General features: G+C 46.4%; 2 protein-coding genes across 4 annotated transcripts; one reads left to right on the top strand and one right to left on the bottom strand.

Annotated features, from left to right (window-relative positions):
• Window positions 1-13,033: 13,033 nt before the first annotated feature.
• Saraf (store-operated calcium entry associated regulatory factor) lies at window positions 13,034-42,993 on the bottom strand. Its single transcript, XM_059244236.1, has 6 exons — window positions 42,757-42,993; window positions 33,998-34,176; window positions 30,264-30,672; window positions 28,016-28,136; window positions 27,222-27,382; window positions 13,034-13,767 (listed from the first exon to the last, which is right to left on the bottom strand). Exons 1-6 carry the CDS (start codon window positions 42,860-42,862, stop codon window positions 13,742-13,744), a joined length of 1,002 nt encoding a protein of 333 aa, XP_059100219.1. The 5' UTR covers window positions 42,863-42,993; the 3' UTR covers window positions 13,034-13,741.
• On the top strand, window positions 42,464-66,501 carry Leprotl1 (leptin receptor overlapping transcript like 1). 3 transcript variants are annotated; one of them, XM_059244238.1, is made up of 5 exons: window positions 42,464-42,511; window positions 47,950-48,028; window positions 60,196-60,271; window positions 63,040-63,226; window positions 64,297-66,501. In XM_059244238.1, exons 3-5 carry the CDS (start codon window positions 60,234-60,236, stop codon window positions 64,411-64,413), a joined length of 342 nt encoding a protein of 113 aa, XP_059100221.1. In that variant the 5' UTR covers window positions 42,464-42,511; window positions 47,950-48,028; window positions 60,196-60,233; the 3' UTR covers window positions 64,414-66,501. The 3 variants fall into 3 exon arrangements, with proteins under 3 accessions (XP_059100221.1, XP_059100222.1, XP_059100220.1); XM_059244239.1 differs by lacking the exon at window positions 42,464-42,511 and having other exon boundaries at window positions 47,845-48,028; XM_059244237.1 differs by lacking the exons at window positions 42,464-42,511; window positions 47,950-48,028 and adding an exon at window positions 50,515-50,616.
• Window positions 66,502-71,906: the final 5,405 nt, after the last annotated feature.

The raw sequence follows: 71,906 nt of genomic DNA, 5'->3' as shown, positions 1-71,906 counted from the left end.
CGTGGATTCTGAAATATGTAGCAGATAATTGTGATACCGAGGGAGCCTGGAGGCCAGCAGGCCCTTTAGTACGCTAATAGGCACCACAGATATCCATGTGTCCCTTCTGCTAGTGATAAGGGAAATGGTTCCTTCTGGTAGAGGGGAATCAGCTTCATAAGTTCCTGAGGAATGCTGGCGTTTACCTAACCACCAGAATTTGAGGAAATGGAATTTCCTTTGGACAGTCCTGATAAACAGAATATAATGTAATGTATAAATAAAATTCAAGTTGTTAAGTATAAGTAATTTTCAATATTATAATGCAAGGATTAAAAACTAAACATAGAGCTAATGACCTAAAATGATGACCAGATGTGAGAGATCTAAAAAGTAGATAAGTAAAGTGATCAAGCCAGGTGTGACAGCATATCCCTACCATCCAGGTCAGCCTGGGTTATTTAAAGAGAGATGTTGTCTCGAAATTTTAAAAACAATTTTAGATTTTAAACTTTGGTAAAAGATAGATTTATTCTCAAATGCCTAGACACAGTAAATTCTACTTTCTAGTAAATGAACAAGAGGAAGATTTGTGTTAGATTTGGGAATGTTCACAGCAAGAGGATGCAGTAGGCTCTCTGATGCCCAAACAGGAGGCAGGAGGAGGCAGGGAGCAGGATATGTGCTGGCTAATAAAAACAATCCTTCAACATTAATACCCTCTGTCTTAGTTAGGGTTTCTTTTGCTGTGAAGAGACACCATGACCACAGCAACTCTTATAAAGGAAGACATTTAATTGGGGCTGGCTTATAGTTCAGAGGTCCATTATCATCATGGGAGGAAGCAAGGCAGCATGCAGGCAGACATGGTGCCTGAGAAGGAACTAAGAGTTCTTACATCTTAACCCACAGGCAACAGGAAATGGACTGAATGTCACATTGAGGGAAGTTTGAGCAAACGAGACCTCAAAGCCCACCCCCACAGTGACACACCTTCTCCAACAAGGCCATACTAGTACCACTCCCTTTGGGGGCCATTTTCTTTCAGACAATCATCAAGAGATGTTAACTCACTTCCTGTGGTCATCTGTTAGCAAGGAACCCACTGACAATGCCCTGGTAGGTCCCTGTCAGTATCTGAGAAGGGGGAGAGGGATGTATGAGCAGCAGCTGGACTTTAACCTTATATTCTTACAAGTTGGACCAGTCTATCATACAAGGAAACTCAAAAATCTGAAAATAAATAACAAGCAAATAAATAAGAAAAGGCAGCTTCCCGAAGATATCATAGAACAGGCAGAGTCACAAAGATTCAGTGCTCCTGGATCCAAGGGAGAACAGGGGCTGCTAGAAACAATGTGCCATGATTATGAACTACGCATTTTATGAACTATGAGTATAAATACTGAGAAACAGCACTGTGAGATTCAACAAGGCATTCTGTAAGTCCACATTATATAAACTAATGACGTGACCACCCCATGGTATGGTTAAGGGGAAGGTTTTTATTGTAGATATGAGAGAGAGGGAACAGCCAGAGGCATCTGGAAGAGTCCAGAGGAGAAAGGGAAAGAAGCAGACTGAATAGGACCAGGAGAGCGGACCTGGCTATCTGTGAGAGAGGGGGGAACAGCAGGGGAGAGAGAAGTGGTTCTCAACCTGTGGGTCACAACCCATTTGGGAGTTGAATGATCCTTTCACAGGGGTCATAGATCAGATATCCTGCATATCAGATATTCATATTAAAATTCCTCACAGTAGCAAGATTACAGTTATGAACCAGCAACAAAAGTAATTTTATGGTTGGGGGTCACTACTGAGTAGCTCCAGGGGAGGAGCCTCCACTTGGCATGCTTTCTGAGGGCAGGGTCTGGAGAGAGAAAAGTGGAGCCAAAGCAAAGTTCCCAGGGCCAGTGTTAATAATCTTTTTTTTTTTTCCTAGCAACTTGCCTTCTCTGCTTCTTCAAGGAACAGATGCCTAAGGTCTCCAGGATGGCAGTCAACTGAATGCTTCTCCACCCACACCTCCCACTGAGCGTGAGACCACTGACTCCCCAGTTCCCCTCCCCATGTGTCCCATGCCAACAGGAAGTAGACAGACTTGAACCAGTGCCCATATATACAAGAAAGTGGGGATGTTTAGCTGGGAACTTCGTTTCAGTCCAGACCCCACCCTAAGAAAGTGTGCCAAGTGGTGACTCCTCCCCTGGAGCTACTCAAGACCTCCCCTACAAGGTATTTAAGGTCTGGTCCATAGACCTGCCACGTGATTTCTCCTTCCCCCAAGATCACCTGGGGATGCTTTATTCATTAAACCTGGACTTTTAATTCAGCTTCATTTGGCTTATTGAATTGGCAGAGAAACCCACAATCAGGGATTTCAAATTACTTCTCAACTACAACATGAGGAACTCTGCTAAAGGTGTTAGAAGCTGACTGCTCCATTTCTGCCTCCACTCTTGATTTTTTTTTTTTCTTCGAGACAGGGTTTCTCTGTGTAGCTTTGCGCCTTTCCTGAAACTCACTCTGTAGACCAGGCTGGCCTCAAACTCACAGAGATCCGCCTGCCTCTGCCTCCCAAGTGCTGGGATTAAAGGCGTGCACCACCACCGCCTGGCACCACTCTTGATTTTAAGATGGGTTAAATAATTTACTTCGTCTGCTAAAAAAATAACAGGGCCTCCATTCTTCTTATTGTTCACCTTCCAGACCTGTTTTTAGAATCTTGATATTTGTACTTGTATTTCTTAGGTAAAACGAGATTTATGTCCCTATTATGCAGACTGTTTTTCAAATCCACAGAGCACAAAGACCTTGTAAAAACTAGATCGACTTCACTTGAGAAACAGGGCTTTCCAAAACGGACTAACCAGAAGGACATTAAAACTTGTAACAATACGTTTGTGCTAAAGGCTAACTGAAAAAAAAATTGTATTTAGCTTTACCAGCTTGCAAAAGTCATGAAGGATCTATATGAGAATTCCCCTGCTGTAGCTCAGGGACACTTTATTCCTACTCCTATGGAGTACAAGTTGGCGCCGTCATCATAAAGCTTTTGCCTTGCCACATTGCTGTCTCCTAGAGTGTTTCACTCTCGACTCCAACCCTACAGCAAAGGGCCACAGCAAAAGGAAGGTTGAGAACCACCAGGATAGAGAATAGAGAAAAGACAGTAAGAGCAGCAGAAACAGAGGGACGGGTGGAGACGTATTGAGAATAGCAGGGTTATAAGGAGAATGAGTAGCTGTGTGGAGGGGAGCCCTTGAGCTACTGCAGGGAGGTCAGAGTAGGGGAGGAGGAGGGAAGGGTTAGATGGACATTGGACTGTGTAACAGGAACCTGGAGGCCAGCATGTGCTTTGATATGCTGGTAGGCACCACCAGGGGCCATATGTCCCTGTTACCAGAGGTAAGGGAGATGACTCCACTCCTTTTGGTAGATGGGAACCATTTTTACAAGTTCCTGAGGAATGCTGGCTTTTATCTAACCACCAGAAATCCTCCTATAGAAGGGTCCAAGAACATAGAAATATAAAATTACAAGCTTAAGAGATTAAAAACTGACAGTCATCAGCTCTAAAGGTTAACTGCTAACAATGGTTCTCTGCTTTACAGCCACCTCCTCTGTCAACAGCCAGGGGTTAACTTTTAACCCCCTTGCCCCTTATAGCCAACAACTGCCTGGACCAAAGTTAACTTTTAATAGTTGTTTTGATGTGACTTCTAGCATGCACTCCATGCCTGGTACTATAAAAGGGGGTCAGTAACTGCCTCCACCACCACAGCCTCAGAATTCCAACATTGGCTGTGGTCTCAGCTAACTGATAAGCTTTTGTACCCCTCAGCATTTTGTTGTTGTTGTTGGTTTTCTGGAATAAAGTTTGTTTCTGGTTTAATAGACTTTAGTGGTCTGTCCCCCATTATTTCCAGACCCCAGACCCAATATTATCATCCAGGTTGAGCTCATTTCTAAATCTTTGGACTGCCTTTTGGAGTTTGAGGAATTGAAGTTTCCTTTGGACCTGACACATATGGTTTTTGAGCAAGGAGCCTCTTGGTGGAAAAGACAAATCCAAACCCAGAGTAAATGTGTACCCCAATGACAACAAAACTCTACCCTTTCCATGACAAAAAGGGCCCAAACATAATGAGCATGCCACTGGATGACTGCCCGATTCCTCCAAAGAAGAGAACCATGGCCACACCAGTGTTCACGTCTACTGTTGGGAGCTGGGCCTCCAGCAGGCAGTGTGGCCTGACCAGCTTTGATACATTGAATGTCTCTGCTGCAGTATCTATGTAGAACATTCATTTCTACTGCTCTACTCACTTTGTTCAAGAGTAAACTGAGCAAGAATGGGACCTGCTGAAAAAAAGAGATGCCACCTTGCCAAAGCCCCTGCTTCATGTCACCCTTTTGTGAGCATTGACAGCATATAGAAAGAAAACAAAAACAACAACACAAAAAAACACAGCTTTGATGTGCTCAAAGAGGTTCATCCACCTTCCTTTCCTGTGAGAGCCAAAGTTATGTTTTAAGTTTTAATTACTGTGCCTAGGAGATCCTAAAACAAAAATGCCTCTCACCTGTAAACCCCTTGCCAACAGATACTTCCTGAGGTGCTGGAGGCTGTTGTTCATAGAAGATAACAAGCCACATGTTTCCACTTTCCTGAACAAGTTTGGTTGACCCAACTGCACCAGATGTACTTGATCACATGTAGACAGGAAATATGCAGGCAGGAAGTACGTCAGGATATATGCTTGCCCCTGATTGGACCAAGGGGAGAAGTACATAGCCTTGTGAGTTTGCCTTTATGAACACCTGACCACGATCGTAGCTTGTAACCATTTTCTGGGAACCCCAGGATGGACCTGGCTCGAGTTCGTCATCCTGGCCAGTAGTTAATTAAAGCTTGCTTCAGATTTGACTCAAAATTGTGGTAGTGGTTTTATTCTCGCCAGGTAGGATTAACACACATCCTACCACTAACCTTGGCCTCCACAGGGCAACCACTGCTGGCTTTTAAAAATGCCAACTACCTTCTTGTAAGCATATCCCTTGGGGAAGTCAGGTCTTGGGTTATTCAGTCTCATAAATCAGTTCTATCATTCTTACTGTTAGATCCAAAAAGGAGCCCCCAACACCCTCCCTCCCAAAAGGCAGTGATGTTGATGTCTCAAGATGACAATCTCCTAGCTCAGTTCAGGCTGGACTCTAGAAGGATTGCTAGCAGATAGATAAAAGCTCATACACAGCATTCCTCAGGAACCTATGGAACAGGTTTCTGTCTGTCAAGAAGAGTCATTTTCTTTATCTCTTCCCGCTTCAGTCAGGCAAATGGGGCACCTAGTTACATATGAAAGCCCCATCCTAACCTCCAGGCTCCTCCAGTCCATATTAATTTATTATGCATACCAAAGCCCCCACCTAGCCGCCTCTCCACCTGCCCTCACCATGCTGGGCCCAGGCTGTTCCAGGTTACAGCTGACTGCCCTCCACTCCACTCCCTCCCCACACACACACTCTCTGCTCTTCTCTCTGCTCCCAAGTGAAAGCCCTGGCAGTCTCCAGTCTGCTCCTCTCTCTGTCCCTGAGGGGTAACCATGGCGGCTTTGGACTCCCCCAGATGCCTCTGGCTATACTCTCTTCCATATTCACAATAAACATTTTCTTTCACACACCCATGGAGTGGTTTCAGTGTGCCCTCGCTTACACCTACCACCCTGGGCTTTGAATCAATTAGTCCATACTCTACCACAGAAATTCTGGCATCTGCATCTCACTTACTATAGAAACCATCACATGCAACTTTAAGAAACTATTCTAATATTATGTACCTCACATTCTGAACAGAACACTGAATCACAAATTACAGGTAAACATATGAAAAACCTCCTCTCTCCACCATATCTCACCCAGCAACTTCCAAATGAACTAGCTGCTCACACATACTTAATAGGTGCTATGATTCCTTTGTTGTGTGATTTATTTCCTCCTAGGACAAGGGCTGTTTTCTTGTTAAAGGCTGTGATCGTGAATCTCCTTGACTGGAGGCAAAGAGATATGGCAGGATGCAGTCTTGAAAAAGAATGCTACCTTACAAGGCATCAACTTCCGGTGAGATTATCACATGGTCTTTAGGCAAAGGCAAGCTGATCCCCTTCAGCCAAGAGGTGGGGCAGGTGGGGAGCCTGCTGTGGCAGCAAGAAAGATAAGAGAAACTGTTGCTATTCCAAGTCCCCTAATTGGGGTGAACATTCTTGTGCTCTAATGCCATCCTAACTTCCTTTCACCTCTAGAGATTAAAGTTGTGACACCGGGACAGGAAAAAGTCTGCAGACAGGATGAGTTAAAGCAGCTGGGGAGGGAGAGGTGTGATGCAACGCCTCATGCGATGTGTTAGGGCACTGACTGTTGCTTCCTGAGGAGACAGGGACACAGAAGGTTGCGAGTGTAGAATCGCAGGCACATGTGTGTACACATGTCAACTCTGCACCTTGGATCTCTCCAAAGAGTTGCCAGGAAACGGACCATGTAGTCATTCCTGAGAGGAGGAACATTTGGTTCTTGTTGGCCACTGATCATTCATTGAAGTAATTCCCTGTGATCTCCCACGGAAACAGCCACAGCACTTCCTGAACTTTTGAGTTGCACCATCTGGGCTCACAGCAGCTACTCAGCAAGCCAAATCCCACCCATGACATGAAGGATCATGTGGTGTTTTATTTATGTTCTCACACTGGAGAAGTGACCTAGTGTTCAAGGGGAAGAAGGGACTGGTGGAAACTGACAGGGCATGACAGTGCAGAGTTTCCTCCATCTTGTATTTATTATTATTATTATTATTATTATTATTATTATTATTATTATTATTTATTATGTATATAGTGTTCTGCCTGCATGTATCCCTATAGGCCAGAAGAGGGCACCAGAGCTCATTACAAATAGTTGTGAGCCACCATGTGGTTGCTGGGAATTGAACTCAGGACCTCTGGAAGAACAGCCAGTGCTCTTAACCGCTGAGCCATCTCTCCAGCCCCCATCTTGTATTCTTTTTGAGGCCATTTCAGGTTTAAGTAGAATTTGATCTCCTTGATGGAGAATCCCCATGGAAAATTGCCCAACTCTATTCTAGAAATCCAAGGTCAGGATGCCCCAACTAACTTATGTTAGCTTCTGTTAAACTGCGTGCTTGTTCAAACCTCTCCCTGCACCTAACTGCTTATCTTAGCTTCTGTTAGACTGCTTGCTTGCACAAAACCTCCCCCTGTAATTGCAGAGTGAAATACCAGGATGTAGTTTTGTTGTTGTTTTGGTTTGGTTTTGCTTTTAAAAGCCCCTTGGTCTAAATGCTCAAAGGCTACACTTGGGTCCCCACATACCTGAGTGTAGTTCCAGCCAGCTGGAATAAAGACTTTCAATTGGCTCTAAACTGTGTCTGGGTGATCATCTCTGGTGGTCTCCCTATAACAAGTCAATCTGAGAAGATGCAAGATATGAGACTTACATGGTGGTTTGGAAGATCTAGCAAAGTTTCTACTAAGGAACACTGTCACTGTGAACTGGACACCAGCTGCTGTCCTCTAACCAGTTTGAGTTTTTCATGCTACTAAACAAACAGGTAAAGAAAGTTTGTGGCATTGGCCAGGGTAATTCATCCTAATTATCCTGAGGAGATACAGCTGCTTCTACCTAGTCATAACAAAAACTATTACATCTCTTTGAATAGTCCTTCAGGTCTCTGTTTAACCAACCTATTATTTGCTCTCTTCTAGTACAGAGGCCCTGGTGGTTTCTCTGCACCTGCCTATACCTTTTTAGTAAATAGTTTCTTAATTAAATCCTCAAAACTATTCTGCTTTTAGCTGGGTATGGAGGTACATGCCTTTAATCCCAGGATTTGGAGGCAAAGAAAAGCAGATCTCTCAGTTCAAGGACAGCCTGGTCTACAGAGAAAAATCCACAACAGCCAAGGCTACACAGAGAAGCACTGTCTTGAAAAAAAAAAATTACTCTGCTTTGACTGTACCATCTATTTCTTGCTGCAACCCTATTTGATATTTCAGGAAGCAGAGACACAGCCTTGCACGAAACAGAAAAAGAAATCTCTTCCCATTAAAAAAAAAAAATTGAATGAGAAGCACCAAAATGAAATGAGGAAAAGTAGGAAGGAGATAGAACTATCTGGAAAGGTGACAGATGACAATTACTAAAGATGACCTTCTAACTGTGTCACCCTGGCTGGCACTATAGCCTGGGATTGTTACAGAGCCTTCTCTAACTGTGGGCCCATGAAAACCAGCAGCTTTGCGGTCCGTCTGTATACCAGGGTAGCGCTCTGGACAGGGTAAGTTGCCTTCAAAGTCCTACCAAGCATGGTGCCTTTTCTTCTAAGAGTGGGTGGCCTGCAAGAGTTGTGTCCCTGTCTCCCCAGGAAGTAGTCAGCGCTATAACATATCGCATAGCCTTGCACCACATCTCTCCCCTCCCAGCTGTTTTAACTCATCCTGTCCGCAGACTTGCTCCTGACCTAGTGTTACAACTTAATCTCTGTAAGTGAAGGGAGGTTGGGATGACGTTAGAGAACAGGATTGCTCACAATGTATCCTCCGGTGCAGGGATAGTTCCACATACTCCTTACCACTGGATCGCTAGGAATTCCACTAGGTAGAAGGCCCCCGAATTTTTGTCAGATTTATTTCTCACCCTCGAGCATACAAAGGGCCTACCAATACACCTGGAGTATATGCTAGGTGTTGTTCACCTGGTGCAATCAGCTTGATAGCATCAGTATCGTGAACTGGTTTGAAGTCTAGAGAGGAAAGGTGTTGACAATGTGTCACAGGGCTGGAGAACGAATACCCTCCAGAGGTAAGAAAGTGAAGGTGTACTGCTGACCTTGCCAACTGCAAGCTGCCTCTGGGAGTCTGTACTAAGAGGTATAGAGGTGACAGCTGCATGTCAGGTACTTGATGTGTTCATGGACTGACATAATGAAACCCACGTCTGCAACTGGAGTAACCACCTGAATAAACTTATGACTAATACTCTCACAGATCTGCTTTCTGCACAGGCCAAATGGTGAACTGAGTGAGGATGTGGGCTGAGTCTCAGCCCTGCATCCTGCAAGCTTTTCATAATGTCACTCATCTCTGCAATCCCTGCAGAAATGGGGTGTTGCTTTCAACTTAAGAATCCATGGTCTTACATTTGGGGAGGCTGTAAGTCTGAGATAAAGACATAAGCAGGGCCATGATCCTTTTGATGGTGCTGGGGAAGGATCTGCTCCAGGCCTTTCTCTAAGCTCCTGGTAGCTTGCTGATCTGTGTCATACCTTGGTTTGTGACATTAATTCTAATCTTTGCATGATTTTCTCTGCATGTGCATTTGTGTCTATTTCCCCCATTTTATGACATGAATTGTAATTAATAGTTAATTGCTGTAGGAGCCCACAAAGGCTATCTAGTGAGAAATTACTCAGGGTCAGAGAATCTGAGCTTACTTTACCCAGCAAGGCTGCAAAATGGGATGATTTGACCACGAGTGTGGCTACCAAGTATTTGGAAGGGTCTACACTTGGCTGTACAGTGTGCTTTGATCTTGCAAGGGGGAGGTCTTTTGCCTCTCCCCTTGGCATATTGTAAAAAGCCATTTTCAATAAAGGACAAGGCTGTTGGGTATTGATCCAGGCCCTCCCAAAGCTATCCTGTGTCTCTCTCTTTCTTCTCATCGGCTGGGTCTCTTTCTGATATTTTCTTATCCCTTTCTCCTCCTCCTAAGAACCCTTCAAAAGGTGAGAGTGGACTCCCACACATTGCCAACTTGAGTGGAGTGCAAACCATCTGGATTAGTAAAACATACCTTGGTGGTGTCTGGGTTAAGTCCTTGATGGATTCAAAATATGATGGCATTATTGGGAGATGGTTAAAGATAAAGGGTGGGTACCTAGTTAAAGGTCACTGAAGATGTATCCTTGAGGGCTTTCTCTTGCCCTGGCTTTCCCCGTTTTTTCTGCCTCTTAGACACCATGATGTGAATTTCTCTGCTCTGCCACGCCCTCCCTGCCCTCTGATACCATGAGAAACTTCTTCAGGTATGTCAGGTACTGTCACAGAAACAGGAAAGCTAGCAAAGTAGTCGCTCGTAGCTCTTCTACACCAGTATAACTTCATGCTGACTTAATGAGTTTTATTTACCATGACTCTAAAGACCATGCTTTGAGTTACACATTTCCTGTGTTCATCGCCTTCATCACTCCCCCCTATTGCCAGCACCCATCATTTCTAACGTGCACATTGCCATCTTCCTTATAATTGCAGTCCCTACATGCTCTCCGCCCCCAGACTGCAGCATCCATCATAACAGGCCTGTTGAGATACTGAAGGCAGTCCTTGCAGAGACCGCTCTAGTGACTTCTACTGGGCTTCTCCCATCCTAAGAGCCCCCATTCCACAGGTCAGGGAGCCTATGTGGTGATCCCTCCAGTTTCTCCATATGTCTAACCAGGAATTACAGATGAGGAAAACACAGGAGAGATGTCCTGTGATGGACAATCACTGAGAAGGCTCTGAGCTGAAACTGCATTGGTTATCTAACTTCAACAGGCCCTGCTCTGTGGTGATATTTTAATTGTGCTGAAATGTGATTTTATTTGTATGTTAATAAATAAAGTTTGCCTGGAGATCAGAGGTCACATAGTAAGGTCACGTAGCCATAAACAGAAGTCAGGCGGTGGTGGGCACATGACCTTAACCCAATCACATGGCAGGCAGAGTCTCTGTGTGGTCATGGACACAGCCAAGCATGATGACATGAGCCTTTAATCATAGTACCAACCATAGAGACCTGGAGGTCTGTATAGACAGGCAGTCATGTGGATGGGCTTAGAGCCAATGAGAAGGCAGAACAGGAAGGCAATAAAAACACAAGTTAGATGGGAAGAAGCTCTCTGGGGAAGCGACCGCGAGGTGGTAAGATAAGGTAGTCGTGGCTCTTCGCTAGTTCTCTGATCTCTTTGGCTATTACCTCTGTATTTGGCTCTGTGCTTCTTATTTAATTAGACTGTTTAGAAATTCGTCTACACTGCTCTGTGGCAAGCACATCACAATGATGGTCAGGGATTCCTGTCAGGTCAGAGGGGGCATCCAGCAATCCTCTCAACATCAGGCTGCTTCTTTCCTCTGTGCACACTCCCCTTAGTCAACAGCCATCGGTCCTTCTGGAAGACTGGGAGAAAGTTCAATAGGATAAACGCTTAGCAGGACAGCAGGCTCCTTACTCAAGCAACTGCTCCCACACGGTGGTGCACCAAACATGAGATTAAACGAAACTCAAGAGAAAGTAATCAAGAGGTAAGCACAAGATGTATGAGGCTGCTACTTGAGTATTTTTACAGCAGACTTTTTACATGGCTATAGTCTAAAATACTGATCAAAAAAAGCACAGGAAACACATTTCAGTACCACACTATTCATAAGGCACGTGTGGTATTATTATACCACTGGTAACATACATCTACTAATAGCATCATCACACAAAGAAAAGTAGTAAGAATGCTAGGACACTGTAGCCGCTATAGACAGCACAAGGCCACAGGAAGCTTCTACCTCCACTGGAACCTTACAGGAGCAGTCATATACACTGGGAAATGTGTTCTCTGGCCTCTCCCGAGGCAGGTGGTCTTATATGATAAATCCATCCTAAAATTCTGTTTTCCTGAGTACAGTGGCTCCTGTGTGTAGTACACCCTCCCATGTATCACACCTCACCCTTTGGTGCCTCCTGGAACATGGGTCTAGTTACAGGTCTAGATGTAAAGCAGAGTGGGAAGGAACTGCTTCTGAGGAGACTCAGCTGTGTCTTGCAGGGAACATCTCTGGAGACTATTGAATGCCCTTCAGGCAGAGGAGGGTTTTCTTCTCAGAGGTGGGGCTGTTTCCATGGGCAAGGAAGATGCATCAGAACTCAGGGTTTCAATTTCCCCAGCTTTACAAGATCTGTGTCTCTCTTTCTACTTCTCGGAACTGCATCCAGTCCAATCTGTGGTCTTCAACAGTAAATAAAATGTAATCTTTGGTGGGCTGGGAGACTTGGAGATTTAATTAAAAGAAACAATTTGTTCTTATTTTTAAAGCAGAGCCCCTCATACCACTCTGAATTTTTTTTTAGATCTATTTTTGTGTGTATGTGTGTGATAGAGAGACACAGATAGACAGACAGACAGACAGCACCACCTTCAGAGGTCAGATCTCCAGGAGTTGGAAGGAGCAGCTGAGTTGCCCAACACAGGTACTGGGAACCAAACTTGGGTCCTTCAGAAGAACAAGTACTCTTAGCCACTGAACTCTCTCCAGCTCCCTATGTTTTTGTTTCACTTTGTTAGAGACAGGGTTTCTCACGGTGTAACCGTGGCTGGCTTCAAACTCTGCCTGCCTCTGCTTCCTGAGTACTGAGTTCAAGGTGTGCACCACAACTCTCAGCCTATGTTCTGTCTTGTTTTGATGATTTGAGATTTTTTTAAATCATGTATATTGGTGTGTCTGTGTATGAGTATGTGCACCATGTAAGTGCAGGCGCCCCTGGAGACCAGAGACAACCACTCTCCCTGGAACTAGAGTACAGGCAGTAGTGAGCTGCCTGACCTGGGTGCTAGGAACCAAACTCAGGTCATCCAGAAGAGCAGTACAAGCTCTTAGCCGTTGTGCCTTCATTCCAGCCCCGAAAGTGATTTGGAAAACATTTACCAGGCAGCTGGTGCCTGGTGTGAGACAAGGAAACCACACAAGAAAGAGCAGGGCTGCTATAGCAGAGAGAGACTGAAATGTTCTCTTTAGTCCCTAGTTCTGGACAAACTGTAAATACTTTTTGCTTCGCCAGTTCCTGTCTCCATTTTCTGGCAAAGCAGCCATGGACCAGAGATTCCATGGCAGGAATCAGATTCCTATTCAAGGAAACACAGCTTCTGCACAAAGTCCGTCCCTCTGGGTGAAGGGAGAAAAAAAAAGGGGGAGGGAGGCACACCTACTTGTGTACAAAGAATGAGTATACATCCTGGTTTTTAATTTATTGTCATTTAATGTAAAGCTGAAACAGACTGTTACAACAACACCCGACAGCTGAAGACCATACAGAGAACGACATGCTCTTCCTACTGAAAAACTGCTTTTGAAGCATCTGAATGTTACCACCTGAAAACTGAAAATCTAGTGATTTCAAGCTCTCTGTGAGCACAGTTGAAAGGTCAAGAGCATTTAACAGACACTCACCACCACAGGAGGGGTCCAGGCTCTGCCAGTCAAGTGACTGGAACCCACAAATCAGTGTGATTAGTGGTCCAGTGCTGGGCTTAAGTATCTGAAGAACAGCAAACACCAAATGTTTTAATACCAAATAGAGGATTGCTGTTTCTCTGAGGGGCGGACTCATCAACTGAAGGCGCCTTGGCTCAAGCTGGCTGTGCTCAGTTTCTGGGAGGGGATCCTACATTCTTAATGGCCCCTCTGGTATCACAGGCTTTAGAAACAAGCAGGACAATTTCAGCATCCCACAGTAGCCGTCACTTTGAACGGCACATTACACTAACACACACAACGTAAGCATTTTGTCACATATCAACTCTTAGCCACAAACAACAGGACAGGAAAAGCTATACAAGGACAAAACACCACACAACTGTTGGATATTCCCATTATCCAGGTGTTAAAGAGATGGTAACGACAATCAAAAATGCTGCATCCAATGTTTGCCTCCAACTTCAACTTTACCGTCTTCTGGTGCCGCCATATCCTGGATGAGAAAAATAAAGTCGACATTAGCTTTTCACAAGGTAGGAAAACTGCTTATAAAACTGCACAAGTTGTACATGTTTCTTGTTAGGAAACAAGAAAGCGAGCTATGAGGGAAGGCTACAATGCACCACGAGGTGGAACAGGATGCTGTGGAACAAGGCAGCTCTTCCCAGTCACCAAGTCTCAGAACCTCACACATACTTGCTATCGGGAAACCAAATAAAACCTCCATTGTAAGCTAACATGCAGGCAATATGCCAACATGCAAATAATAACTACGAATACGCAACGTCTAAGCTAAAAATGCAGAGGGCAATGGACCATAAGCCATGTCCTGCTGACCTCTCCCAACTCAAACTCGGGTAAACGGAAGAAATGGAGGAGGCATGAGTTTTTAATGTTTTTAATGTGTTGCTTGGATACCACTCACCCATCACTCCACATAGACCACAACAAACAGGTTCTCAATAGTCTGGAACGTAGCTGAGCTTATCTGTCAGTTCAAGGAGTGTCTGTACCTCTGTTGCTGAAATACAGCTGCCCCTCCATGTCTGTGGTTTCCACATCCATGGACTCAACCAACTACAGTTTGAATATTTGTAAAAAGATGCACCTGTAGTCCACATCTACCATTTTCCTTGTTGTCCCCTAAATATCACAGTGTAACAACCACATACACAATGTGTGCCCTGTCTGAGGACCACAGGTGGTTCAGAGGCATGTTGAACTACTGATATGCAAATACTGTGTTATAGGGAACTCGAGCATCCATGGGGTTCGTTATGCCTGGGGTTCTGGAAGCAACACCACCACCATCTCCACACAGAGGGATGGTTGCATCTGAGAGTAGAATTGCTGGGCCCTAGGGATGTCTGGGTTCAAGGTTAGTAGGTAAAGTGATTATGTCATTTATATCCAAACCAGCACTAAGAATTCTACTCTTACATTTCTACACGATTTATATATGTTTCTGTCAACTTCATCAATTATTCATTGCTCTGTCTTCCTTCTGGAGAAAGTCAACCAGTCCAGGGAAATCTGCAAATGCCTCATTTCCCACCACCTCTAACAGTGGGTGTTTGGTTGTTTTTCACATTGTATCTTTCCTTTCTATAAAATGTCCTCTTCACTCTTTAGGTAAATAGTATAATCATACTGTTGACATTTTTTTTTAAAGGAAGGGAAGCGTCCAAACTTTTCTTCTATTTATCTGTATTTTATATACATTGGTGTTTTACCTGCAGGTATGTCTGTATGAGGGCATCGGATCCCCTGGAGCTGGAGTTACAGTTGTGAGCTGCCATATGGGTGCTAGGAATTGAACCCAGGTCCTCTGGAAGGGCAGTCAGTGCTCTTAACCACTGAGTCATCTCTCCAGCCCACTGCTGACATTTTTTTACGTCTAACTCAGTATATTTTGTAATTCTCTTGAATTTGAAAGGCCAGAACTCTACAAACTTTGAAGGCTCTGGCTGAGAGCTTCAAGGATTCTGGAGTTATAGACACTGACATCCAGAAAGGCTTAATTTTCAAGCCACTTTTATGAAATATTTAAAGTGGGAAGAATTAATTTGAATTTGGTTTCAGTCTCAGTTGACTGTGTTGTTAACATGTTTGATGGACACACTGGATAAAGTCCTGACTGCTCACACTCAGGGGTCTCAGGTGGACACACCAGATAAAGTCCTGACTGCTCACACTCAGGGGTCTCAGGTGGACACACCGGATAAAGTCCTGACTGCTCACACTCAGGGGTCTCAGGTGGACACACCGGATAAAGTCCTGACTGCTCACACTCAGGGGTCTTAGGTGGACACACCGGATAAAGTCCTGACTGCTCACACTCAGGAGTCTCAGGTGGACACACCAGATAAAGTCCTGACTGCTCACACTCAGGGGTCTCAGGTGGGTACACCGGATAAAGTCCTGACTGCTCACACTCAGGGGTCTCAGGTGGACACACCGGATAAAGTCCTGACTGCTCACACTGGAGTCTCAGGTGGACACACCGGATAAAGTCCTGACTGCTCACACTCAGGAGTCTCAGGTGGACACACCAGATAAAGTCCTGACTGCTCACACTCAGGGGTCTCAGGTGGACACACCAGATAAAGTCCTGACTGCTCACACTCAGGGGTCTCAGGTGGACACACCAGATAAAGTCCTGACTGCTCACACTCAGGGGTCTCAGGTGGACACACCGGATAAAGTCCTGACTGCTCACACTCAGGGGTCTTAGGTGGACACACCGGATAAAGTCCTGACTGCTCACACAGGGGTCTCAGGTGGACACACCAGATAAAGTCCTGACTGCTCACACTCAGGAGTCTCAGGTGGACACACCGGATAAAGTCCTGACTGCTCACACTCAGGGGTCTCAGGTGGACACACCAGATAAAGTCCTGACTGCTCACACTCAGGAGTCTTAGGTGGACACACCAGATAAAGTCCTGACTGCTCACACTCAGGAGTCTCAGGTGGACACACCAGATAAAGTCCTGACTGCTCACACTCAGGAGTCTCAGGTGGACACACTGGATAAAGTCCTGACTGCTCACACTCAGGGGTCTTAGGTGGACACACCGGATAAAGTCCTGACTGCTCACACTGGAGTCTCAGGTGGACACACCAGATAAAGTCCTGACTGCTCACACTCAGGAGTCTCAGGTGGACACACCGGATAAAGTCCTGACTGCTCACACTCAGGGGTCTCAGGTGGACACACCGGATAAAGTCCTGACTGCTCACACTCAGGGGTCTCAGGTGGGTACACCGGATAAAGTCCTGACTGCTCACACTCAGGGGTCTCAGGTGGACACACCGGATAAAGTCCTGACTGCTCACACTCAGGGGTCTCAGGTGGACACACCGGATAAAGTCCTGACTGCTCACACTGGAGTCTCAGGTGGACACACCGGATAAAGTCCTGACTGCTCACACTCAGGGGTCTCAGGTGGACACACCGGATAAAGTCCTGACTGCTCACACTCAGGGGTCTTAGGTGGACACACCAGATAAAGTCCTGACTGCTCACACTCAGGAGTCTCAGGTGGACACACCGGATAAAGTCCTGACTGCTCACACTCAGGAGTCTCAGGTGGACACACCGGATAAAGTCCTGACTGCTCACACTCAGGGGTCTCAGGTGGACACACCGGATAAAGTCCTGACTGCTCACACTCAGGGGTCTTAGGTGGACACACCGGATAAAGTCCTGACTGCTCACACTCAGGGGTCTCAGGTGGACACACCGGATAAAGTCCTGACTGCTCACACTCAGGAGTCTCAGGTGGACACACCGGATAAAGTCCTGACTGCTCACACTCAGGAGTCTCAGGTGGACACACCGGATAAAGTCCTGACTGCTCACACTCAGGGGTCTCAGGTGGACACACCGGATAAAGTCCTGACTGCTCACACTCAGGAGTCTCAGGTGGACACACCGGATAAAGTCCTGACTGCTCACACTCAGGGGTCTTAGGTGGACACACCGGATAAAGTCCTGACTGCTCACACTCAGGGGTCTCAGGTGGACACACCGGATAAAGTCCTGACTGCTCACACTGGAGTCTCAGGTGGACACACCGGATAAAGTCCTGACTGCTCACACTCAGGAGTCTCAGGTGGACACACCGGATAAAGTCCTGACTGCTCACACTCAGGGGTCTCAGGTGGACACACCAGATAAAGTCCTGACTGCTCACACTCAGGGGTCTCAGGTGGACACACCGGATAAAGTCCTGACTGCTCACACTGGAGTCTCAGGTGGACACACCAGATAAAGTCCTGACTGCTCACACTCAGGAGTCTCAGGTGGACACACCGGATAAAGTCCTGACTGCTCACACTGGAGTCTCAGGTGGACACACCGGATAAAGTCCTGACTGCTCACACTCAGGGGTCTCAGGTGGACACACCGGATAAAGTCCTGACTGCTCACACTCAGGGGTCTCAGGTGGACACACCGGATAAAGTCCTGACTGCTCACACTCAGGGGTCTCAGGTGGACACACCAGATAAAGTCCTGACTGCTCACACTCAGGAGTCTCAGGTGGACACACTGGATAAAGTCCTGACTGCTCACACTCAGGAGTCTCAGGTGGACACACCGGATAAAGTCCTGACTGCTCACACTCAGAGGTCTCAGGTGGACACACCAGATAAAGTCCTGACTGCTCACACTCAGAGGTCTCAGGTGGACACACCAGATAAAGTCCTGACTGCTCACACTCAGGAGTCTCAGGTGGACACACCGGATAAAGTCCTGACTGCTCACACTCAGGGGTCTCAGGTGGACACACCGGATAAAGTCCTGACTGCTCACACTCAGGGGTCTCAGGTGGACACACCGGATAAAGTCCTGACTGCCCACACTCAGGGGTCTCAGGTGGACACACCGGATAAAGTCCTGACTGCTCACACTCAGGAGTCTCAGGTGGACACACCAGATAAAGTCCTGACTGCTCACACTCAGGAGTCTCAGGTGGACACACCGGATAAAGTCCTGACTGCTCACACTCAGGGGTCTCAGGTGGACACACCAGATAAAGTCCTGACTGCTCACACTCAGGGGTCTCAGGTGGACACACCGGATAAAGTCCTGACTGCTCACACTGGAGTCTCAGGTGGACACACCAGATAAAGTCCTGACTGCTCACACTCAGGGGTCTCAGGTGGACACACCGGATAAAGTCCTGACTGCTCACACTCAGGGGTCTCAGGTGGACACACCGGATAAAGTCCTGACTGCTCACACTCAGGGGTCTCAGGTGGACACACCGGATAAAGTCCTGACTGCTCACACTCAGGAGTCTCAGGTGGACACACCAGATAAAGTCCTGACTGCTCACACAGGGGTCTCAGGTGGACACACCGGATAAAGTCCTGACTGCTCACACTCAGGGGTCTTAGGTGGACACACCGGATAAAGTCCTGACTGCTCACACTCAGGAGTCTCAGGTGGACACACCGGATAAAGTCCTGACTGCTCACACTCAGGAGTCTCAGGTGGACACACCGGATAAAGTCCTGACTGCTCACACTCAGGGGTCTCAGGTGGACACACCGGATAAAGTCCTGACTGCTCACACTCAGGGGTCTCAGGTGGACACACCGGATAAAGTCCTGACTGCTCACACTCAGAGGTCTCAGGTGGACACACCAGATAAAGTCCTGACTGCTCACACTCAGAGGTCTCAGGTGGACACACCAGATAAAGTCCTGACTGCTCACACTCAGGAGTCTCAGGTGGACACACCGGATAAAGTCCTGACTGCTCACACTCAGGGGTCTCAGGTGGACACACCGGATAAAGTCCTGACTGCTCACACTCAGGGGTCTTAGGTGGACACACCGGATAAAGTCCTGACTGCTCACACTCAGGAGTCTCAGGTGGACACACCGGATAAAGTCCTGACTGCTCACACTCAGGGGTCTTAGGTGGACACACCAGATAAAGTCCTGACTGCTCACACTCAGGAGTCTCAGGTGGACACACCGGATAAAGTCCTGACTGCTCACACTCAGGGGTCTCAGGTGGACACACCGGATAAAGTCCTGACTGCTCACACTCAGGAGTCTCAGGTGGACACACCAGATAAAGTCCTGACTGCTCACACTCAGGGGTCTTAGGTGGACACACCAGATAAAGTCCTGACTGCTCACACTCAGGGGTCTCAGGTGGACACACCGGATAAAGTCCTGACTGCTCACACTGGAGTCTCAGGTGGACACACCGGATAAAGTCCTGACTGCTCACACTCAGGGGTCTCAGGTGGACACACCGGATAAAGTCCTGACTGCTCACACTCAGGGGTCTCAGGTGGACACACCGGATAAAGTCCTGACTGCTCACACTCAGGGGTCTCAGGTGGACACACCGGATAAAGTCCTGACTGCTCACACTCAGGGGTCTTAGGTGGACACACCGGATAAAGTCCTGACTGCTCACACTCAGGGGTCTCAGGTGGACACACCGGATAAAGTCCTGACTGCTCACACTCAGGGGTCTCAGGTGGACACACCAGATAAAGTCCTGACTGCTCACACTCAGGAGTCTCAGGTGGACACACCGGATAAAGTCCTGACTGCTCACACTCAGAGGTCTCAGGTGGACACACCAGATAAAGTCCTGACTGCTCACACTCAGAGGTCTCAGGTGGACACACCAGATAAAGTCCTGACTGCTCACACTCAGAGGTCTCAGGTGGACACACCAGATAAAGTCCTGACTGCTCACACTCAGGAGTCTCAGGTGGACACACCGGATAAAGTCCTGACTGCTCACACTCAGGGGTCTCAGGTGGACACACCGGATAAAGTCCTGACTGCTCACACTCAGGGGTCTCAGGTGGACACACCGGATAAAGTCCTGACTGCCCACACTCAGGGGTCTCAGGTGGACACACCGGATAAAGTCCTGACTGCTCACACTCAGGAGTCTCAGGTGGACACACCAGATAAAGTCCTGACTGCTCACACTCAGGAGTCTCAGGTGGACACACCGGATAAAGTCCTGACTGCTCACACTCAGGGGTCTCAGGTGGACACACCAGATAAAGTCCTGACTGCTCACACTGGAGTCTCAGGTGGACACACCAGATAAAGTCCTGACTGCTCACACTCAGGGGTCTCAGGTGGACACACCGGATAAAGTCCTGACTGCTCACACTGGAGTCTCAGGTGGACACACCAGATAAAGTCCTGACTGCTCACACTCAGGGGTCTCAGGTGGACACACCGGATAAAGTCCTGACTGCTCACACTCAGGGGTCTCAGGTGGACACACCGGATAAAGTCCTGACTGCTCACACTCAGGGGTCTCAGGTGGACACACCGGATAAAGTCCTGACTGCTCACACTCAGGAGTCTCAGGTGGACACACCAGATAAAGTCCTGACTGCTCACACTCAGGGGTCTTAGGTGGACACACCGGATAAAGTCCTGACTGCTCACACTCAGGAGTCTCAGGTGGACACACCGGATAAAGTCCTGACTGCTCACACTCAGGGGTCTTAGGTGGACACACCAGATAAAGTCCTGACTGCTCACACTCAGGAGTCTCAGGTGGACACACCGGATAAAGTCCTGACTGCTCACACTCAGGAGTCTCAGGTGGACACACCGGATAAAGTCCTGACTGCTCACACTCAGGGGTCTTAGGTGGACACACCGGATAAAGTCCTGACTGCTCACACTCAGGAGTCTCAGGTGGACACACCAGATAAAGTCCTGACTGCTCACACAGGGGTCTCAGGTGGACACACCGGATAAAGTCCTGACTGCTCACACTCAGGGGTCTTAGGTGGACACACCGGATAAAGTCCTGACTGCTCACACTCAGGAGTCTCAGGTGGACACACCGGATAAAGTCCTGACTGCTCACACTCAGGAGTCTCAGGTGGACACACCGGATAAAGTCCTGACTGCTCACACTCAGGGGTCTCAGGTGGACACACCGGATAAAGTCCTGACTGCTCACACTCAGGGGTCTTAGGTGGACACACCGGATAAAGTCCTGACTGCTCACACTCAGGGGTCTCAGGTGGACACACCGGATAAAGTCCTGACTGCTCACACTCAGGGGTCTTAGGTGGACACACCGGATAAAGTCCTGACTGCTCACACTCAGGAGTCTCAGGTGGACACACCGGATAAAGTCCTGACTGCTCACACTGGAGTCTCAGGTGGACACACCGGATAAAGTCCTGACTGCTCACACTGGAGTCTCAGGTGGACACACCGGATAAAGTCCTGACTGCTCACACTCAGGGGTCTCAGGTGGACACACCAGATAAAGTCCTGACTGCTCACACTCAGGGGTCTCAGGTGGACACACCAGATAAAGTCCTGACTGCTCACACTCAGGGGTCTCAGGTGGACACACCAGATAAAGTCCTGACTGCTCACACTCAGGGGTCTCAGGTGGACACACCAGATAAAGTCCTGACTGCTCACACTCAGGGGTCTCAGGTGGACACACCGGATAAAGTCCTGACTGCTCACACTCAGGGGTCTTAGGTGGACACACCGGATAAAGTCCTGACTGCTCACACAGGGGTCTCAGGTGGACACACCAGATAAAGTCCTGACTGCTCACACTCAGGAGTCTCAGGTGGACACACCGGATAAAGTCCTGACTGCTCACACTCAGGGGTCTCAGGTGGACACACCGGATAAAGTCCTGACTGCTCACACTGGAGTCTCAGGTGGACACACCGGATAAAGTCCTGACTGCTCACACTCAGGGGTCTCAGGTGGACACACCGGATAAAGTCCTGACTGCTCACACTCAGGGGTCTCAGGTGGACACACCAGATAAAGTCCTGACTGCTCACACTCAGGAGTCTCAGGTGGACACACCGGATAAAGTCCTGACTGCTCACACTCAGGAGTCTCAGGTGGACACACCAGATAAAGTCCTGACTGCTCACACTCAGGAGTCTCAGGTGGACACACCGGATAAAGTCCTGACTGCTCACACTCAGGAGTCTCAGGTGGACACACCGGATAAAGTCCTGACTGCTCACACTCAGGGGTCTCAGGTGGACACACCGGATAAAGTCCTGACTGCTCACACTCAGGGGTCTTAGGTGGACACACCGGATAAAGTCCTGACTGCTCACACTCAGGGGTCTCAGGTGGACACACCGGATAAAGTCCTGACTGCTCACACTCAGGAGTCTCAGGTGGACACACCGGATAAAGTCCTGACTGCTCACACTCAGGAGTCTCAGGTGGACACACCGGATAAAGTCCTGACTGCTCACACTCAGGGGTCTCAGGTGGACACACCGGATAAAGTCCTGACTGCTCACACTCAGGAGTCTCAGGTGGACACACCGGATAAAGTCCTGACTGCTCACACTCAGGGGTCTTAGGTGGACACACCGGATAAAGTCCTGACTGCTCACACTCAGGGGTCTCAGGTGGACACACCGGATAAAGTCCTGACTGCTCACACTGGAGTCTCAGGTGGACACACCGGATAAAGTCCTGACTGCTCACACTCAGGAGTCTCAGGTGGACACACCGGATAAAGTCCTGACTGCTCACACTCAGGGGTCTCAGGTGGACACACCAGATAAAGTCCTGACTGCTCACACTCAGGGGTCTCAGGTGGACACACCGGATAAAGTCCTGACTGCTCACACTGGAGTCTCAGGTGGACACACCAGATAAAGTCCTGACTGCTCACACTCAGGAGTCTCAGGTGGACACACCGGATAAAGTCCTGACTGCTCACACTGGAGTCTCAGGTGGACACACCGGATAAAGTCCTGACTGCTCACACTCAGGGGTCTCAGGTGGACACACCGGATAAAGTCCTGACTGCTCACACTCAGGGGTCTCAGGTGGACACACCAGATAAAGTCCTGACTGCTCACACTCAGGAGTCTCAGGTGGACACACTGGATAAAGTCCTGACTGCTCACACTCAGGAGTCTCAGGTGGACACACCGGATAAAGTCCTGACTGCTCACACTCAGAGGTCTCAGGTGGACACACCAGATAAAGTCCTGACTGCTCACACTCAGGGGTCTCAGGTGGACACACCGGATAAAGTCCTGACTGCTCACACTCAGGGGTCTCAGGTGGACACACCGGATAAAGTCCTGACTGCTCACACTCAGGAGTCTCAGGTGGACACACCAGATAAAGTCCTGACTGCTCACACTCAGGGGTCTCAGGTGGACACACCGGATAAAGTCCTGACTGCTCACACTCAGGGGTCTCAGGTGGACACACCAGATAAAGTCCTGACTGCTCACACTCAGGGGTCTCAGGTGGACACACCGGATAAAGTCCTGACTGCTCACACTCAGGGGTCTTAGGTGGACACACCAGATAAAGTCCTGACTGCTCACACTCAGGAGTCTCAGGTGGACACACCAGATAAAGTCCTGACTGCTCACACTCAGGGGTCTTAGGTGGACACACCGGATAAAGTCCTGACTGCTCACACTCAGGAGTCTCAGGTGGACACACCGGATAAAGTCCTGACTGCTCACACTCAGGGGTCTTAGGTGGACACACCAGATAAAGTCCTGACTGCTCACACTCAGGAGTCTCAGGTGGACACACCGGATAAAGTCCTGACTGCTCACACAGGGGTCTCAGGTGGACACACCGGATAAAGTCCTGACTGCTCACACTCAGGGGTCTTAGGTGGACACACCGGATAAAGTCCTGACTGCTCACACTCAGGGGTCTTAGGTGGACACACCAGATAAAGTCCTGACTGCTCACACTCAGGAGTCTCAGGTGGACACACCAGATAAAGTCCTGACTGCTCACACAGGGGTCTCAGGTGGACACACCGGATAAAGTCCTGACTGCTCACACTCAGGGGTCTTAGGTGGACACACCGGATAAAGTCCTGACTGCTCACACTCAGGAGTCTCAGGTGGACACACCGGATAAAGTCCTGACTGCTCACACTCAGGAGTCTCAGGTGGACACACCGGATAAAGTCCTGACTGCTCACACTCAGGGGTCTCAGGTGGACACACCGGATAAAGTCCTGACTGCTCACACTCAGGGGTCTTAGGTGGACACACCGGATAAAGTCCTGACTGCTCACACTCAGGAGTCTCAGGTGGACACACCGGATAAAGTCCTGACTGCTCACACTCAGGGGTCTTAGGTGGACACACCAGATAAAGTCCTGACTGCTCACACTCAGGAGTCTCAGGTGGACACACCGGATAAAGTCCTGACTGCTCACACTCAGGAGTCTCAGGTGGACACACCAGATAAAGTCCTGACTGCTCACACTCAGGGGTCTTAGGTGGACACACCAGATAAAGTCCTGACTGCTCACACTCAGGGGTCTCAGGTGGACACACCGGATAAAGTCCTGACTGCTCACACTGGAGTCTCAGGTGGACACACCGGATAAAGTCCTGACTGCTCACACTCAGGGGTCTCAGGTGGACACACCGGATAAAGTCCTGACTGCTCACACTCAGGGGTCTCAGGTGGACACACCAGATAAAGTCCTGACTGCTCACACTCAGGGGTCTCAGGTGGACACACCGGATAAAGTCCTGACTGCTCACACTCAGGGGTCTTAGGTGGACACACCAGATAAAGTCCTGACTGCTCACACTCAGGAGTCTCAGGTGGACACACCAGATAAAGTCCTGACTGCTCACACTCAGGGGTCTTAGGTGGACACACCAGATAAAGTCCTGACTGCTCACACTCAGGGGTCTCAGGTGGACACACCGGATAAAGTCCTGACTGCTCACACTCAGAGGTCTCAGGTGGACACACCGGATAAAGTCCTGACTGCTCACACTCAGGGGTCTCAGGTGGACACACCGGATAAAGTCCTGACTGCTCACACTCAGGGGTCTCAGGTGGACACACCGGATAAAGTCCTGACTGCTCACACTCAGGGGTCTCAGGTGGACACACCAGATAAAGTCCTGACTGCTCACACTCAGGAGTCTCAGGTGGACACACCGGATAAAGTCCTGACTGCTCACACTCAGAGGTCTCAGGTGGACACACCAGATAAAGTCCTGACTGCTCACACTCAGAGGTCTCAGGTGGACACACCAGATAAAGTCCTGACTGCTCACACTCAGAGGTCTCAGGTGGACACACCAGATAAAGTCCTGACTGCTCACACTCAGGAGTCTCAGGTGGACACACCGGATAAAGTCCTGACTGCTCACACTCAGGGGTCTCAGGTGGACACACCGGATAAAGTCCTGACTGCTCACACTCAGGGGTCTCAGGTGGACACACCGGATAAAGTCCTGACTGCCCACACTCAGGGGTCTCAGGTGGACACACCGGATAAAGTCCTGACTGCTCACACTCAGGAGTCTCAGGTGGACACACCAGATAAAGTCCTGACTGCTCACACTCAGGAGTCTCAGGTGGACACACCGGATAAAGTCCTGACTGCTCACACTCAGGGGTCTCAGGTGGACACACCAGATAAAGTCCTGACTGCTCACACTCAGGGGTCTCAGGTGGACACACCGGATAAAGTCCTGACTGCTCACACTGGAGTCTCAGGTGGACACACCAGATAAAGTCCTGACTGCTCACACTCAGGGGTCTCAGGTGGACACACCGGATAAAGTCCTGACTGCTCACACTCAGGGGTCTCAGGTGGACACACCGGATAAAGTCCTGACTGCTCACACTCAGGGGTCTCAGGTGGACACACCGGATAAAGTCCTGACTGCTCACACTCAGGGGTCTCAGGTGGACACACCGGATAAAGTCCTGACTGCTCACACTCAGGGGTCTCAGGTGGACACACCGGATAAAGTCCTGACTGCTCACACTCAGGAGTCTTAGGTGGACACACCGGATAAAGTCCTGACTGCTCACACTCAGGGGTCTCAGGTGGACACACCAGATAAAGTCCTGACTGCTCACACTCAGGAGTCTCAGGTGGACACACCGGATAAAGTCCTGACTGCTCACACTCAGGAGTCTTAGGTGGACACACCAGATAAAGTCCTGACTGCTCACACTCAGGAGTCTCAGGTGGACACACCAGATAAAGTCCTGACTGCTCACACTCAGGAGTCTCAGGTGGACACACCGGATAAAGTCCTGACTGCTCACACTCAGGGGTCTCAGGTGGACACACCAGATAAAGTCCTGACTGCTCACACTCAGGAGTCTCAGGTGGACACACCGGATAAAGTCCTGACTGCTCACACTCAGGAGTCTCAGGTGGACACACCGGATAAAGTCCTGACTGCTCACACTCAGGGGTCTCAGGTGGACACACCAGATAAAGTCCTGACTGCTCACACTCAGGAGTCTCAGGTGGACACACCAGATAAAGTCCTGACTGCTCACACTCAGGGGTCTTAGGTGGACACACCGGATAAAGTCCTGACTGCTCACACTCAGGGGTCTCAGGTGGACACACCGGATAAAGTCCTGACTGCTCACACTCAGGGGTCTCAGGTGGACACACCGGATAAAGTCCTGACTGCTCACACTCAGGGGTCTCAGGTGGACACACCGGATAAAGTCCTGACTGCTCACACTCAGGGGTCTTAGGTGGACACACCGGATAAAGTCCTGACTGCTCACACTGGAGTCTCAGGTGGACACACCAGATAAAGTCCTGACTGCTCACACTCAGGAGTCTTAGGTGGACACACCGGATAAAGTCCTGACTGCTCACACTCAGGAGTCTCAGGTGGACACACCAGATAAAGTCCTGACTGCTCACACTCAGGGGTCTCAGGTGGACACACCGGATAAAGTCCTGACTGCTCACACTCAGGGGTCTCAGGTGGACACACCGGATAAAGTCCTGACTGCTCACACTCAGGGGTCTTAGGTGGACACACCAGATAAAGTCCTGACTGCTCACACTCAGGGGTCTGAGGTGGACACACCCAATGGAGTCACGACTGCTCACACGTTTTCACACTTCCCTGTACACACTGCAGCTTCTGCACTTACCTGATGCTGTTCTGGTTCTGCAGTCTGCATTTGAGCTTGAGGGTGCGGAATAACTCCCTGCGCCCCCACCCAGCGGTGAGTAGGTACGACTATTCCAGGCACCAGAGTATGACGGAGGGTGAGATGGGTAGGACCACGAGTTTGAGAAGGGGGTCGCCGCCCTTAAAGACATGAAAATGAGTTAAGCATCTTTTTTTCTGACCACCATTATTTCCCTGTTCCTAAGTCATCAGAAAACTGCTATCTTTATCAAGTATTTTGGTTTTTTTTTTTTTTTTACCATGACACAAATTTGGTGTCTACATCTGCCAGTTACAGACACTGCTGTGGGAATAGAAAGTGAGAGGAAGTAAGCAGTCCTTCTTTATGAATTCCCTGCCAAAGTCTGAGCTCAGAGTACCATAAACTCAAGCCATTCCAAGACTGGCCCCAAGCTCTTTTCCAAGCCTCCCTCTATCACTCCCCAGCCAGACTGCCACCTGTCCCTTCCCCAACTGCGGTGGCCTCCACCTTCTCCGCATGTGCTCAATGTCAGGCACACAGCCCCCCTCCTGTCTCTTAGGATAGCACAGAAAGGAAGACAGGGAAGGAAAATAACAGGCATAAGGCACAATACTGACCAAAGCAAACCAAAGGCCTGTGCCTTCCCCTCTATGCAAAAACCACATTTAAGAGGGCAGGAGCGCCCTCATTGGTTTCCCTTACAAAACCGAATTCAAAGCATGCAACGCTTCGTAAGCAAAGCAAAGGCACCTGGCGGAGCTAAGGGCAAACCTGATGAGTGCAAAGCTTACCTGTTGCTCCCGAACAAATATCCTAACAGTCCTCCAGCACCCAGGCCAGTCCAGAACCCGGGTCCCGAACTGTCACAGCCTTGTCCTGTGAAAGCACTCCCAAAGCCAGTATTCTGCGGTCCTTAAAATAAAATACACTCTATTAGATTAAGTCCCTTCATATACACATGGCATTTCATTATTTCATCTGTACAGTACTACTAATAATGTTCAGCCCTCAACTCATGAATAAGCTGAATTCAAAAGGGATATTTAGAAAATATTGGCTTATAACTGAGGCACACATTTCCCACAGGAAGAGAGATTGAGATGCTGTAAGAACTCCAGGTAAGAACTTTACCTAAGTCTCTGATGGAAAAAAGGCAGCCTGACATTTATCAATTATGCTGTCAAACCACAAACATCATCTTCCCCTTGGGGAAAGTGTAAACATGGTATGCACCTAGGAAAGCATGCTAATCTTATATACGAGGTCTATGGAACAATAAGCTTACTCTCTGTCCCCTCCACGTAAACACCACCTACAGCAACAAACCATTTTAGCACCTCAGACAGCTCGTGACAACATCCAATAGATACCCACTGTATGTTAGCTGAGATAAACAGTACTCAGACTTCTTATACTTTAATTCTGTCCATTCCATGACCACGCATCCCTAGCACCCAAAGGAGACAGAAGAGGGCATGGGATACTCTTGAGACTAGATTTTTTTTTTTTTTTTTAAAGTTGTGAGCTGCTATGTGAGTACTGGGAATTGAACCCAGGTCTTCTGAAAGAGCAGTAAGTGCTCTTAACCACTGAGCCATCTCTCCAGCTGTGGATATCCTTATAGAATGGCTCTTTGAATCCTCTGCTCAATTTTCGATTATTACACATTTATTTGGGGGTGTACACAGCACCACAGCATGCATGCACAGAGGTCAGATGACCACTTACAAGCACCGATTCTCTCCTTCCACCACCTGGTGCTGAAGATCAAACTCAGGTCACCAAGCTCGGAGGCAAGCACTTTACCCACTGACATCTAACCAAATGCCTCTGCCCAGTTTGAATGATGTGTCTTTTCTCAGATTTATGGATGTCTTTAGAGTCTAGATGCCAGTCTACAGTCTGTGGTATGTTTTACAATTCTTGTCTTTTTGGTTGTGAGCCGCACTGTTAACAGGCCATCTCTCCAGCCCATGCTTTACAAATTCCTTATCCCAAAGTGTAGCCTGCCCCTTCCATTTCTTAGAAGTGTTTTCTGATAAACAGACATTCTCAACTTAAGTAAAGTCTAGTTTACCATCTTTCCTTTTACAGTTAGTACTTTTTGTGTTATTAATCTTTATCTGGGCAGATGTAGTGGTGCAGGCCTCTAATCCCAGCACTTGGGAGGCAGAGGTGGGAGGAGGATCTCTGTGAGTTCAAGGCCAGCCTGGTGTTCAGGACAGCCAGAGCTGCACAGTGAGACTCTGACTCACACACACACACACACACACACACACACACACACACATACATACAGGAAAACTTACCTATATTCTATTTCATCCTAGTAAGTTGTTTTACTCTTTATGTTAAGTTCTATGATACTTAATGAGTTAATTTTGGGGTATAGTGTGATGTAGAAGTCAAAATAATGTTTATTAACAAATCTGTGTTCTCCAGCTAAAATGATGATCTACAATTTACCAGGTGTCTTTAACAGTGAGCACAATGCACTGTTAGAAGCAGAGCAGCAGCCAGTGATCACTGGCTCAGCTGGGAAAGGTGCTGTGCAATGGTGACCATTTTGAGTTCAACCCCCACATAAAACCAGGTAAGTGTGGAAAGGGAGGATCATCTATGGTTATCCTCTGACCTCCACATCCACACCATGGCATATTCACCCCCCACACAAATAAAACGCAATGCACAACAATACTTCATTTTTCTTTAGAAAAAAGAAGGGCTGGAAAGGTAGCTTGACGACTAAGAGCACTTGCTGCTCTTCCAGAGGCCCCAAGTTTGGTTTCTAGCACGTATATCAGACAGCTAAATGGAATCACCTGTACCTCCAGCCCCAGAGAATCTGACACCTATTTCTTGCCTCCATAAGCATGTACGAAGACACATACAATTTTTTTCACCTTTTTTGAAAAAGGAAGAGACTTCTTTTTCAATCCAGTAAATAGACAAATGTTTTGTTTCCAGATGCAATTAGTCTCTTCTTTAGAGACAGACACAAGACTCACCAGCTCACTGCCCTTGAGCAGGGCAACATACCTGTGAACTCAGACTTAAAGCCTGGCGGAGGCGCTCCGGCAGCATTGGTAAACCTCGGATAGCGCTGGGAATATGGAGGGTACTCGGAGTAGGGTGGAGGAGAGGCCTGGCCATCACTGAGGAACAGTTTATAAACCACAAAGGCCAGAGCAAGGAGCACCCCAATGGTAACCAGCCCGCCAACACCACAGGAATCGGAGGAGTACAGCTTGTGGTAATAATCAGAGAAGCCCTGGTGCTTTGCAGACTCCTTCAGCCTCTTCAGGCCCAGCTCTGTGTAATCCAAGTGGTACTCCAAGCCGCAGGAACCCCGGAGGACATACTGGTCTTCGGAGGACTCGTAGCCTTCACAGCTCACCACAGTTTTTCCAAACTTGTATGCAATATCCAAGTCGGTCTTACATTCCCACTGTGAAAGGCAGAGAAACAGGCTCTAAGAACCAAGATTCTTGTCCTTCGATATGTATCATAGCTCTCACAAAACTGCAAAATGACGCCAAAGAATGATCCACAAAATTCAAGACAGTAAGCATACACGGAGGAGACGGTGGTCTGCTCTCAGCCTCCTTAAGCTGGATGGTGGCTACAGGAGCATTGGCTTTGTTGCCTTTCCTTATCCCCAGATATACACTACATATTCTTCCGTACAGGTTAGGTATTCGTAGTTTATAAACCTGAGACAAACTGTCAAACTATGACCTGCTCGCCACCGTTGACAAAGGTACACCCTCTACAGCTAGATCCTCTAGACGGTAAAATCAAAGAATCAACACCAAGGGAGAGCCCCCTAATTGGTTATCCTATACCTAGTGGTCAACTCTAAAAATATACATGCTTGCAAAACTGAGTACTCGGCACATTGTATTTACCCTATTAGTTACATGTTACCATATACATGATAATAATTAAAAAGAGGCCATGAATTTAAGGGAGTATGAGAGAAAAGAGGGGGAAATGATGTAAATCCAGTAAAATACATTTTTAAATCAGCATCCCATATATAAAAAGATCAAACAGCTGCATACAGCAGATCATCTTTTGCAAAACAAAACTTCTGATACACATTTTGTAAAATCCAAGGTCTAATCCTACATAACCTTCTTTAGCTTTTTTAAGATGTACTTAGAAAACACAAAAAGAATCCATATTAGCTTAAATTTTACCGGAGCAAGACAGAGATGAGAGACAGAGAGAAAGCAGGTGTTTTTAGCCAGACATAATGGCCCAAATTTATAATGCCTGCGATGTGGAGTACTGAGATAGGAGTCTGAAGTCCAAGGCCAGCTTAGCACACCAAGTTCCAGAGCAGCCAGGGAACACAGGAAGATCTCCCCTCAAAATAAACAGACTAGAGCAGGACACCATGCGGGGTCTGAGCTCCAGCTCCACCAAAACTAAGTAAACAAGCCAGGTAAGTTTCAATTCTTTCAGTTTTGCAGAATAGATAAGATGCTTCCCTCACAATGTTCAGAGTAAGGTTAGGTTTCAATTCTTTCATTTTTGCAGAAGAGATAAGATGCTTCCCTCACAATGTTCAGAGCAAGGTAAGTTTCACTTCTTTCAGTTTTGCAGAATAGATAAGATGCTTCCCTCACAATGTTTAGAGCAAGGTTAGGTTTCAATTCTTTCATTTTTGCAGAAGAGATAAGATGCTTCCCTCACAATGTTTAGAGACGTGGGCTAGGACAGGGTCTACTGCCTTTCTGCTAGGTTTTGTTCTAATATTTCTCTTTCCAGTTCAGCTACACTGTTTTACTGTTTATAAAACAGCCTTGCTGGGGTATAAGTCACAGAAAATTCTCACACTTCAATATTTTTAGAAGTTCATGTAGTCGTACAATCATTACTATTACCAGCTTTAAAATCTAATGGTCACTCCCAAGGAAACCTCAACCCACGAGAGCCGCCCACATCCCTTTCCCAGCATCCCACCCTAACTGAACTGCTTTGCCTGCCCTACTGAGACATTTCCTGTGAGGAGAATCACAGGCTTGTAGGTCTCTGTGACTGTATCATTTTCAAGGTTCATCCATGTTACAGCATCAATCTGTATCATTTTCAAGGTTCATCCATGCTACAACATCAATCAGCACTTTGTTACTTTTAATGGCTGAAAAACACTGCACCTTATGAATGGACTACATTGTATTATTCATTAGCAAAGACATTTGGGCTTTTTTGTTTTAGCTATTTGAATATTCCTGCAAATATTTGTAGTTTTGGGGAAGAAATATGTCTTCAGTTCTCTTGGATATATTCCTAGAAGTGGAATGATTGGGGCATCTTTCTTTTCTCTCTCTTTTTATTTTTTATTTTTTATTTTTATTATTTTGTTTTGTTTTGGAGGAGTTGAGGCAGGGTAGCTCTGGCTGTCCTGGAACTCACTATGTAGACCAGGCTGGCCCTGAACTCAAAGATTCACCTGCCTTTGTCTCCTGAATGCTGGGATTAAAGGCGTGCGCCACCACACACAGCTTTGGGGCATCTTTCCTGATGAGTTCTTTGAAGCCCAAATGTTTATCTACATAATATGTAATTTTTCTTTTTGTTTTATTATTACTATATTATATTAATTTTATTGGAAAATATGTCTGAATTTGCTGGTTTAAGTAAACAGAACAAGCTGAACCTATAACAGTACATACTAGAGCAGATTCTGAGTACTGCATTTCAATTTAAATCACTGCCAATAAACATGAGCCAACACGTGAGAGGCTCCACTTCATAATGCCTTCCTAATCCAGCAGTTGTACCTCCTCTGAGTCTTCATCAGTGCCCCCACCAGACACAGCTTTACACCACTTCGTTGGCATGCACACAATTCAAGTATTTATTTTCTCTCTCCTACCTGATGACTTCTTGCTATCCTAGTCATGTGGTATATGACACATTTAATATATGCTTAAATGGCTCTCTACACATTAGTGCCCACATGTAAAAGTACTATAGAATAGATGTGAGACGTCTGCATTAGCCAGGAGACTCTAAGTAATAATGGGAGAGGGACTGTGAAACCAGTACCACCAGCAAACATGAGCTCAGGTCAGGCATGGTGGCACACGCCTTTAACCCCAGCACTTGGGAGGGAGAAGCAGGGAGATGACTGTGAGTTTGAGGCCAGCATGGTCTACAGAGCCAGATCCAGGCCACCAGGCCTACAGTGAGGACCTGTCTCAAAAACAAAACAACAAAACTCTGAACTACACAGGCCATGCATAAAAGTTTTATCAAGAGAGAATATTAGTTTTTCCAAAACACTGATGTCTCAAACAGTTTAATGGATTAAAATTGGCTGTGTATCAATTTCCACCGAGATAAAACCTCCAGCTTGGAGGGATGCTCATTAAGACATAGGCTGTCGTTCTAACCAGAGGTGATACACTCCATCCTGCAGGGACACTCATTAAGCTCTGAAAGTAAACAGATAGGCCTCTCTTGTGCAGTGTACACAAGCAGTGAAGACGCCCAAGAGACACTCTCCCAGCTGCCCAGCTGTCTGTAGGTTGTGTGGTGAGCTCCACCCATGCTGGGGTGGCTTCTGATGATGATGCAGCTGTCCTTGAGTCATTTCTGCTCCTGTAAGTGACCTGTCACCCACACCCCCGTAGGTAACCCCAATAAATGTTAGTGGTACCCTTCCTTTGGTCTGTCATTAAGTTCTCTGTCTGTCCACGTCTCCCCAGGAACAGCGTCACCTAACTCCCCTGCAACGTTGCTGCGGTAAGAGCCGTTACCTGCACATCATAGCCGTCCCAGCCTTTGTTCTGGCACTGGATCACTTTGGGGGTATAGGCATCGCAGCCGGCTGTACCTCCAACACACTTGAGCTGAGGAATAGGGTCCAGCCTCCGGGAGGTGGTGTAGCGGTCATAGTGGAGGGTGAGAGCTTTCACGTCCCGCAACAGTATTCTGTCTGAAACAAGATACATCAAAGTGAGGGCCTCACACTAAAGCAGGAAGGGCAGTTCAAAGTCAAGTGTCTTTCTTGGCTTCTGAGGGGACTGAGAAAGGACACAAGGCCATCCTAACAGCATCCAGGACTTTCATACAAAACTCAGAAGACCATTTAAACCTCTTGTCACTTAAAGCTAGGTTGCTTCATCATGAGTCCTACATAATTTTTGCAAACTCAGAAAAGTTTAATATCAAACTACTATATAATAATATTCAGTTAAGGGGCTGGAGAGATGGCTCAGAGGTTAAGAGCACTGACTGTTCTTCCAAAGGTCCTTAGTTCAATTCCCAGCAACCACATGGTGGCTCACAACCATCTGTAATGAGATCTGGTGCCCTCTTCTGGCCTGCAGTCATACATGCAGGCAGAACACAGTATACATAATAAATAAATCTTTAAAAAAAATTCAGTTAATTAAAAATGGCAAAAATACATAAAAATGTCCCTAAAGAACATTCAGTGATTTAAATGTCTACCCATTGAAAAAAAGGATAGATTCTAACCTAGTTTTTTCCATTATATAATTAGAATGCAATCTCTTTATTCTTTAGTTTTACTTTTTACATTCATTTACTGTGTGGGCAGTTGTGCATGTCACGGGGCAACAAATGTGCACATGCCTTGGCATGTGTGTGGAGGTCAGAACACAACTCTAGGGAGTCCACGATCTCCTTCCACTACATGGGTTCTGGGTACGTAACTCAAATCATCATGGCTGTCTTTATGCACTCAGCCATCTTGACAGCCATTATTATTATTATTAGAAAGACTCTAACCCTTCAGGCTTACACCCCCCAAGCCCCAGGAGAATAAGGAACTAAAAAGAAAACTAGTTCCAAGGGCAACCTGACTCAGCCACTACTCAATCACCCCTGCAACAATGTAACAATGTAAAAAGATTTCTGTTAAGAGATGTGCTCAACTGTGACTGGGATAGTTGCAAGTGTTCCAGGAAGGACCACTGTGACCTTTGTGTAAACTCCACTCCCTCCCTGATACCCCCCTTGAGGTTTTAGGAAGAATGTACATGCGGACGTGACTGTACCCACTCTGTGATCAGACCATGATCTTGTGAAACGAAATTGTATGGGAATTGTAATCTTTTGGCTTTTGTGGGTTTTTCCTTTAAAAGCCCCCATTGGGCTGCAGTAAGAGGCGACTCTTGCTCTTAGAAGCAGAGTTTGCCAGTCTCTACAGTCACTTTAATAAAAAACCTCGTGCTGTTGCATCAACTGGACTGGAGTCTGGGTTCTTGGGGCGCCCACTTGAGACCCTAAACCTTTGGGGTCCAACAATTTACTATTATTGTACAGGATTATGTAACATTTCAAGCACATAAATAATGTACTTTGAGCATATTCCCCCACCCCCAGCCCCCTTCCATCCTCTCCCCCATCCCATTATTGCCCTTTATTCCCCAGACAGTTAGACTTCCACTTTCAGTGATCAGTACACATGTGCTCTGTTTCTATGTCTAGGACCCTCAGATGAGTGAAAATCCATGCAATCAGTCTGGTATCTCCAGTTATAGCTACTTTCCTGCAAATGACATAACTTTATGGCTCCAAAAAGTTGTACTGTGTATATAAACCCATTTCCTTACCCATTTATCTGTTGCTCAACACCCAGGTCAGTTCCATAACTCAGTTATTGTGAACCGCAGCGACACTGGTACGCGGGCATCTACCTATCTACCATGCGCAGGCATCTACCTACCTACCGGTGATCAGGCATCTATCTACCTACCGGTGCGCAGGCAGCCATGTAGTGGGTTGGTTTGGGGTCTTTGGAGTAAATACCAAGAAGCAATAGAGCTGCCCACGTCTTTAATCCCAGCACTCTGGAGGCAGAGCCAGGCGGATCTCTGTGCGTTCGAGGCCAGCCTGAGCTACAGAGTGAGTTCCAGGAAAGGCACCAAAACTACACAGAGAAACCCTGTCTCGAAAAACCAGAGAGAGAGAGAGAGAGAGAGAGAGAGAGAGAGAGAGAGAGAGAGAGAGGCAGCAATAGGGGAAAAAAGTAACTGCTGGGTTTTCGTTGTTTTGAGGCAGCTCCATCCTGCTCTCCTGTTCTTACAGCGTATCCTGTACTATGTAGCGTGTGTAAAACAAGGAAACTAGAACTCGTGCGTCAAACTAGACAAATGGCAAAAACCTTTTACACAAAATGGAGATGACAGAGTGCTGAAAAAAGGTGAAAGTTACTACATACTAATGTCTACACACATTCTCGTTGACATATGCACACTTACTGAGAAAACATGCACAGGGATAACCAATCAAATACAGAACTCAGATGAGTATCTCAGGGCGGAAGGGAAAACACTGACTCTGGAGGAAGTACTCTTTATACTCCATAAGAGTAACAGTGAAGCAGGGCACAGGCCCCTCCCATAGGCCGTGGCTGGCCTCTGCTTTACCTCAAAAAAGGAGTTGGGAAGGTGCAGGCACTTGGTCAGAAAAGGGAGCAGTCTCAAGCCCCGTAATACTCGTCAGAAAGCAGGGTGGGAAGTTTGGGAAGGGGGCTATGCCAGGAGACCACAAACACTGCCTCTCTAAAGCACCAGCCCATAGGAAAACGAGGGCAAGAATTTCTCACCAGCAGGGACTTCCGCTGTCTTGGCCAAACCAGCCCACCAGCCATTTTAATGTTTCTTGGCGCAGACATCCTTTTATGTAGAAACATGTAATTTTAGATGCTTTCTTTCACTAGTTTCTTTAATCTATTACAGGGTAAGGGTTATGCTGCCCACAGTTCCATCCTAGTGTTAAGTTAACCTTTTCCTTTTTTTTTTTTTTTTTTTGTGAGACAAGGTTTCTCTGTATAACCCTGGTTGTCCTGGAACTCGCTCTGTAGACCAATCTGGCCTCCAACTCATAGAGATCCACCTGCCTTTGCCTCCCAAGTGCTGGAATTAAAGGTGTGATCCGCTGATGCTGATGCTGATGCTGATGCTGCCGCCGCCGCCGCCACCACCCAGCTCATCTTTTCTTTTTAAAAGCCAATCCTATTTTCTCCAGCTCCCCATTTTTGTGATAACCACAATTATCAGCCTAAAAATTACCCAACCAGATTGTAACAAAAATACGCTGTTTAGATACTTATTAGTTTATCTAATAAAAACTGAGACATACAGTAAGTACCATTCTTTAAACTTTTCCCTTAGTGTAAGGGGTTTACAGGTGCCCACGCCATTGCGCATGTGTGGAATAGGAGGGCGACTTCCAGGAGCCAGTTCTCCGGGTTCAGGAGATGAAACTCATCAGGCTTGTGTGGCAAGTACCTTTACACACTGGGCTATCTCACCAGGCCTCTTCATTTCTTAATCATAATCATGGTCAGCCATTTATGTTAGCAGATACAGATCTCCATTTCCACTTTACCTATCAGACAGACATCCAAACAAATTCAAAATTGGCCTTATAAACTAAAATGCCTCAAGAGCAGGTTCAATGTCTACAGCCATGAGAGGTTAACTGGTTAAAGCTTCTCCAGGGGAATCTAACGCCCTCTTTGGCATCCACAGGCACCAGCACATGCACGTACAAACATCTGGTTTAAGTATATAAACAGTTAAATATAAATATAAATTGCACCGTAATTAGCACACCATTAGAAACTGAATCCAGTACTCAGAATTGTGGGTTGACTATGAGGCACTTTAATTCAGTGGGGGTGTGGGGTGGAGAAGTGAGTGAACAATGGTGCTGGGAAATGGAGTATGCACAGCCAAGGCAGATCCTGCCACACAGTTCGTCTCTAGCTGGGCATGACCTCTGCACTTAGGAGGCTGGAGGCCAAGCTGGGCTAACTACCCAGATCCTGTCTCAAACTGATAAGCGAAGCAAAAGACTGACCAGCAAGATAAGTGATTCACTGAGAGCTGCTCAAACGGGAGCAGATGTAAGATGACTTCAGTCTTACAAACGGGAGGTGCTGACAGTCATGGAGATTTTCTCTGATCAGAGATCTCTTCTGGCCGACAGCTGCGTTCAAGATTGTGTTTATTCAAAAATCAGCTTCAGTAAGATGAAGAAAGGAAGGAAGAGAGGTTCCAGAATTTCATCTGATTCCAGGCAGAGGGATGCAAAGCTAGCTAACTGCTAGACAAGACAGACAGTGGGTAAATCTACACGGTGGTGGTTCTGTGTCCTCACCGATGAATGAATCATCCTGGGAATTCCTCCTGCAGGGACCTCACCTGACTGACACACAGTTCTCTAGCTGCACATTTCCCTCACCTTTTTTTATCCAGTTTATTAAAGTATTAACAAAGTTTTATCCCCAACATTTAGGAGGCAGAAACAGGAGAATCAGGAGTTCAAGACCAAGGTCTGCTACACAATGAGTTCAAGGGCCAGCCTAAGCAACACGAGACCTTTTTAAAAAAAAAAAACCCGACAGGGACTTTTAAATTTTTATTGGTTATTGGTGTATATACATCTGAGTGCGCACCAGTAACACGTGGAGGCCAGAGGACAACTTGTGGACACTGTTCTCGCCTTCCACCATGTGGGTCCCAGGGATCAGAACTCAGGTCATCAAGACTTGGCAGCAAGCCCCTTCACCCACTCAGCCATCTCGCTGGTTTACAAACTGGTTTTTCCCCCCTACCAGGGCAGGGTTTCTCTGTGTAACAGACCTGGCTGTCCTGGAACTCACTTTGTAGACCTCACAGAAATCTACTGCCTCTGCCTCCCAGTGCTAGGATTAAAGGCATGCACCAACACACCCTGCCTACAAAGTTTTAATAAATATTTCAGTTGCAAAACTTGGCTCATACTCTTTATATCCCAAAACTCTCAAAACATAGAGAAAATAAAAGCAATGCATTCAGTATCAATTGTTACCTTTTTTCAACTTCTTAAATACTATTATTTGTTCTCATTTATAATATAAATTATACTATATTTTAAAAACAAATACTGGATCAAATCATGAAAATTACAGAAATGAGAAATCATGATACTCAGTGAATATCAAAAATGTGCTCATTGCTAAAGTGGCAACCAATTACTTCCTACTTTAAAAATAGTTATTAAAGATTAAAATTTAACATGAAGCCTGATTTCCCAGCAGGAATTTAGTTATAAACAGCCTCAGCTGTTAAGGGAAAGCTCCACTTCATTCTTTATAATACTAGCTAATAATTAAAACGGACAGAATTGGAAAAAGTTTTCACTTTCATTTTCTAACCCTTAGGAGACAGATTCAGACAAGGAGTGATTAGTGGTAAAACTCTGGAACAGTGCCAAGATCATTACACAAATTGTTCTCCGATCCAGTGGGGAGAAAAAGTAACTTCTTAAGAAAGATAAGGCCGCTTCAATGCAGTGATTAACCAGCAAGGCAAAAAGCAAAATAAACAGATGCTCTCTTCTGAACCTCCAAAAGGATTTAGTACCACTCTAATGGTTATCCTTGGCTAAGAGGGGTTTGAGGCCAGCCTGGACTACATACATACAAAATAGTGTCTCCAAAAAAACAAAAAACAAAAAACAACAACAACAAAAAACAAAAAAAAACAAAAAAAAAAACTAAAACTTCCAAGATCTATATTAAAGTTTGCTATAAGAAATACAAATTGCAGGCTGGAGAGATGGCTCAGAGGTTAAGAGCACTGGCTCTTCTTCCAAAGGGCCTGAGTTCAATTCCTAGCAACCACATGGTGGCTGAAAACCATCTGTAACGAGATCTGGTGCCCTCTTTGGGCCTGCAGGGATACTTGCAGGCAGAACACTGTATACATAATAAATAAATTTAAAAAAAAAAAAGAAAGAAATACAAATTACTACCTCATACATAAAAAAACTAAACTAATGAAAATGTTCCATGATTTTAAAGGTTATACTATGAATAAGCTAACTAAGGAATAACTTGAATTTACCATAGGAGGCTTAAACAATGCAAAGAATACTGAACTGACATTACCAACTTAATATGACTTTGGCTGAGACAATAAATTTGTCTGTCCATGAGTTTCATCACCTGTAAAACTGAGACAGTAATCTTTAAATTTATCATAAACCTTAGATATAATTTATTAAAGTTGCCGGAATATTAGGTGCACAGTAGATGAATGAGTATGAGAAACAGTACCAAGAATATTTTAAGAACTACACACACAAGAGTATAATTACCATAACCCCCAGAGCACCATCCTCTAGAGAACCTTCGGGTCTGAGAACAAAAGGCTAACTTACACCCACCCCCACTTGTTACATCAGGCAAAACACACACAGAATCCCCCGAACTCCAGGCTCATCATTCAAAGCTTTTCTCAGGTATCAGACTTACGATAAATGAAACCAGGCCCCTGAACTCAGTTCTCCCCACACTTCCAGCATCTCAGGAAACTGATTAACACTTCAGTCACTCAAACCAGAACTCTTGCCCCATCCTTATCTTCTTTTTTTTTTTTTTCCTCTGTGTTAACAGCCCTGGCTATCCTAGAACTTGCTCTGGAGACCAGGTTGGCCTCAAACTCAGAGATCTGCCTGCCTCTGCCTCCTGGTGCTGGGATTAAAGGTGTGTGCCACCGCCACCATCACCACCACCTCCATCCTTATCTCCCCCCACTGACACCCCATCAGAATACCCAACTTCAAAACAGTTGGGATAATCCAACTCCACTGGCTCTCCCTTGACCTAAAGGGGTCACTGCTCTTGGACCCCACTATAGACACCTTTTCACTAGGCTCCTGCTTCCTTCCCACCCATTTTTTTTTTTTCAGCCTGTTTTCCAAGGATGGCCCACGTGAACTTTCAAAAATTTGAATCCTATCATTTAGGCCTCCCTGTCTTCAGGTTTCTAAAGACGTCACTTTAATGATGGCGTCTTCTGCTGAGACCGATGTATTCTTCAGTCCCCACTTCTGCCTGCAGAGCCCACCCTCCTTGGTTTACCATTGTCCATAGCTCACTTCACCACATGACGAGCTATTGCATGTTTACTGTCTACTCCACCTCAACAGATGTGAGTTCCTTAGAGACAAGACACTTCTTCAAAGCTATACTCTCAGCATTCAAAGAACTAGCTTGGAGGAATTACCAAGAAAAAAAATTGAAAAATTTTAAGTAATCTTAGAATGATGTGTCGTCCCGTTCCCCCCCCCCCCCCCGCCAGACATATTACTGAGTGTTCTATATTACCTAAAGACAAAGTGAATAAATTGGGAAGTTGCTTAGCCGAGTCTTAATAGTTGATATTCCAATCAGCTATCTTCATGAGACAGTTCCTAAAAGTCTTAAAATGAGGTTGACACCAATTGAGTTAATACTGCAAAATATTGTGGTGTTTTCTGTTCCAGAACAATAATTTTTACAGCAAAAGTAGACAAAGAACCACCAGGAAGTGGTTCACCATGAATTTAAATGTGGTTTTTTGTTTTTTTTTCTTCTAATTCCCCTGAGTCTACATCTCTCAACTTCCCCATGTTTTAAATGAATTCTAATCAGGTCTCTCATTTTTTACACAACCTTCAAGGATTACTTATACAAAGTGTACAGGGGTTTTGTTTGGTTTGGTTTAGTTTTTTGAGACAGGGTTTCTCTGTGTAGGTTTGCGCTTTTCCTGAAACTCAACTCTGCAGCCCAGGTTAGCCTCGAACTCACAGGGATCTGCCTGGCTCTGCCTCCCAATGCTGGGATTAAAGGTGTGCGCCACCACCGCCCGGCTGCGTACAGGTATTTTATAACCACCGTGGCTTCTTAACTCTTGACAACAAAGCACCCTTCTCAAATCAAAGGTTACTCGGTATGAAGTGAGGGCCAAGTGCACTGCCTCACTCCAGTACACACAACAGAGTAGCTTACAAAAATAACCCTGTTGCTTAAATTCAAAACTCAAGCATGCTCGGTCACTGCTGTTTTTCATGCCTGACAGCCTTCCTCTCCAAACCAAAAATGTCATTTTAATTGACGCATAGTTTATTTCTGCATTTTAACAACATACATAGCGCGGCCTCCCTGGTAATCAATTCTCATATATCGTCACCTACAAGTTAATAAATTGTATTTTAAATTCCCACGTACGGTGAAAAGTAATGATGACAAAGATAAATAAGAAGGTACACAAGGCAGTTCGCGGCACTAACTAGAATAAACAGCGGGATTTCTGTTTTCAAAAACCAATCAATACAATCCAGAATTCCCAAGTTTGTGGTCCTGGCTCCTAAGCATGACTCAGAGACTGCTGGTGGCATGGTAACTACGAGCCATAGCAACAGGCAGCCATGACAACGGTGGGAGACGATGACATCAAACAGTCGTGATAACAAGACAAGATGCGCAGGTGAGGGTCTAACTTGTCATCAGGACTCGGGGATGCGGCCCAGAGTCCAGGACCTGGAGAAAGGAACTTTCAAAAACAGAATCGTGCGCCTCGCCCACTCCGGGAAAAAAATAAAAAATAAAAAATCAAAGAAGCCAGGATGGGTACAGAAAAGCCAAGGAGCCAGGAGAGGACAGACCGGAGGAAACCGGTCAGAAAAGCAGCGATGAAGGGGGTGGGCACCCCTCCGCAGGGCGAGCACTCACCAGGGTCGTTCCAGCCCAGCGCAGGGCCGGCCACTAGCAGGAAGGACAGCAGGCGCAACAGCGGGCGGCGCGCGGCTCCCGGGCGGCCGACAGCGACCACGGCCATGGCGCTGGGTGAAGACGGCGCTCGGCGGCCCGAGATCCGCTGCGGAAGTGCTCCCGCCGCTGCGCGGCGACCCGGGGAACCCGCGACCGAGAGAGAAACCGACGGACGGCAGCGCGGCTCGCCCGTTCTGCGACCTGCGCCACTCTGACGTCACTGCCGCTGCGGCACGTTGGCGTCCGTGATTGGCCGCGTCCTGCCCCACCCCCAGGGCCCCGCCTCCTTGAGGGCGGGGCCAGACGGGGTGCTGTCGCGTGGGCGGAGTCTAGGCTCAGACCGGGTCAGGCGCGTTGTGTCTGGTTGGCAAGTGCCAGAAAGTTCCGGAAGGTTCGGTTTGTGCGATGCTACCCCAGTTTAAGAGGCTATAAACTGCCGGGCGGTGGTGCACACCTTTAATCCCAGCACTCGGGAGGCAGAGGCAGGCGGATCTCTGTGAGTTCGAGGCCAGCCTGGTCTACAGAGCGAAATCCAGGACAGGCACCAAAACTACACAGAGAAACCCTGTCTCGAAAACCAACAACAACAACAAAAAGAGGCTAAAAACTTTCTGGAAGGGAAATCAAGGAAGTAGTAAGACGTATACACAAAGGACGTCCTGCTTAGGACTAGTGTTCTAGTACCCTGTCCGATAGGAATCTGGTGAAAGGTACCAACGGAATGGCATTGTGGTTTCCGAACTCAGAACCTTTGCACACCACCCGAGTGAAACGTTTCTCTGCACTTGAAATCCTGCGAGTCTGAGGATTCTTGGATGCGTTCATTCAACAAATACATGTTGAATGCCTACTATAATAAAATAAAAAGTAACATAAAACAGCCCCTGTTTTAGCCATGGGAAATAACAAGGTCCTTGTATTCGGGAAACTTAGGATGATGTAGCGCAAAGACAAACTAAAAATAATAAGTAGTAGTAAATTTGTTATCAAAAATATAACAAGATAATAAGCACCAGAGACAAATTCTGGAAATTACTTGGAAGCTTGAGGCGTGAATGGTAAGAAAGAACTCACCTTTTTTTTAAAAAAAAGCAGGGGTCTAACCTAGCCTGGGGCGCGGTGGATTAGCCCCACCCCACCCACACCCCACCCCCACCCCCACCCCCGCTCCCCGCTATGTTTTGAGGAGCTGTCAATCATCCACTCAGCCTTTTTAGGTTGAGCAGTTTACACATGTATCAGTACGGACCAGGTGGGTGCTGTAGTGTAGATGCCATGAAGAATTTGTAAATTGTAAATAGGAGGCATGAGAGAGGCAGGCAAGGGCAAAGTAAGTTTCTGGGGATTAGAACAAAATGAGAAGGTTTGAGTGGAACCCAGCAACCTTAAAACACCCCAAAAATAATAAAGCTGCCCGCTGCCCGCTGTTGCGCCCTGCTGTCATTCCTGCTAGTGGCCGGCCCTGCGCTGTGCTGGAACGACCCTGGTGAGTGCCGCCCTGCCGATGGGTGCCCACCCCCTGCGGATGGGTGCCCAGCCCCTTCATCGCTGCCTTAATTGGTTGAATCTGAGCTGAGTGTTAAGCATCCAAGCTGGAAGACCAAGAAGACAAAAGATAGCCACACCCAGCGTTCAAAGCGAATGTAAGTCTGGTTATGTTACTAATATAGAAAGAGACAGGTAGTCGTAAAATTTAGACAAGGCAAAGAAGGCGGGAAGGCCCAAGCTCTGAGAGTACTGCTGTTTCTATCTTGAGTAGACGATCCTAGAAATAACCTCAAAAATAATCTCTGGTAAAGAAAGGAAGCAAGCAGAACAGGGAAGTGGTTCAACGGATAGAGGCCCTCGCCACCAAGTCTGGAGTTTGATCCCTGACACCTATATGGTGGGGTTTTTGTTTGTTTGTTTGTTTTTGTTTTTGTTTTGTGGTTTGTTTGGTGTTTGTTTGGTTTTTGTTTGTTGTTTGTTTGTTTTGGGTTTTTTGGGGTGTTTTTTTCTTTTTGTCAACACAAGCTAGAGTCATCTGGGAAGAGGGAACCTCATCAGATTGGCCTGGAGGCAAATCTGTAGGAACATTTTCTTGGTGTGGAAGGGCCCAGTTCACGGGGGCGGGGGGGGGGGGTGGGGGGGGGGGGTGGGGGGGGTGGGGTGGTCCTGGGTTGTCTAAGAAAGCAGGCTGAACAAGCCATTGGAGATCGAGCCAGTCAGCAGTGTTCCTCCACGACCTCTGCTTCAGTTCTTGCCTTCAGGTTCCTGCCCTGACTTCCCTCAGTGAGAAACTGTGAGCTACGAGATAAAATAAACTTTGTCCTCCTCAAGTTGCTTTTGGTCAGAATATTATAATCACAGCCATAAAAAAGAAAGCCAGGACACCATATCAAAGTGAAAGGAGAAACTCACATAAAGCTGTCCTCTGACCTCTACACAGTATGCCTCTCCGTACCCACTACATACATACATACATACGTGCACACACACACACACACACACACACACACACAGAGTATGCCTCTCCGTACCCACTACATACATACATACATACACACACACACACACACACACACACACACACACACACACACACAGTATAAAGGAAGAAAACAAAAAGGGGAAGTAGCAATATGGTAGTTGAAAGAGAAAATGGTCAATAATGGCCACTATTGCTGGAAATTTGAAGTTAAGAGTAAAAGTGGCCTTGGGGTTTTGCAGTGTAGAATCACCTAATTGCCTTTACGGGAAAACTTCTGCTCTTTGAGCCCCCATTATGTACCCTCTCTAGTTCTAGACTGCGACTTTAAAACATGAAAGGGTGTCCTAATTTATAGTCTAATGGGAAAGGAGCCAAATAAATAATGGGTGCCCTGAGGAAGAAAGCAGCTGATGTGCTGGGTATTGCCATAATAAAGAGAATTGTTAGATAAGATCCTCTTAGAAGCCAGGTGGAGCTGGGGAGGGAGGGGTACTTTCCTCCTCTCCACTGGCACAGTGTAGAACATCTCTGTGACCTAATGTGTTATGGAAGAATCTGTCTACGCAGCAAACAGTTCTCAACTGGACACCACTCTGCTGTCCTAAACGTCATTTCAGTTCTGATAGGTCTGCTGGGAGATGGAGTCAGAACTCATCAGTTCAGGACTAAGGATATACAGCTACCCTACACTTCAGGTGCCAGAAATCCCACATAGTGTTAGAAAATTCTCACTCACCAGTTGTAAATCAACCATTCCTCCCTCCCTCCCTCTCTCTCTCCCTCCCCCTCTCTCTCTCTCTCTCTCTCTCTCTCTCTCTCTCTCTCTCTCTCTCTCACACACACACACACACACACACACACATACACACACACACACACACACACACACACACACACACGATGAAGTATATCTGGAATGTACTTCATAATAAAATGAAGAAAAACTATATGGAAGAGGGGACATGGGTAAGGAGAATAAATAAACCAACATTAATCGATTGTTGAGAACCAAAGTACCTCGTAATATCTAGGAGTTCACTATGCTCGTGGTATATAGGAGTTCACTCTGGGCGGTGGTGGTGCACACCTTTAGTCCCAGCACTCAGGAGGCAGAAGCAGGCAGATCTCTGTGAGTTGGAGGCCAGCCTGGTCTACAGAGCAAGATCCAGCAAAGGCGCAAACCTACACAGAGAAACCCTGTCTCAAAAAACCAAAAACTAAAAAAAAAAAAAAAAAAAAAAAAAAAGGAGTTCACTCTACTATTGTTGGTACTTTTCATAAACAGTATTTAAATTTTCCATAATAAAAGTTATTTGAACAAAAACTAAAAAATTCTCTGTTCTTTGTCTGAGTTGGTCAGCTCATAGTAATGAACAGGGTAATAGATCTATCTCTTTTAAAGGATTGTTTGTGAATACATGTGAGTGCTAGCGTGTATGTTCGTGCACCATATGTGTGTCTGGTGTACTCAGAGGCTAAAAGATGGCATTGGATCTCCTGCAACTAGAGCTACAAATGATTGTAAGCCACTGTGTGGGTGTTGGGGACCGGCCCAGATCCTTCCTTTACAAGAGCAGCAAGGGCTCTTAACCACTGAGCCATCTTGTCCAGCCCCAGTCAAACATATCCTAAAGAACTAGAGACACAGCATTTGCCCAATCAGGAAGTCTTTCCTCATACCCATCTCTGAGGATTAATTTCGGAGGTTAGGAAGTCATGAAAGGTAACGAGGATTCACTACTATGTGGTCCTGTTTAAAGAACACTTAACCATACAATATTAGCAAACAAAGAAATTGCTTGAAAAACCTCAGAAAGCTCCTAACATTCTTCCCTTTGGGGGACAATGATTTTCAAGCCATAGTTTGCATGGCAATCATTTAAGATGCATCTTAACATTTTAGATTTCTGGGCTTTGTCCACAAAAGTTTCTAATTCCAATACTGTCAAATAGAACTGGGAGTTTAAAAAAGCATCCCGAAGCCGAGCAGTCATGATGCAAGCCTTTAATCCCAGCACTCGGGAGGCAGAGCCAGGCAGATCTCTGTGAGTTCGAGGCCAGCTTGGTCTACAGAGTGAGATCCAGGACAGGCTCCAAAACTACACAGAGAAACCCTGTCTCAAAAAACAAAAACAAAACAAACAAACAAAAAGCATCCCGAAGAGTTTTTATAAGTGATATTTGAATACATTTGAAAACACCAGTTTTAAGGTCTCAAATTTCTGCTCTCTAGGCAATATAGGAAACCAAATTAGTCATTTGAGTGATGAGTGGTGATTTGTGGGTTGGTTTTTTGTTTGGTTGGTTTTTGTTTCTCAGACATTATCAGGAGACCCAAATAGACATTTAAGTGGTTATTGCAGTGTGCTGTGTTTTGTTTTGTTTGCATTTTTGCTACAAAGACCGAATTTCCTGGGAAACGAAAGGAGGGCAATGTCCTTTAATTCTGTGACTATGGGAGCAAAAGCAGACAGAACCCTCTGACCACATAAGCAGTCTGACTCTCCCTGTGATGTCATTCAAGACATCTAATACTCCGTCCATTTGTATTCGAAATAAATTAGGGAATACAATTTAAGCACAGGAGCTTCCGGAAGCTACCTCACAAAGTACTTTGTAAATGCATTTCCTCGGAGCCAAGCTACAAGCCTTCAGCGTGAACCTCTCTCACTTTCCAACCGCAGTCATCACCACTGACCAGCAACGTGCACACAACCATCCCTGCTTTCGAAGACACAACGCCACGGAAGAAAAGCAGAGCAGGTATAGTAGTGACATTTAAAATGGGATCAGGGACTTCTCCACAAGTTTATGTCCGGAGTGCACACTGCCAGAAACATAGATGAGTACTTTTGGGTCTTTCCAAAATGTGGAAAAGTCAGACTTTATTGAATTAATAATACATTCACAAAGTTTAGTGATCTCTTTTTTTTTTAATGATTCATTTGTTATTTCGTGTGCACTGGTGTTTTGCCTGCATGTATGTCGGATTCCCTGGAACTGGAGTTACAGACAGTTGTGAGCCACCCATGTGCGTTCTGGGCATTGAACCTGGGTCCTCCGGAAGAGCAGCCAGTGCTCTTAACCACTCAGCTATCTCTCCAACCCAAGTTTAGTGATTTCAATGGCAGTAATTTTCCATAAACTCTGCCTACTTTGATACCTTGGGCTAGGTGAATTCAAGTTCTTTATTCCAATCTTAATGACTAACATTAACTCATACAGCATACAGTCATACACTTATGTGTCTCTCTACATATGCATGGGTTACAGAATGAAGACATGTTAAAGAGACTGAAGCAGAGCTCAAGAGGTTCAGGAGCAGACCGCGTTTGTATTGCTAAGACTTGGGACAGACCAGTGTTGGTGGAAGTCGGGGTCAAGAAAGAAGCCACAGAAATCATCTGCAATGTGAACAAGCCCAGCTGGGTCGAGAACAGGAAATGGAGGATCAGGTCCAGAGCCCAACAGATGAATAGGCAGACAGGCAGACAGTGGAGTAGGCTGGGTCAACAGTGGGGAACAGAGTCAGGAAGTCCTTGGACCTTGACATATACACCAGGTATGCTATGATAGGCTTCGATAGAGCCAGGTCATCGCAGTGATAATTATCCAACACTTTATGGGGATCAGGCCAGAGTTATTCTCTTTCCACAATCACAGTGTTAAGTATCCAACACTTTATGGGTTCAGGCCAGAGTTATACTCTTTCCACAATCTTTTCTGTCCCATAAATTCCTGGACCTGGTTTCCCTGATATGATTTTAATATGCCCAGGTGCTCCTGCCTCCCAGTTTCAATTCTCCTCAATGAAATTTATAGGGTGACTGCCTTTCAGTCTGTGCAGGTACAAATTCCAGGAGTTCCTAGATAGGCACTACCACAACCCTGATCAACCCAATAGCTCCTCCTCTCCCCAACTTTCCAAGCTCCCTGTACCATTTGTAGGCAAAGTGCACACCCTACCTATTCCACACACCCAAGACACACACAAACCAACCAACCTTGTGTTTCCATTAAGAGAAATGTCAGATCAAACCAAGGGACTAACCTTTCCTACTTCCTGGATATTCCTAGGATAAAGGTTTCCTCTGCTGTCTTAATTAGCTTCCACGGCTGAGATCTGCATAGTAAGCAGCCATAAGGCAGATTTAAAGGGAAAAGTGTACTTCACCGGCCTAGCAAGGTTCCAAAGAAGGGAAAACCCAATTGGCTGGGTCTGGGAGCCTAGACCGCATTTTAACAAAGGAGAAATGACTAAATGAGAGAAGTGTGGGCTTGCAGGGGGAAACCAACTAATAAAGGCTATTTTTGTAACATTTCTGCAGACTCCAATTGGTGCTGCTTATAGAGACAGCTGTCTCTTCCTCAGAAATGAAAATATTTACAAATGGGAAAATTTGTGTTGCAAATATCTTTTTTATGTAACACGGGGAAGTTCCTGTTACCTTTACAAGGAGAAACTTATGCTCTGCTTTCGTACAGAAAAGTGAGCAGCCAATTCCTCCCTGTGTCTTTTTTTTTTTTTTTTTAATTTCAGCTAAAGTAACCTTTTATGCCACAGTGGTATATTTTGGAGTGGAGATTCTTCTTACTAGCGATTATCTTCGTTGCACTTATTTATTTTGAGTATTCTCCCTTTTTAGTCTGCAAACAACCCTAGAGCAGAAACCACACCTGGCTTTGCTCATCCCAATGCCTACCCGGTTCCCCCAGCATATATGTGGGGAACATACAAAGATATATTGGATCTCCGCGGGGGCGCCCCGCCGCCCATCCCTTTTGTCACCAAGAAGAGAGCGATCTTCACAGACTTCCAAGAGGATGCATCTGTCAACGATCGCCCCCGATTCCATGACTCGGCCCGCTGCGCCCAAATCGGGGGAGGGAGGGATGGTTCTCATCAGAGGCCCCATCTATGTAGGAACCCAAGGAGAGAGGCAGAGACCACCCATTTCCCGAGTCACAGACTGGCTGGTGGTGAGGAGAAACGGGCTCGCCGTGCAGAACCGTGCAGAACCGTGCAGAACGATTTTCCCTGCAAAGACATCGCCCGGCGTCTTCATGGCACCGCGGGGACTCGGGGCGGGCGCTGTCTGCCGGGCCTGATGGGACCCACCGACCGGCCCACCCGGCACGTCGCAGCCGGTCCCGCGGCGCCCAAGGAAGGCGGGCCCCCGAACCGGCCCCGCGCGCCCCCCACGCCCCCGCGCGAGCGCGAGCCGCCGGCGGAAGTGCTGCGTCGTGCACTTCCGGGTGTTGTCTGGCCGCCGTCGCGCGTCTCGGGTCTCCCGGCCACCGCCCGGGTCGTGGAGCCAGGAGCGACGTCACCGCCATGGCGGGCATCAAAGGTGGGCCTGGGGCGCGGGCCGCGGGGGCCCCCGGGGGGGCGGGCGCGGGGGTTAGGGCGAGGGCGGCGTGGGGACGACCCAGCCTCGGCTCCTCCAGCCGGCGCGCTCCGCTCCTGGACCAGAGCAGAGCCGGGCAGCCCGGCCGGCCACCCGAGCGCTGTGCGCGAGTTTGCACCCGGAGCCATGGAGGGCTGCGATCCGGAGGGATGCCCGGCCCCCGGCAAATCGGTGTAGTTTCCCCACCCGAGGCAAGAGCGCGGTCCCCTCCGAAGCCTGGGCTCTTGTCTGCATCCACTCCCGGGATCCCGGTGCACCATCTTTCCCTTCCTTGCCTCTACATCGGATGCATCTTGATAATTCGGTGTTTGTACGGTGCAGCAGAGCCCGGATGCTAGCCCAAAGTGCGTGCTCCTGGCTTCCTTTCCCCCACAGTTAATTTGCACGTTGACACTTCTGTAGTTTTGTGTGTGTTTAAAGATAAGGTAACTTAACACCTTGATGAAAGTTCACTTGTTCATTGCATTCTTTGGAGAGAGGGAATGTTGCTCGGTAGTCTTGCCCCAGGGCTTAGAAGCAAAGTTTTCTGTTTACTTATCAGCAGATCGCTTTGATTTCTTGACCTGCATTGTAGAAGAGTGTCGCCGAGCAGGAAGTAAACATTTGGCTAGGGATGCCTCCCACCTCGCTGGAAGGGGCGACTTTGGTTGAGCTTTTTCCCAGGGTCACACTTTTTCTCCTATCTTGTTTATTCTGAAAAACGTTTCGTTTCCCATATAGAGCCTCGTCATCTGAGCAACTAGGATACTTTCAGATCTCTTTTTGAACTGTAATAGACCCTTTCGAATCCTAATGTGAACGGAAGTTATTGTAAAATGCTGCCGTTTTTAGGATGTTGCCCGTGTCCCTCTTCCCAATTCTTCACTGTCGTTAATGAGGGACTCTTTTAGCAAGAAAATAGCTTTGTGATTCTCCAAATGTGGGTAATGTTAATCTGGTGACAGTGAGTCCGACGGAATTTTACTTACTTTTTAAAGATTTCGATGGGTTTTAAACTTATGATTGTCCATCTAGATTTTTCTTTGTTGGCCTTTGTATTGCCCTTATATCAAGGAGTGTAGCTGTAGAGACCATCGCATATTTCTTAAGCCGGTTGCCTGTTACATTGTGATAAATTGTATTTTCTGCTAACTCCCAGCCTGGGGAACTTGACCCTTTCACCTATGTCTTTGGAATCACAGAACCATATCATCTTGTCTCTGGAGAATTTTTGCTAGGTAATTGGGCTGTTCCATCCCTGGCCTCGAGGCTTTGGGAGTAGAAACCACACTCCTGTTTCATCTTTCAGATGTTGCATCACTCAGTTACTGTATGAGTTCTTACCTTACTGGTGTGTCACTGGAGGACACCGTTTATATAAAATAAGCCACCTGGTTGCCAGTGTCATAAGACTGAAGAAACATTACTGGTTTGGGGAGCACTTTTGAGCAGTTTGTTTACTCTTACCAGCCTTTATCTGTAATGACTTAAGAGATGAGATGTCACATGCAATTGTATGTTGGAGCTCACTTAGGTTTCCTAGTGGCTGTACTCAGCGGGACTGTATAAGAGGTTGATTGGACCACAGGCCTGGGTACCAGGTGTTTGTAAGGGTCTACACTTGACTGTAACTAGCTCCACCCCTTGGCATTGTTATAAATAGACCTTTGGAATCAAGCTCTGGGCGGGTGGATAAGGATCAGACGTTTCTCTCTCCTCTTTATTTCTAACTAAGTCTCTTATCCCTCATTTCTCAAGCGTCCCTGGGGTAGATAAATGTAGGGGCTGGTCCCCTACAGTTGCATTTGAACATCTTTTAAATATTGAATATTGAATGCATAGAAATATGACCCTAGAGTATCTTGATTCCCCAAACAGTTCCACAGGACTTGCTTTTTCATATGTGAGTGTTGAAAAGGAGTTGGATCCTGTATAAGTAAATGCATCAGTAATTTTATGGGCTGGAGAGATGGCTCAGCAGTTAAGAGTGCTTACTGCTCTAACAGAAGAGCTAAGTTCAGAACGGAGCACCCCCACCCAGTAGCTCACAAAAGCCTGGTGACTCCAGCCCAGTAGGCACCTCACTGGCACAAATACAAACACACCCATACTAAAATAAATATTTTGAATTATTTATTTTAATTCAAAAATTTTGAAATAATTTTCTTACAGTATTCATACAGTATCAGTAGTAGGAGCTTGTGTTTTAAGTGTGTTTCAGTGCTGGAAACTTATCTTTTGGGTGTTTTTTTTTTTAAATAAAGTCTTTAAAGTTTTGTGTATTTGCTTTCTTGAGAAATTATGTAGTCCAGACTGACCTGGAACCCACAGCCTCAGCCTTTTTCCTAGGGTCATGGGCACCTGCTACGACACGAATAAGCTTCTCATTGGCTCTTTCCTTTTCTCTTCATTAAACTCAGCTTTATTTTAGTTGGTTGGGGGGTGGGGGGTGTTTGTGTGTTCGTTTTTTCCAAGACAGGGTTTCTCTGTGTAGCTCTGGCTGTCCTGGAACTCTCTGTAGACCATTCTGGCCTCAACTCACAGATCCACCTGCCTCTGCTTCCAGAGTGCTGGGATTAAAGGTTTGTGCCACCATGTCCAGCCCTGTTTTTATTTTTTTGGGTTTTTTTTAATGTTTTTTTATTTGTTTGTTTGTTTGTTTATTGGGTTTTTGAGACAAGGTTTCCCTGTGTAGCTTTGCGCCTTTCCTGGAACTCACTCTGTAGCCCAGGCTGGCCTCGAACTCACAGAGATCCACCTGGCTCTGCCTCCTGAGTGCTGGGACTAAAGGCATGCACCACCACCGCCCAGCTCTGTTTTTATTTTTTTAAGGGGTAAATTTTGCACAGTGGCGTCTCTTGGTGGTAAGCACTTCTCCTGCTGGATTTGGAAGGCACACAGCTGTGCAGCTCTGCTCTGTGACAAAGAACACACATGTAGAATCCCCACACCAATATCCCCAGCCCTGCTATTCAAGAAAAAGCGTCTCTACTGTTTCCTCCCCACATTAGCTCAGCCTCTGCTCTTCACAGGAACAATTAAGAATGTATTCAAAGGGCTGGAGAGATGGCTCAGCAGTTAAGAGCATTGGCTGCTCTTCCAGAGGGCCCGTGTTCAATTCCCAGCACCCACATGGCAGTTCACACCTGTCTGTAACTCCAGTTCCAGGGCCTCTGACATCCTCACACAGACATACAGGCAGGTAAAACACCAATGAACAAAAAAAAATTTTGTAAAGAATGTATTCAAAGAATATGTATCTTCTTTTATAATAACTGTTGGAGGCTGGAGCTTAGCAGTTAAGAGCACTTGCTACACTTGCAGAGGATCCAGGTTTGGGTGCTGCCAGTAACTGTAACTCCAGCTGCAGGGATCCAACACTCTCTTCCGGTGTCTTCCCACACAGGCATACACATGGTGCATATATATATATATATATATATATATATATATATATATATGGACATACATACATATAGGCAAAACACTTGTACACTTAAACTTCTGTTTGTTTGGTTTGTTTTTTTTGTGGAGACCCACAGAGGTTTCCTAGCGAGATCTGAACTCTCTTTACCCAGCAGAGCTGAATAGGAGAATGATTGGCCCACCAGTGTGGTTACCAGGTGTTTGGAAGGGTCTGCATTTGGCTTGCTATGCTTTGATCTAGCAAGGGGGAGGTCTTTTGCCCCGCCCCTTAGCATTGTTATAAAAAGCCCTTTTGAAGAGACAGAAGGGTCCGGTGCATTTTGATCCAGGTCCTCCTGAAGCTATCCTGTGTTTATGTCTGTCTCCTCTCTGCTATCTTTCTCTCTACAAATTTCTTATTTCTCTTATTTCTCTCTCCTCCTCATAGGAACCCTTTAAAAGGTGGGAGCTGGCCTCCCACAGTTTTTCTCTGTGTAGCCCTGGCTGCCCTGGAACTAGCTGTATAAACCAGGCTGGCCTTGAACTCCCAGAGATCCACCTGCCTCTGCTTCCAAGTGCTGGAAATAAAGGCCTATGTCACTACCACCCAGCTAAAAAATAATTTTTTTAAAAAGAATCTAAATGTATATTCTTTGTGACAGAGTAGAGCTAACCTCAGACACATTAAGGCCCTGGGGCTTCCTCTTGCTCAGATGACTGTAAACACACTTTCTAAAGACAGACTTTTTTTCCTGTCTGACTTACAATGTTTCCCCTGTCTCCTGTAGGGGGGCAGTTGTTGACTGCATGCAAGTCTTTCATCTACTTCTAACTTGTTTCAATGTGGGAAACAAAACATGCGACTTAGAAAGTTTCACATCCTAAGACACAAGTAACAGGAATTTCTGTGGGAAAGGAAACATTTCTAGGCTCTAACTTTGGTTCTGAGCACACCAACTCTTAAGAAATAGAACTAGCCAGGCGGTGGTGGCTCACGCCTTTAGTCCCAGCACTTGGGAGGCAGAGTTCTTTGTGAGTTCAAGGCTAGCCTGGTCTACAGAGCGAGATCCAGGACAGGCACCAAAACTACACAGAGAAACCCTGTCTCAAAAAACAAACAAACAAAAAAAAAAAAACCAGAACTAAGCACGGGTGATCCTTTTTCTTTCCCTTTCCTTAGAGCACCTTGATGTGTAGGCCGCCGTGGCCTGGGACTAATTATGTAGCACAGGCTGTCCTCAACCTCAGTCCTCCTGCCGCACCCTGCCGAGTGCCTAGTGTGGATCACCATACCTAGCTTTAGATTTTGTTTTATTTGGTGTTTCAAACAGTGGGGTTTTTGATGGTGGTCATGGTGGTGGTTTGTCGACTAGTTGGTTAGTTGGTGTCTCATGTAGCCCAGGCTAGCCTGAAGCTTGCTGTGTGGTCTATCAATCAACTCGAACTCTGATGTTTGCTTCCTCCAGTAGAACAGGTTATCCCAAATGACTTCTGGATACATTCTCTGTCTTGCATACAGTATTTACAGTGGCGTGCTTAGCTATTTGGTAGCTGCATTTCAGAGAGTAGACGTGGTTTTTCTTCAGAATGTCTTTCTTCAGAATAGTCTCTTTAGTGTTTAGGGACTCACTTGCTTTTTCTATACAGTCCTTCTCATTTCTAGAAAGAAGAACCGAGTTAGATAAGTTATTGAGGTACCCAGCTAGTGGCCAGCAGAGGCCAGGACTCCGTGATGTTGGCCTCCTCCCTCCCCTGTTTCGTGCTCCACTGGCTACGTTCATTCCGCAGTATTACTGAGTGTTAAAGCTGGGCCGTGGTGTCAGAAACAGAAGAGGAACACTTGGGAAGGAAAGATGACAGGACTCGGTTTGGAATCGCAGCTGTGGTGACCGAGCAGGGGCCCACATGCAGTTGAAGGCCCCAGCACACACCTGCACCTCTGACGTCTTCCCTTGACTCTGCTCAGTTGCTGGCTCGTCAGACATGCCTTCTCAGGCCACCTGCGTGCCCACCCTTCCCCTGCCTGCTTCTACTCATCTCTGGCCATTTGTTTTCTAAATCTTTAGCTGCTTCCAGAATTCATGTTTACTCAGCAAACAGAACAGTTGTTTCTCACTTTCTCCTTAATCCCTTGTTAGGTGTTCACCGAGTGCCCGCTGTATGTCGGCCACTACACAAAACCCCGAGGATACAGAGATCAATAGAACAGAAATTCATCTTCAGAGGGCTCCCGTTTTGCAATAAATAATGCCCATGGACACATAATCCTGTTCAGAGGACAAAACAGTTAAGGAAGTGAAAATTCGGAGGTGAGAAGGCAGACTCACTCGGCAGCCGTAATATGGATGCAGACTCATTGTTTGCTTGTTTATTGATTTATTCATTTTTGAGGTAGGGTTTCAAGTAGCCCAGGCTGGCCCTAAACTTCAACTCAGTATATAATCAAAGCTGGCCTTAAACTCCCAGTCCCTCCTGCTTCCACCTCCCAAGGCAGGGATTACCAGAGTGCACCACCGCACTCGGTCATTTATTATTTTACGGGGTGGCCAAGTGGCTCATCAGCATGTGCACACAGATAGCACCCAGTAAGTAAAACGGGATGATTTAAAAGCCTGCTTAATTCTCCCACTAGAATGTATGCACCATGAAAGTGAAAGCATTTTTCCTCCCGCCTCGTTGCTGTCTTCAGTAGCAGGGACATGTGGCACAATTGAGTGCTTCGTGCGTTTGTTGTATGAGTAAATGAGTGTTGTTTATTCATGCAGCAGTCCTTGGAGGTTGAATCCAGAGCCTTGTGTACACCAGGCAAACACTGTACCACGGAGCTGGTCCCTAGCCCCTCTGTAAACCAATAAGTCATAAATACAGTAGCAGAGTTGGTGCGGCTCTGAGATGCTTGAGAGGAGATGTGAAGGAAAAGCAGTAATAAGCTAGAAGAGAGACAGAGTGGGTCAGGAACATGGGCTCCGGGGGCTTACGGGAGCCAGGGAGATCCCGATGTATGCTTGACATCAATCACGATTTCCTGAATGAAAGAAAACTCTGAGGTAGGACGCTAAACATGCAGAGGTCTTGTAGGTGAAGTAGCCACCGGTTTCCAGAATAGGAAAGAGTGGTCTAAGAAGCCAAGAGGACGTGACTGCCTGTGTGATCCAGGCAGGGACTGTAGTCAGGTCCACGGGGGCAAAAGGGGAACTCAGGGGTCTCCTGTAGTTACTGCATTCCATGTAAACCTGAAAGGCAGCCGGGCAGTGGTGGCACACGTCTTTAATCCCAGCACTCGGGAGGCAGAGCCAGGCGGATCTCTGTGAGTTCGAGGCCAGCCTGGACTACCAAGTGAGTCCCAGGAAAGGCGCAAAGCTACACAGAGAAACCCTGTCTCGAAAAACCAAAAAAAAAAAAAAAAAAAAAAAACCTGAAAGGCTGTTTCTGTTTAAAACAACACAAACATTTCTTTGCCTTTCCCCCACAGTCACTGGAAATATAAAATATAATGACGTTAATAACTGAGTACACTGTGTCATGGCAACCTGACTCATGTTGTATTCAGCATCCCAGCCAGCTCCCAGTTGGCCAAGACAATGTCAACGGCCATCTTGTCCATAGTTTTAAGTGGTGTCTGACCCCTTGTCACTAATTTTCATTTGTATGCTGTAGTTTTTTTACTTGGGAAATTTTAGATTTTCACTTAGCTTTTGGATTTTAACTTTTCTGTTAAGATTAGACCATACCGCCGGCCGGTGGTGGCGCACGCCTTTAGTCCCAGCACTCGGGAGGCAGAGCCAGGCGGATCTCTGTGAGTTCGAGGCCAGCCTGGTCTCCAAAGCGAGTTCCAGGAAAGGCACAAAACTACACAGAGAAACCCTGTCTCGAAAAACAAAACAACAAAAAAAAATTAGACCATACCAGTTTTTGTGGGTTTTTGGAGGGACCAGATCTTATTATAGATGGTTGTGAGTTGCTGGAAATTGAACTCAGGGCTTCTGGAAGAGCAGTCAGTGCTCTTAACCCCTGAGCCATCTCTCTAGCCCCGACCATACCGGTTTTTAAAAAGTTACTCTCTGGGCCTGTGAGATGGTTTCACATGTAAGAAAGAATGCTTGCCTCTAAACCTGATGACCGAGTTCAGTCCCCAGAACCCATGTGGTGGGAAAAAAGAACAGCTCCTGCAAGTCGCCCTCTGCCCTGCACAAGGACACACAGGAAAAAAATAAATCCAAATGAGAAATGTAATCTTACCAAGTCATTTTCTTAGCATTGGGGATGCAGAAATGCAGGCAATGTACAAGTTAAATAGATTGTTTTTCTCTCGGTTGAAATCTAGGTCGTTGATTATATATAATCAAGTCGTTGCTCACTTTAAAATACACCAGCCGTGTGTGGGGAGAAGTGTATCTGACTATGGGACGCATCCACCTCCTTCTGTGCTAAGACGGTGGTACCACGTCCACGTCAGGCTGGACTGTTACCCTACAGATTTCCTCGGATTTGGGAAATCGGGAACAAAACAACTCTGCTTCTGTAACATGTTTAAAGACTAACAAAATCGGGGCTGGAGAGATGGCTCAGTGGTTGGGAGCACTGATTACTCTTCCGGAGGACCCGGTTTCAGTTTCCAGCATCTACATGGCAGCTCACAACTGTCTGTAACTCCAGTTCCAGGGGATCCAATGCCCTTACAGATGCACATGCAGGCAAAACACATAAAATAAAAATAAATACATTGTTTAGAAAAACTTAAAGTCAGGTATTTTAAAAAGACTAACAAAATTGATTACAGTAATTAACTGTAGACAAGTTGTTACTGTGAAGTCTATATAGTAACTGTTTCACTTCCTTAAAAAAAAAATAACAGTAGCAACACTTAAGAGGCAGAGACAGGTTTGAGGACAGCCTGGTCTACATAGCAAAGTCCAGGCCAGTCAGGGTTGTACAGTGAGCCCCTGTCTAAAAATAGTGAAAAAGAAAAACCACATCATCATAAATTAACCACACATACCCTTGGACAATTTATCTTTCAGTTCTGTGCTTTTTTATTTCTGTTGAGGTGAGGCTCTTCCCTCCCTCCCTCCATCCCTCCTTCCCCGCCCCCCCCCACTTCCCTTTGTGTGGACTTTTGTGTTTCTGTTTTGCTGAGGCTTTCTCCTCCCTCCCTCCCTCCCTCCCTCCCTCCCTCCCCCTCTTCGTGCCCCCCCCCCTTCCCTTTGTGTTTCTGTTTTGGTGAGGCTTTTATGCCTGGCTCCCCTCCCTCCCTCCTTCCTTATTGTGTGCGGTGCCTGTGGAGGTCAGAGAACAACTTTAGCGAGTTGATTTTTCTCCTTCCACTTCTCGGTGGATTCCAGGAATTGACCTTGGGTCATCGGTCTTGTGTGGCATCAGTCTTGTGTGGCAAGTGCTTCACTCATGTATGGATTGAATAAAATGTTTGGGGGGGGCACATTAACTCATGTGTGCCTTAATGGTCCTGAGAAATGGAACTGGTAATTGGAGTGTATGGTATGTGTTAGCAGTAGGTCTAAACTGATATACGGGTTAAGTATTCCTTATTGGGCGTTTTTGGAACCAAATACATTTCAGCTCTTGGATTTCCCCTGATTTGGTAATATTTGAATGTACACAATGGGGGCGGGGGCTTGTTTGAGACAAGGTTTCACTATGTATCCCTGGCTGTCCCGGAACTCACTATGTAGACCAGAGTTCCACCTCCCTCTACCTTCCTAGAGATGGGATGAAAGTCCCGTGTCACCAGGCCTGGCTGACATTCCTATTTCAGAGCCTTTCAAAGGGTTAAGGCGGGTGCTCAACCTCTAACACTTTTGTTTTGTTTTGTTTTGTTTTGAGGATGCCAGAGAAGCTTGTTCTGAAACTATGTAATTGGCAGTTTTGAAGACAGTTCACATTTTGTTTTGTTTTTTTGAGATCGAGATGTAGCTCAAGCTGACCTTTATAATCTTCCTGCCTCTGAGATTACCAGGCATGAGCCACTCTTCCCAGTGTGGCATGGTTCACTTTTAGCAGCCCGAATTTAGAGGGGAGGCAGAGTGTGTTTTACTTCTGGGATCCATGTGGTGCTCAGACTGGCGTGGAGTGAACCACACTCTAACTGATCATGCTCTCTGGACTTTTGTCTCTTTACAGCTCTAATTAGCTTGTCGTTTGGAGGAGCAATCGGGCTGATGTTTTTGATGCTTGGATGTGCCCTTCCAATATACAAGTACGTAATGGTTTTGTTTTTCCTCTTTGAGTGTGTAAGGGTAAAATTCTCCTGCTTTTAAAGTTTTTAGCATGCTTTGTTTTCTACTATACAAGTAATGCCGGGAAATGTTCATTTACCAAACCCAATCCTCTTCTGAAAATCATCACTATAAAGATACTAGAATGCCAGGGCAGAGAGATTTTTGGCCATGACCTGCTTCTGTAATGGCCTGGTGACAGCAGGTCGGCCCTACTGCCCAACATAATACTCCAACAAAATCTAAAAGATCTTATTACAGAAAATAACAGAGTCGGCTTCTGAACACAGCCGACTGAAGACACGGTGTAGGTGATTCCTTTCCCTAGAATAGAAAGAACTCCTTTCTGTTGAGACGTTGTCTCACTGCGTAGCCCAGGCTGGCCTCACTCACAGTCAGCCTGCCCCATTCTGCCAAGTTCCAGGATTCCAGGTATTCGTCACCATGTCCAGTTGAGAAAACTTTTAAAATTAATATTTAATTAACTTAGTTTTAAAAATACAAATGAGTAGAAGTGGACCACCGACACGGAGAGAGGATTGTGTCGCTGACAAGCACATGAAATCATCCTAAATCCCACTCAACACTACAGGATCTCTACTGGTAAAGATAAAGGGTGTGGGCGGACAGGCGCTGCTAGGTACCTGGGGACACAGTCGGGCAGGGGTTTAGGAAGTGAGTAGTTGCTGTTTCTTGGAACTAGTTTGCCTGTATCTTGTAGTTCATGGAACTGGCCTTCCCCTTCTTAGAAATCTTCATACAAATCCACTTGCAAACATTTGCAAAGGTACATGTAGTTGGCTAAGAATATTGCTGTTCACAGCCGCCATGTCTATAATAGCATAAATGGAAAACTGGTGACTTCACAAATGCCCATCCAAAGCTAAATTATGGGGTGAGAGAAGTGGTATAGTGGATGGAGCCCTTGCTGCAGAAATGTGAGGACCTGAGTTCAAATCCCCAGAATCCATGTAACAGCTGAGTGTAGTAGCATGTGTCTGTAACCCCAGTGTTCCTCGATGAGACGGACTCTGTAAGCTTTGCAGGCCAAAATAGCCTGGTATACACAACAGCAGAGACCCTGTCTCAGACCATGTGGTAGGTAAGAATTCACACGCAAGATTGTTCTCTGACATCCATACACTGGCACATGAGCACCCTCATTCACACACACACACACACACACACACACTTAAAATGCAGAGGCTGAAGAGAGTAAAATGTAAAAAAGTAAAGTGCTTGTTGTGTAAGTGTGAGGACTGATTTCCAAACCCATGTGCCAAAGCAGAGCATGGCGTTGTGGGTTTGTAATCCCAGTGCCAGGGAGGTGGGGACAGCCGGGCCTGATTGGCAGGTCCCAGGCCAGGGAGAGACCCTGTCTCAAATAGAAGTAGACAGTGCCTGGGAAGGAACAATGCCCAAGATCTTTCCCTGACCTTCATACCAGCACCCATGCACACACACTAACGCGCCCATACAAACATACACATGCCAAGGTTGTTCCCTGACCTTCATACCAGCACCCATGCACACCCATGCACACACACTAGTGTGCTCATACAAACATACACATACCCAAAAACAAATTATCGTGGATCCTTGAATGACAATATTAATTTACCTTAAGGAACGAGGAAGGGCTGTAAATCTGTAAATGCTATTATATAGTTTTACCTTGGTGAAATTCGTATGGATTGTAGAGGGTCCACAAGCTCCTTAGAAAGATTTGAAAAAAAAAAAAAAAAAAGCAGGGGGTTGGAAAGCTTCTGGTCTTAATTTTTTTGTATTTCTGTATTGTTTGAGTTTTTTTTCTTAAGCACGTATTCCCCTTAAAAAATTTTGCTCTCTTCAAATGCTTGGGGAAAGATTAAGGAAAAGACAACAGGCTGGAGAGACGACTCAGGGCTTAAGAGCACTGGCTGCTCCTCCAGAGGACCCGGGTTTGGTTCCCAACACCCACATGGTGCCTCCCAACCCTCTGTAACTCCAGTTCCAGGGGATATGACACCCTCTCCTGGCCTCCTGGGTATTGAATGCCCATATTCATGCAAAATACATAAAAATAAATCTTTTTCAAAAGAAGAAACTATAACAGATAGTTCCAGCAGATCTCCACTGTGTGTGTGGTTAAGCTTGTCGGTTTTAAAGACCATTTGTTTCTTGTAATTTTTTTTTAATATACTGTTAGAACATGACAAAGAGGTGGAAGGAGTTTGTCTGTCCCCTTCACACAGCTTCCCCCCACCACAGTTCCCAAAGCCAGAAAATGAAATCAGCACAGCCTGGTTAACAGCGAACTAAAAATGATGTTGTACAGTGCTGTTTTCAGCTAGTGCCCTGTATTTTGGTTTCAATTAAAGGAAGCATGGGTGTTTTAACATGATGATGAGGTAGGATGTCATCCATAGCATGGACTTTTAATTTTAAAAGTTTTTGTGTAAATATTCTTATTTTCAGTATGCCTCCTTATTAAGCTAAAGTGGTTTTATTTGTTTGTTTGTTTTTGTTTTTTTACATTTCGGCCATTCTTTCATAAAGCATTTTGTCAGCAGACCTTTTCAGTAGTGTGCCACAATGGAATACAGGGGTAAATTGACTGAAATTCCCACATGAGCTGGTGGCCTTGTTTGCAGCTGCAGCCTGGATGACACCCTGTCGCTGTCCTTTGGTCTTTAAGCAAGAGCGTATTTCGTGTGTTGGGAAGGGTCATGGCCGACAAGACCTGCATTGACCCCTCTTTCTTTTCCAGCGAATACTGGCCCCTCTTCGTCCTCTTCTTTTACGTCCTTTCCCCCATCCCGTACTGCGTAGCCAGGAGACTGGTGGACGACACGGACGCCATGAGCAGCGCCTGCAAGGAGCTCGCCATATTCCTCACGACGGGCGTCGTCGTCTCGGCCTTTGGGCTCCCCGTCGTATTTGCCAGAGCAAATCTGGTGAGCTGCCCTATTCTGCGAACGTTTCTCGGTCAGACTGTTCGTTGCTTTTCTTCCAAGTTCCGTCACGTAAAAAAAAGAGGCGTGAGGCATTAGGATGGAGAGGACAGGTTTAAACCTCAGCTCCCGGGGTGAAACTGTTGGAGGGCAAGGCTTGGGTCTGCAGTAGAAAGGGCACCTTAACCAACTCACCAGTGCTGAGCACCGCGGGCCTGCCCTGTGAGACCTTGCGCAGTGGTCCTCAACCTTCTGCTGCTGCCACCCTTTAATACAGCTCCTCATGCTGTGCCGACCCCCAACCACAACATTATTTCGTTGCTACTTCCTAACTGTAATTTTGCTGCTGTTATGAATCGCAATGTAAATGTCTGATATGCCGGCTAGCTGATATGCGACCCATTTGAAAGGGTTGTTGGACAACTTCCAAGGCGTCCTGTCCCCCAGGTTGAGAACCACTGACCTAAAGCATGGAAGTATGAGTCAGTTGTTGTCTGCAGCTGGGAAAGTGTGAAGGAGGAGGAAGAGCAGAGCCACACCTCCTCCCCTGAGAGAAGGGCAGAGCCACACTTCAGGTGTGATGGAGGCTGTTCCGCACTCTGCCGCTTTCAGAGAAAGCACAGTATGTTTTCATCGCCGGCGCTTAGGGTTCCGTCTCTGCTCTAGCAAGATTCTTAGACTCACTAAGAAAAATCAGCTTCCTTTGTAAGCCCTAGCTGTAGAATCCTGTATGGTCCTAGGGTCCCACCTCAGGGGCAGGGTGCATCCTAAATGCACAGGGCCCTGGGGTGGACCCTCAGCACTGCAGACAGAGCCAGACGAAGCTCTGACGGTCATGATCAAAGCTAAGCTTGTTCCGCAATAATGATCCACCCCCTTACTCTCTACTTTTCAATCAATCAGTGCAAATAAAAACACTGTAGGAGAGTGTCGAGTGCTGTACCTCGATGGCCATTACAAGCCAGATTGTGATTGGCCAGTGCACAGAGCGATGCGTGGCTCCCCGTGGCCCCCGTGGCCCCCGTGGCCCCCGCCTTGCGCACCGGCTGACGGTTGCTCCCTTCCTTCCGCAGATCAAGTGGGGAGCCTGCGCACTCGTCCTCACAGGAAACACAGTCATCTTCGCCACCATACTGGGCTTCTTCCTGGTCTTCGGGAGCAACGACGACTTCAGCTGGCAGCAGTGGTGAGAAGAGCCACGAACTGTCGTCACATGGACTTCTGTCGCCTGCTGGCCGTCCGCGCCCGGGAGATGGGGCCCGGGACGCTGAGTTGTGTAGCGAGCCCCCGGGGGTGTCCCACGTGCTCCCTTCTCACTCTTGTACGCCTCCTGTTTCCACGGGGACTTGCTAAGGATTAAAAGGATTTTCTCTTTTGGAAAAGCTTCACTGGTTTCCCACTTCTCTAGACTGCTTTCCATGGTGTCCTGCTGATTCTAAAATACCCACGTGTTTTCCCCATTCCGTTGTTTTTAAATCAGTATGCAATGTTAAACCTTTTTAAGATGTAATAACCATTTGCATTGGTTTAGGAATTCAGAACTTCTGGCTGTATTATGGGCTAAAGTACATAGTTTCTCTAAAAATCAGTTAATCTCCATTATAAATATATATATATGTTAGTTTCCATTCAGTCAGGATGCCATCACTCCCAGGTGAATGCAACCATCCAGAGCGTTGACATACCTTATCCACTATTTACTCAGTGCACAGACAGCTGCATTTATACCTCAGGGGGGCCGAGTAATACTGCCCATGCCCTCCATAAGGGTTGCTGGTTTTATGAGTAGACAAGTGTTTTGTGAATTGAAAATTATTTTATGGAATTGCTACAAAAGAGTGCTTGTCTCCCCAATCGTTAGAATTTATGTTAAACTTTGAGGTACAAGTGTAAAACAAGTCTGGGGATACAGTTTATATCTGTGTGTATTACTGTCAAAGCAAGTGCGTTGCTGTGTGGGAGGCAGCAAAGCTGAAATTCGGCCATTTGAATGCCACTTCTGTTTATAAGTGACAAAGTCTGAGCTTCTGTCAGCCTCTCGTGGTTCGGAGGGTGACATGGACATGCATGGGACAGTCATGTGTTTGCATTGTAGATACTCAAAAACTCCCCCGCTTCCTCCTAACTTATTTTGTACATTGTATATATTGTCAGAGATCTTTTCAAATATAGTTTAATAGCATCTAGAAATGTTTGACTACTAGGAAAACGATTGCTACGCCATACATTCAGAGTGCCCCCTCCCCCTCAAGGCCTTGACTCGATTCACAAGTGACTTGTTAGTCTTGCAGGTAATCCAGGGACAGACAGTTATAGGACTCGGACCGTGAGAGGAGCAGTCCCCAGAGGTTAGAGCGTGTGTATTTCAAAAACACTTAAGACAGGCTTCCTGATACCTCTTAGTTGAGGTCTGGTTTCATCACGATAGATCTGCTGTTGTAAAGGTATTTGTTGTATGAATTAATACAGAGTAGCCAAATCCAGCTGTGTCACAGCTTCAAACTCAAACCCGACCAAAAACTTCCCAAAGTGGCCAGGCATGACCAAACCGTAGCGGTCCTTCGCGTCCTCGATTCTCAGTACGTAACTCAAGAGCTGGCTGTGAAAATGTTCGCGTTGATCCGACAGTATTTTGTGAGGACGTTTGTACGTTTCTTCAGCCTGCTTATATAAAGAGAAGTGTTCTGCCCTTAGCTGAAAATGAGTAACCATGACAACTGTCTTTTGTTGTTTTCTAGGGTTTTATTTCTCAAAAAGGAAAATGGGACCACATACGAAATCTGTTCAGCTAAATTTTCCTTAAAGATGCCCAAAGCTGCAGTTTTGATTGTGTTTTGTTTGACCTAACCCATGTTGGATTACCGCTGGCTGGGAGATGGGAAGCAGTGTGGCTGTGCCATTTGTGGGTTAGACCAAATGTGGCTCACTGAGTAAGGCTGATGGAGGTGTGTGTGTACACACGGTCAGAGCTGTGCCGGTGATCAGGATGGAGCAGGAGGCTCCTTCTCAGGTCCTTCCCCATTTTCTGTTCCTTCACAAACGCAATGCTGTGCGCGCGCGGCCATAGACTCCTTTTCTAACAGCTGCGTTCTTTCTGGGAACTAATTTTATCAGCAGCATTGTGTGTCTGACCAGGACACTGGCTTCACAGTCCCATCTCTGGTTTCTAGGCTAGTTACTTACAAGTTTTTCATGAATATGCACCAACACGACATTGCCATTCTGCTGTGGAGAGAAAGAAATCTTTTGATGATGAGACAATAAAGATTTTAAATATCCATCTTAGCTTGTGGATGTTTTCATAATAAAAGTTGAGTCTCTGAAGTGCACTAACCATTTAATAACGTGACACAAAGCTGGACAAGGGAACACATGCCCGTAGCCTCGGCAGGTGAGAAACTGAGGCAAGAGAATCAAGAGGCCGAGGCTACACGGGTCTATATGGGACCCTGTTTTTAAAAAATCAAGAGAGAGTCATGTGCTAGGAAGCAAGCAGGCTAGCAGATCAAACCTGCAGCGGAAAGTGAAACCATAGTAACAGTGGTGCCATGAGGCTCTGTGATCTTGAGTGGTGATGAATGGGCTGGAACTGTGCCTGATTTCCAGTGAGTACAGCGAGACTCAGAAATTTCAGGTAAGCAGAGCCTCCACTGAGAGAGTGCAGGTTACTATTGACTGGTCTGTGCTTTAGACCCCAGGGCTCTTTGTGATGGCTACAAAAGGTGGGACGTTCGTTCGAATTGATGTTTCTTCCACGCACACCCTCGTGTTGTGGGAACTCCTGTTAGAACTATGTGGGCTGGGGATGTGGCTCCCCATGTACCCAACCAAGGTACATGAAGTAAATCCTATTGAAAAGGTAGCTAGCTCTGGCTTTATTTTAACCATTCGACAGAAGTATTAAGGAGATCATATACTTGTGTTTTGTTTGTAATATTTTGCTTTTTCATTGGTAACTAAGGGCTACAGGGGAGGTTCAGTGAGTCAAGCCACTCATACCCTGAGATCACATGGGGCAAGGAGGGACCAGCTCCTGCCTATTGTCCTCTGACCTCCACACACCCGCCATGACACACATTGACCCACCCGTGTTCACACACACATACACACACACACACACACAAACTAATTTTTTTAAAATTACAAACCAGCAAGGTGGCGCAGTGAGTAAAGGTTAACAACCTGAGTCCAGTCCCCAGAACCAACATGGCAGGAATGAGCTAGGGTCCTGAGTCCAGTCCCCAGAACCAACACGGCAGGAATGAGCTGGGCTCCTGAGTCCAGTCCCCAGAACCAACACAGCAGGAGTGAGCTGGGCTCCTGAGTCCAGTCCCCAGAACCAACACAGCAGGAATGAACTGGGGTCTGGGAGACGGCTCAGAGTTAAGAGGGCTTGTTGCTCTTGCAGAGGACTGGGTTCAGTTCTCAGCACCCACTTGATGGCTCATAACCATTCATACCATTCATCATAACAGTTCCAGGGGGTTCTGACACCCTCTTCTTACCTCTGTGGGAACCAGTGTACAAAGCATTATACATACATAAGTGCAGGCAAAACACTCATACACATAAATCTTTAAAAACAATTTTTTTAAGGGAGAGAACCGACTCCCTCAAGTTGTCCTCTGATCTCCAAATGTTCACTGTTACAAGTATACCCCACATATACCAATAATAAATTCTTTTTTAAATTTTTCTGTTTTTAAATGGCTATAAATTGTATTTGAGGAGGTTTCTGTTGCCTTAAAATTGACCCTAGCGCTCCTCCATTTAATTGGCTTCTAGTTTGCTAGTGTGTAGGTTAGGAAGAGTGGCACACTGTTGGGGAAAATGGGCCGATCAAATGATCCGAATCAGTCACATGACACTGGTACACATCACTACGCTACATCATGGAGTGGGCATCTCTCGCCTCCTGCACACGTGAATTGCTCTGTGAACAGTTAAGAACTATATCAGCAGGATCATCCAAGATGGTGAGCAATCAGAGCCAGCTGTGGAACACCAGCAGAAGCCTGTAATTAAGCCTCCACACTTCAAGGAAGGAGCCGTTCTGTGACTGAGCCTCACAGTCCTTAACTTCTGACTCGTTAAGTATCCCTTCACCATTTGTAATTACAAAGGGTTTAGGACTGAAGATTTAGTGTTTTTTTTTTCTTTCAATTACATTTATTTTGCGTAGAGATAGGGTGGAATAAAATCCAAAAATGGTTTCCATGAATGAGAGGTCAGGACCCTAAAGCATTTCTTTTGCAGTGAAAACTGTTTTCTTGTTTGTGTTCAGTTGCAGTACTAATGGGTGAGAGGTTACTTTTCATGTCAGTCCTATAGTTAACACTGTGAGGGAAGAGCTTTGTTTACTTTAGAGCAGTAGAAACCGTCAAATGGGACAAAATAGGAAAGAATAAGCCTGCTTGCTTCCGTGCATTTGTTGTTTTAAAATTTATTTTTACTTTTTGTGTGTGACTGTTTTGCCTGCATGTATGTCTGTGTGCCATATGTATGCTGTGCCTGTGGGGGCCAAAAGAGAGTGCTGGATGTTGTTTTTTCACTCTTTTGGGGGCCCATCACCCAGCTCCCAAATACATCACACACTGGAGGCTTATTATTGCTTATGAATGCCTGGCCTTAGCTTGGCTTGTTTCTAGCCAGCTTTTCTTAAATTATCCCACCTATCTTTTGCCTCTGGGCTTTTATCCTCTTAACTTCTGTAATCTTACTTTCTCTTACTCTGGCTGGCTGTGTGGCCAGCCCCTTGCATCCTTCTTCTCTTGCTCCTTGATCTCTCTTTCTCTCTTTTCCTCTTTCTATTTATTCTCTCTGCCTGCCAGTCCTACCTATCCTTCCTCCTGCCTTGCTATTGGCTATTCAGCTCTTTATTAGACTAATCACGTTTTAGACAGGCACAGTAACACAGCTTCACAGAGTTAAACAAATGCAACATAAAGAAGTGCAGTACATCTTTGCATCATTAAACAAATGTTCCACAGCGTAAACAAATGAAACACATCTTAAAGTAATACTCTATAATGGCCAGATCCCCTGAAGCTGGAGTTAGAGATGGTTGTGAACCCCCTATGTGGGTACTGGGAACCTGAGTCCTCTTCAAGTGTTAGAGATGGTTGTGAACCCCCAATGTGGGTACTGGGAATCTGAGTCCTCTTCAAGAGCAGTGAGTATTCTTCTCTGTTTGCTCCTTTGTTTCTTTTTGAGACTGGGTCTCTCTGTGTAGCCCTGGCTGTTCTGGAACTCTCTATGTAGAATCTGCCTCACAAGTGCTGGAATTAGCAACATACACCACCATGCCAGGCTTGCGGTAAGTGCTCTTAACCACAGAGCCGTCTCTCCAGCTCACCATGCAACTGTTAATAACGTTGCTATTTAATAATTGAGTTATTATACAAATGTGCTTGGCATTTAATACCAAAGTGTGTTTCTCTTGGCAGATGGCCATTGCATAATGTCATGTAAATGTAGCTGTGGCATTAAAAATAAGCATAGATTTGTGAACTGCCCCCCCAAAATGGAACAGATGTTTTCCTGAAAGCTAGGCTTATTTCAAAGATTGGAGGCCACTTTTAAAACCGTTCACAGTCAAAGCGGCTTCCTGGGATTAATTTAAGTCAGGTAGACTGGCTTTGGCATGGTCTGAATCGTCTACGAGAAGCAACCCCGCGAGGCTCAGTCAGTAGAGTGCTTGCTCTGTGTGCATGGACCTGGGTGGACTCCCAGCCCCCACATAAAAAGCCAGGTGAGCCCATGAGTGAGTGCCTGTAGTCCCGGTACTTAGAGGCCAGTCAATCCCTGGCGCTCACTGGCCAGCCAGCCTAGTCAAAACTGACTTCCAGGCCGGGCGGTGGTGGCACACACCTTTAATCCCAGCACTCGGGAGGCAGAGCCAGGCGGATCTCTGTGAGTTCGAGGCCAGCCTGGGCTACCAAGTGAGTTCCAGGAGAGGCGCAAAGCTACACAGAGAAACCCTGTCTCGAAAAACAAAAACAAAAACAAAAACAAAAACAAAAACAAAAAAAAAAAAAAAAAAAAAGAGGTATAGGGAGATTGAAAAAGAAACCTGACATACCTGTGGCCTCAATGTGCCAGAACAAACACACACTCACAAACATGTACACATAACAGGCATACATGCAAAGCATCTTTGAGACCCGGTTGCCAGTATAGCAGTGGAAACTGAGGACATTGGTCTCCCATCAGGAGAGGGATAGGATATTGAGCTATACAATCTGTTAGAACTGGCATTTGTCACCAGTATAAATAGAAGAGTAATTCTTTTCAAGTGTGTTGCTCAGCACAGTAATTTCAAAGTAGTTTTTTGTTTGTTTGTTTGTTTGTTTGTTTGTTTTTTATTTTAAGCATTTAATGTCTGTAGTTCTAGGGCTGGGAAGACCCTAGAAGGAAGATTGCATGTTTGAGGACAGCCTGAGCTACACAGACCCTCAAGAAAACTTTTAAGTGAGCGAATAAATAAATGGGAGCACATAGTCTTCAATTTACCTAAAATCTAGTGAGTTAAGACACCCCAAAACAGATCAAAGGATGCCAGCCCCTGTCTATGTAAAGAGGAATATGGAGACCCTCAAAAGGGAGGATTTGAGAAACTGGTGATAACAGGGTGTTCAGTCCCAGGCCGCTGCCCACAGGACTGCAGAGCTGCGGGGGTGTCCTGGGGCAGAGTTCAGCTGTCTGCTGCTCAGCTTCCTGGGGCTCAGCAGGCAGGCAGCAGCCGAGGCACTGCGCAGGAAGAGCAGCTTCTTGCCTGGCTCCTGGCTTCTGTATCACAGGTTCTGTGGAGGTGGGAGGGGTGTGAGTGGGTACAGCCGGTGGAACCAGACTTGCTGAAAAGTTGTGTAAATGACAGAGATGAACCAAGGCTGACTGTCACCTGTCCCACTGCACACAGTTAAGGCAAGTAGCCGTGAAGAAGTAGTGGGGGGGGGTGCGGGTTTGAAAAAAACTGCAACTAAAGTGTATATCCAAACTCCATCGTTACCTACAGATGCCATGATCAGCCCACTGCAGACCTTCGCCACACAGAGCAACATTCTTGACCTTGACACTTTAACCTTTTAACCTTTTAAATTTTCATTTATTATTATTATGTGTGTGCGTGAGTATAAAAGATGGGGGTGGTGTGTGTGTACCACAGCGTGTATGTACAGGCCAAAGTACCACTTTGGGGAGTCAGTTCTTATTTCTAATTTTAACTGAGTTCTGGGATCAAACCCCTTACCCCCCACCCTGCCCCTGCCTTCTCCTCCTTTCGCTCCTCCTCCCTCTCTTCTTCTTTCCAATTTTTGTTTGTTTGCCAAATTGCATTTTGAAAATGTATTTACTGCCAGGCGGTGGGGGCACACACCTTTAATCCCAGCACTCGGGAGGCAGAGCCAGGCAGATCTCTGTGAGTTCAAAGCCAACCTGGGCTACAGAGTGAGTTCCAGGAAAGGCACAAAGCTACACAGAGAAACCCTGTCTCGAAAAACAAACAAAAAAAAATTATTTACTATAATTACACAATAATGTAATAATAAATGTAATCATGTAATAAACATGAATAGTGTCCACACTCCACAGCATTCATGTGGAGGTCAGAGGAGAATTTCATGGCGGTCATTATTTCTTACCTTTATGTGGGTTCCATGAATTGAGCTCAGGTCATCAGGCTTTG

Source organism: Peromyscus eremicus, chromosome 17 (genome assembly GCF_949786415.1).
Source record: "Peromyscus eremicus chromosome 17, PerEre_H2_v1, whole genome shotgun sequence".
Lineage (NCBI taxonomy): Eukaryota > Metazoa > Chordata > Mammalia > Rodentia > Cricetidae > Peromyscus > Peromyscus eremicus.
This window is presented reverse-complemented; position numbering and strand designations above follow the sequence as displayed.

Bases quoted from the DNA above. Each gene is read 5' to 3' on its own strand.
- Saraf (XM_059244236.1), bottom strand. From the start codon at position 42,862: ATGGCCGTGGTCGCTGTCGGCCGCCCGGGAGCCGCGCGCCGCCCGCTG. The intron at 34,177-42,756 runs GTGAGTGCTCGC...ATCTTGTTTCAG, and splicing joins GCTGGGCTGGAACGACCCTG to ACAGAATACTGTTGCGGGAC. The intron at 13,768-27,221 runs GTAAGTGCAGAA...TTTCTCATCCAG, and splicing joins CAGAACCAGAACAGCATCAG to GATATGGCGGCACCAGAAGA.
- Leprotl1 (XM_059244237.1), top strand. The intron at 60,272-63,039 runs GTACGTAATGGT...TTTCTTTTCCAG, and splicing joins TGTGCCCTTCCAATATACAA to CGAATACTGGCCCCTCTTCG. The intron at 63,227-64,296 runs GTGAGCTGCCCT...TTCCTTCCGCAG, and splicing joins TATTTGCCAGAGCAAATCTG to ATCAAGTGGGGAGCCTGCGC.